General features: G+C 31.9%; 1 protein-coding gene and 1 long non-coding RNA gene across 2 annotated transcripts; one reads left to right on the top strand and one right to left on the bottom strand.

Moving 5' to 3' along the window:
• Positions 1-17,601: 17,601 nt before the first annotated feature.
• LOC143048485 (toll-like receptor 4) lies at positions 17,602-22,048 on the top strand. The gene is made up of 2 exons (XM_076222170.1): positions 17,602-17,725; positions 19,536-22,048. The coding sequence occupies exons 1-2, from the start codon at positions 17,683-17,685 to the stop codon at positions 21,911-21,913; spliced, it is 2,421 nt and encodes an 806-aa protein (XP_076078285.1). The 5' UTR covers positions 17,602-17,682; the 3' UTR covers positions 21,914-22,048.
• Positions 22,049-31,226: 9,178 nt separating this feature from the next.
• LOC143048484 (uncharacterized) lies at positions 31,227-53,197 on the bottom strand. The gene is made up of 3 exons (XR_012969863.1): positions 52,997-53,197; positions 52,794-52,952; positions 31,227-31,276 (listed from the first exon to the last, which is right to left on the bottom strand). It is a non-coding gene; the product is annotated as an uncharacterized LOC143048484 (long non-coding RNA).
• Positions 53,198-72,089: the final 18,892 nt, after the last annotated feature.

Genomic DNA, 72,089 nt, shown 5'->3' with positions numbered 1-72,089 from the left:
TCATTTGATAGCGTAATTTTAATGACGTGACAACTATAATTAAAAGGCCACGAAATGACAAATGCAAAACAGATTCAAACGAGAACACTAACAACCTAAATTAATGTATGTACATAAAGTGAACGAAAAACAAATATTTATAAAAAAGAAGATGTGGTATGATTGCCAATGAGACAACTATCTACAAAAGACCAAAATGACACAGCCATTAACAACTATAGGTCACCGTACGGCCTTCAACAATGAGCAAAGCCCATACCGCATAGTCAGCTATAATAGGACCCGATAAGACAATGTAAAACAATTCAAACGAGAAAACTAACAGCCTTATTATTGTAACAAAATGAACGAAAAACAAATATGTAACACATAAACAAACGACAATCACTGAATTACAGGCTCCTGACTTAACACATCAACAAACGAAAATCACTAAATTACAGGCTCTGATTTGGTACAGGCACATACATACAGAATGTGGCGGGGTTAAAAATGTAAACTTTCCCTAACCTGTGACAGTGGTGTAACAGTACAACATAAGAACGCATTATCAAAATCAATTGAAAAAGTCTTAACTCATCAGATTGACACAAAAAGAAATACATCTAACAAAATTACAGAGTGATAAGGGATTTTCCATCGAAATTGGTATTTTTGTATTTAATTGTTTGTTTGAAATCATGAAGACTGAATTGTTTTTATCAAGAGAAAACATGCAAAATTGATGTTTACTTCAATATATATACATTAACACCTGACCGACTACATGCCTCTCGTTTCATAAGCACTCCTGGTCTTTTAAATTTTGACCTTCAGCGATCTTGCTGAAGTTAGACTTTGTGTGATCATCACCTAGGTAGAATAGAATTTATAAATCGTCATTATCGTTCTTTAAATCAAATATATTGAAGTTAAACATTCCTATTTTGAATGGCTTAAATGCTCAGATTACAATTGTGTCATACGATATCATTCAAATGTAATTAGAGTATGAATGCGGAAGTTTGAAATAGAGAAACCCGTTTAAAAGTACATCAATGAAATGTAAGTGGGGGTAAACATAATATACACAAGGAAGAATACAACGGTTGTTTTTTATATGTCTTTTGATTCAGTTAAGCCAATAAGATTGATATGTTATAGTTTTTCTGTTACACTATTGTTTCAGATTAGGGAAAAGTTTAAGTTACATAAAACATCATATTGGTTTTAGTGTTTCCTTTTGGTTTTTATCCATCACAATCATATGACGTCATGTTTTTGTACAGATATCGTTTAACTCGATTGTAATCGGAGCTTAAAAAAGCAACTTCGTCAAGCTTTGTGATTTAACTTTTTCCTAAATCTCAGATGTATATCTTCCTGTATAAGGAAACAAACGGTTTCATGTAACTTAATTGTCTTTCTTTTTTTGATACCATGATCCGCGTAACGTAATTAGATTTGATTTATTTTTAATTTTAAGTACTTTCACGCATTCAAAATAAAATCCGAACTGTAGTACACTATATATAAACCTTTGAAGTAAAATAATTAATTATAAATGATGATAACGATTTTTGCACCAGTTCCTATCAATTTATTGTCAAATTGTCGTGGATTTCATGGGTACAGATAAATCACGAAGACACATTTTCTACACTATATTATGCAGTCTCGGCAAAAAAATTACTGTTAACGAACAAGTATTTTTCAAACGAAAATCTGTGATCCAACAATATATTATTAAGTAAAAAAAATACCACTAGTCTCACCAGTTCAAACGACGAAGATGAATGCAACTATAAATCTTTGAGAGTTCGTTAACAACTTGTCGTTTGTTTTGTTGCATTTCAGTGGTTCTGTTGTTTTGTGATGTCCTCTTTTAACTGATTTGTTTCATTCGATTTTTGTTTGTAACCCGTATTTGTTTTCTTTCAATTGCTTTATGATTTTATTAGGCGGTATACTACTGTTGCCTTTTGGGGTATCGACAGACACACACATATTGTGTTCTTGTCAAACATGTTTCTGAGCGCTAACCTCCTTGCACCTTGGACAGCAGAACATATTGAAAAAATCAGTTGACAATGGCTTAAATCAATACATCAGTACATGACGCCAATAAACTAATTGAGACAAAAAACAATCGACACAAATTACCAAATATAGGACAACTTGCAATTACTGACAGCTAGATCAAAGACAATGACATTTGCTATGTAAATGGTATTTTCTAAAGTATCAATAAATACATATCCAATGGATTTATTGTAAGGACACGAAACATTCTGATCACCTGGCCAACACATACGTAACCAGTATCGACAGAATGTGGGACCGCGAGTGCTTATAATGTACATGTACAAATATAACAATTTGTTATAAAAAATATAATTAGTTATGTGTTAATCCATCTGAAACAGAATTAATGTTAATGCAGTTGACTAACTGACATCACAATATATATAAGTGTTTATTTATGTCATAGGTAATAGCAGAAGGGCTTCAAATGATTGATAGAAATAACTACTTATAACATTATTCTAGCATCAGAATTTGATTTATTCTAAAAACCGACGTAGTAGAGAATTGATAAGAAGTAGTGGATTCGGAAACGATAATCAACGAGCGACGTCAATTCTCTTACTTAAACCATTGATTTTGATTTTTTTTTTAACTCGGAACCTAATAAAACGTATCCCTTACGAATTACAAAATCTCAATCATTTTTTCAAATAAAGTGATTGAATATTCACTATTCGAAGTGATTTGTGTTCTTCAATGGATGGATTATTTCAAAGGTGAAATAAAAAAATACTGTTCCCAAATTTATTTTATTGTTTGAATCAAATAAATACACGAATTGCAAGAACAAAATTGAAGTTACAAATAATCATCATAAATCAAAAACATATTTGAAAACGGTTATTTGTTAATCACTATGTAATAATATAGCAATCGTTTTGTAATGATAATTGCAATTTAAAAAGTTTTGAACTAACCCCTTAAAGGAAAATGTATAAATGTATGAGTTTGAGTAAAAAGAGCTCATCAAAAATTGTGTAACAATGGAATCGGACGATGAAAATATATTTATAACTCAGTCAAAGTTCTGTGATAATTCTACTAAAAGTGATGAGGATTTAAGTGGCAATGTTTTACTAATGTATGAGGATATATCATCAGCTTCTGAAAATGAAGCTACTCTTTCAAAAAAGCCGATTTATGAGGATATATCGTCTGCGTCAGATGAAGAGTTAATGTGCACTTTAGTAGATCGTGTAGACTCTGACTTACGTAATAAGCCAGGACCATCAAGGTTGAGCAAGATTGTTTCCGACAACAAAATAGAGGAACTTTCTGTTAGGAGGTCAGTAATTTATATTCCTTTTTGTAACATATATTATTTTCAAATTAACCCCCCCACCCTCCATTTCTTTTGTATTCATTAAGAATATTACAAGATTACACTTGAAAGACCCCTTTCCGTACTTAACCTAATGAGGATTGAAATTTTGAGAAACGAGTCCAGAATAAGTGATATAAATATGTTTGCGTCATTTTGGTGCAAATTATCAAGATACTTATGTCTATAAAGATCTCCAACTGAAGGCAAATGGATGAAAAAAAGTTATATAAAAAGCTCACTGAATAAGTTCCGAGTTGCATGACTGTTATGAAAGATTCGCTAAAAAAAAACCCGTTTAAAACTGAATTTTCAGCGTTTCTATTAAAAAGGAAGGTGTGGTATGAATGCAAATGACACAACTCTCCACAAGAGACCAAAATGACACACAAATTAACAACTATATATGTCACCGTACGGCCTTCTACAATGAGCAAAGCCCATACCGCATACTATCGTTTTTTCTTCTTTTAACTTATAAAAACAACTACACAGAAATATGAAAAGCCATAATTGGTAAAACTTAAAAAAGAGTACCACAAATAACTAAAACATAAACGGAATATTATTTTTGGATTGTTCAACTATCGTTTCCGAATCCACTACTTTTGTTACTTCTAACAAAAATTGATGTATTGGTAACATAAACTTAGCCCTGAGCCAAAAAGTAAATGTATATTTGATTGTATTTAACACGAAAAACGATTTACCTTATTCAACTTGTTATTCTACCACCTTTCCGTATGAAAAATAAGGAAATGTGGTATGGTTGCCAATGAGACAACTATTTTTCAGAAATGTAAAGACGTGAATGGAATCAAATTAAGTGAAACAATAAGAATAAAATTGAGAATGGAAATGGGGAATATGTCAAAGAGACAACAACCCGACCATAGAAAAAAACAACAGCAGAAGGTCACCAACAGGTCTTCAATGTAGCGAGAAATTCCCGCACCCGGAGGCGTCCTTCAGCTGGCCCCTAAACAAATATATGCTAGTTCAGTGATAATGAACGCCATACTAATTTCCAAATTGTACACAAGAAACTAAAATTAAAAATAATACAAAACTAACAAAGGCCAGAGGCTCCTGACTTGGGACAGGCGCAAAAATGCGTCTTTACCGTAAAAAAATTAAAAATCCGACGTGAAATCCGACCCTCTCCATATAAAATAGAAGATGTGGTATGATTGCCAATGAGACAACTATCCACAAAAGCCCAAAATGACAGACATTAACAACTATAGGTCACCATACGGCCTTCAACAATGAGCAAAGCCCATACCGCATAGTCAGCTATAAAATGCCCCGATAAGACAATGTAAAACAATTCAAACGAGAAAACTAACGGCCTTATTTATATAAAAAAAAAATGAATGAAAAACAAATATGTAACACATAAACAAACGACAACCGCTCCACCGCACTCCCACCACCCTTAAAAAGTTAAATGGTCGTTCATTTATAGGCATCATTAGTAAACATTCAAATCAAGGTCTTTAATTTTGGGCTGATATGTAGAAAATCACTCAAGTTAACATATCTAATTTTACTAATAAGTTATCATTTGACATGCAAAAAAAAATCCTTTCGTTCGGGATAAATCTCAACTTAAGTAGTTTTATGCATATTAGCCCTGGTATGTATATCAAAGCAAGTAAAGTAAAGAAAAGTATCTAATTTAATTTCGGGTTACATATGTAAGACTCAGATCGACGTCCGGTCTCTAATCGACGTCCGTTCCTCAAATCGACGGCCGTTCCTCAAATCGACGGCCGTTCCTCAAATCGACGGCCGTTCCTCAAATCGACGTCCAAATGAGACGTCATAATAAAATAACATTCCAAATCGACGACCAATTTTATGCATATCTAATCGACGTCCATTTCTTGGCATTCTCTAATCGACGTCCGATTTTGAGCCTTTCTAATCAACTTCCGTTTTGGACACAGAATACAAAACTGAACTGAACAGCTCGTGTTTATCTTTTAAAACAAAAAAGTTATGTTTTTCTATCGAAAGGAAAAATATGTCCACAAATCCGTATTTTGAGGAAATATCCGAAATTTGAACCTCAATTTACTTAAAAAGTAGCACATGAAGGTTATTTTTTATAACATATTTTGTTTAATCAGGTAAAAAATAGCCTACATGCAAATTTTCATCAAAATTTCAATATGAGATCAAAACTGTATCGTATGCCCTTAAAAAGAAATGTGTGTGTGTGTGTGTGTGTGTTTTAATTTGTTACATACTACACTAAGTATGTAAACAGGTTGTGATATCAATTTTCAAATTTAAGAGATTGGTATGATTTCCAGAGGGACAACTATACACCAGAGTTCAAATAAAATGGATGTGAGCAAAATTAAATTGAATTAAAAACCAATTGTTCAGAGAACAATTGAAGGTCTTTCCATCAAAACAATGTATTTTGATATGAAAAGTTGTGAAACTAAGTTTAAAATGTCATTTCAATCGTCAAATGATAGCTCCTGGTAAGCTGATTCCAAAAATATATTGTTTCCATACATTTTTTTTTAAATAAGGGAGATAATTTGTTACTTCCGGTTTGAAAAATGTTACTTCCGATTATATTTGAATATTTACTTGACACTGATTCCAAAAATATCTGGTTCTATATACTTTTATATTAATAAAGTACAAAAAATTAGCTATTTCCGGTTTACAAAAGGTCACTTCCGGTTGTTTTTTACAAGGTTAAATGGTTTGATACCTTTTTCTAAAAGTTGTATATCTTTATCATGTATACATATAGAATAAAAGCAAAGGTCAAAATCTAGAACGTCAAATTAAGCTATGACCTTGAGATCAATTTCAAGGTCATAAACCAAGGACCTCAAATCAAAAGACCATAGGTCTTTATTATATTTAGTTAATGAGTTATATCACCAAACGCGTATTTTTAAATACAAGAGGGGAGAAAACTCCCTTTTACATTCAACGTACGCTTGCAATCAAAATTTACATCTTACGACATGTCGCAACTAACAATTTAGTAAAAATAATTTGTTGATATCTTATACAGTCTTTGGATATAAGTGAAAATAAGCCAAATTCAAATATTAGAATATGACCTTGACCTTTGACCTTGACCTAATTTTCATTTTTTGGGACCAAGGACCTCAAATCAAAAAATCCTAGGTCTCTATCACTTATGATTTATAAGATAGAAATTCATATCACTTATATCAGATGCATAAGGGGAAATAACTCTCATATGGAGCGGTCATATCGCTTCGGTCAAAATAGGACAAATCATGCGAAGGATATAACGAGCAATTTTGTAAAATAAATTTGTCATAATCTTTTACGGTTGCGAAGGAGATGCGCTAACAAGGAAAACAGTGTTTGGGGAGATAACTCCTACAAAGAAAAGTATTCGTTTACGCAGGGTAAATTTCAAAAGCGCATAAACTGTTCGATATCATATACCAAATATCTAAGCGACATATTGCGAAACAAATGTTTATCGCAAGAACAAAATTAGGCGGAAGAAAAAAAAAAAAAAAAAAAAAATAATCAGAAGAAAAACAATAGGTCTTTCCACAGAAAAGTGGAAAGACCTAATGATAAACCATACGGCTTTCAACAATGATAAAAACCCATAACGCAAAGGCTATAAAAGGCCACAACATAAAAAATGTAAACAATTCAAATAAGAAACTTAACGGTCTTATTTATAATAAAAAAACAATTCCGAAAAAAATATATGACAGACATAAACCATCGAAAACCAATGCACTGCAGGCCCATACATACTATGTCGGGGTTTAACATGTGCGTGAGCACTTAACCTAGAACAGTGGTTTAATCGCACAAGATAAAAACATTATGCCAATTTCTTGCGTTCACGTGTGTAAAACTCAGAAATTTTGTTGAAAAAGTCCGAATTATAATACTCTCAAAACAATTGGCTGTGCTTCTTTATTTTGTCTATTTATGAAAACTGAATAAAGCTCCTAGATGTCGTTTGGTTCTCTTTGTCGTTGGGTTGCTTACTCATTTCATACACTTACATGCAGTCACATTGGACGTCGATTAGAGAATCAAAATATTGGACGTCGATTTAAGAATGTGACGTCAGATTTGGACGTCAATTTGAGGAACGGACATCGATTTGAGGAATGGACATCGATTAGAGGCCGGACGTCGATCTGAGTCTAACACATATATACACAATAACAAGTAAAATGATCTTTTAACTGCTAAATTTTGTCATATTTATATTCAAAAGAACGTTGGAATAAACTTATGAAATAAAGTAGATGATTATCAAGTTTAAACGGCTAATTGTTTAATCGTTACTCACCAATGTAGTCCACGCTATAGTAATCACAATATACACTTGTTTACAATTTTGGAACATCGTAGGTGTGTTCGAATAATAATTGTCACTTTAAATTCACCTAGTATACTAGTCAACAAAAGAAACGATACAAGGCATTCACGTTTTTTACCATATAAAATGAAATATGATACACTGTTCCTAGGTAAAAACTTGACCAATTGGTCTTATCTTAGTTATCAAAAGAATCGATTTAAGACTATTGAAATACAAGATTTTATTTACTAATATGTTATTTCAAAAATCATATTTCTTACCTAAAAATTCCAAAATCAATATCAGAAATTAATTTTTTTAACATGCTCTGCTAAATATTTTGAATACCTTTGCAGATTTTGAATACTTAATACTCATCTTCGAAATAAAGATGCCGACTTTTTTGTCTTTATTTTCCGCAAAAAAAAATTGACCCTTGTGTTCAATAAGGCAATAGATCTAACTTTCTAATTTGGCAAGATTATTTTTATCATATTTATTTGCTTCGTAAATGATTTCTTGTCATTTTATAATTGAACAGTATTTTCTAGCTTTATTATCTTATTATAAATTTGGGTTTAAATTTGTGTCTTGTGTCTTGTTTCTTTTGTCAGCTAGTATATTATACCATACAAAAAAGAAATGCACCACCCCTTCAAATTGAAATCCGAATATCAATTGTATGACATGAACTGTACAATGATAAAAATACCTCATAAGATAAAAATTTCACATCAAAAATTCATTTTTTTTCCAGTTTAGCTGACAGTACTAAAAAGAAAATTAAATGGGCATATAACCTGTTCAACACCTGGAAAACCCAAAGAAATGCAATAGCCGTTGCTGATCTCCGTCTTAACATAAGTATTATTTCGTCAGAGCTAGACATTGCTAGAAGTCATGACAAAGGACCAATTGTGTTTTGCTCTCTCTAGGTTCATATGTGAGATAAAAAAAGAAAATGGAGAGGAATATCCCGGTCAAACCCTTTATGAAATTTTGATAAACCTACAGTTGTATTTAGAAGGAAAGGGGAAATATGTCAAGTTTTTAAACGAAGATTGTTTTATCCAAATTAAGAACACACTTGATCACACGATGAAAGAACGAGCAAAAGCTGGGTTAGGAACACATAAGAAAAAAGCACAGGAAATTTCTTATGATGAAGAAAATATACTATGGGAATTTTAGGAAATAGTACACCGCAGAAACTTCTTGATACTACTATTTATTTATTTGGCCTAAATTTCGCACTTCGTGCTGGAAAGGAGCATCGAGATCTACGAATTGAAAATAGTCAAATATCAGAACACACAGACACCAATGGTGATTCCTACCTGGTTTACAGAGAGGATGTTTCTAATAAAATTGAGAAAGGAAATGGTGTATATGTCAAAGCGACAACCACCCGACCATAGAGCAAACAAACCATAAGTCTAACCAAGGCGGGTTAAAATCTAGAAAGTGCAAACAAAAAGTAGTTTTTGCGTATGAGAACAAAAAAAATCCCGAGAGATGTATTGTTAAATTTTATAGAGACTACATATCTCATTGGTAAGTTTTCTATAGCGACAAGGGTTTATTTGCCAGTATACCTTTTTTTAATGTCGAAAATTTACCTTAAAATATTACCTAAACAATATGAATAAGGAAATGTGGTATAACGCAGATAATTGCCAATGACACAATTATCCGTCGAAGATCAAATAAAGTTGATGTACGTGATTAAAAAATTGTTTATCATTCAGAACAAGAATTCCTTTCCTGTTTATAGTTGGCCATAAAATGAACAGGCATGAAAATTTATGATAAAATTCAATTAAGTAAACTAAAGTCCTTATTTATTACAAAACAATTTTAGAAAAGAATAAAACAGACATCAATCAACAACAACCACTGACGGGATAGGCATATACAAGTAAATAAAAAAAAAAAACGAGAAAGGGGGAGGCTTAGTAAGTTCTTAGAATTTATTCCAAACATATTATTAAGTGTTTTGTATTTTTCAGCCCAGAAAAAAAACCAAAACATGCCTTTTACTTGAAACCCTTATCAAAACCGCCTGGTCAAGTTTGGTTTGCTGCTATGCCCGTGGGTATAAATATGCTGACAGCAACGATTGCAAGGTTATGCAAAGAAGCCGGACTGAAGGGATTCAGATCCAACCTCTCGCTTCGTGCCACGGCTGCTACTAGGTTATATGAAGATGGTCAGGACGAGCAGCTAATATCTGAGATAACAGGCCACAAAAGTAATGCAGTTCGCGAATATAAAAGAACAAATACCGAAATGAAACGAAAGGCCAACCAGACAATCAACAGTAAGCCATCAGAACAAAAGAAACCCCGTTCAGAACTACAAATTAACAGTGCACCGTCTACCTTTCAAGTGGATGGCAATAATATCAACATCACGCTTCAAGTTAATTTTGGTAATTCAAAGTAACGTGTGAAGGATTTTTACTCGATGCTGTTAAATACACTCAGTTTTGGACCAACTATCATTCTTGTGAAATAAATTGATGTACATGTATAAATATCTGATCATTTTCATAAAGTGTCTTATAAAGAAGAATGTATGAGAGTGCTTATACTTTATTAGATGTAGCCGTTAACCGTTAAAATGTTACCAATGACTTTTTTTACTCAATGCATTAGAAATAAAAATGAAATGTGCAAAAGAGACAACAACCCGATAAAAGAGCAGAAAGCAAGCATTTTATTTAATTGACTTTCCAACCAAATGAATTATTGATGGTTTTGTTAACTATTCTACGGAAGCGTGTTAACGCCACAAAGGTTTACGTTATAACGCAAGTATCAGAAAAACGTTTTAACTGTGGCGCTAATACGCTTGCGTATAATTCTTCAGTGTTCTGTATTGTCAACAATTTTTGTTTATTGGTAAACATCAGTCATGTCTTCACTTGTAATGTAATCTACTCACTCATCTCTCATTCAATGAACCAGTGAGTAGTATTATATTACAAATTAGTCAAATCTTCAGTGGATTCTTGAAAAATAATCAACTGTTTCTTGAATAGATGACGTAACAACAATGGTTTAATTATCATATAATGTCTATGATGACGAGACCTGTGCGTGTAATACTTGTAATAACTATCAGAAGAAGCGCTTACGACTCCAATCTAAAATAGACTAAATAGGACCGCAGAATAATGATGAAAAATAACACATAAAACTAAAAGGGCAACGAGATTAGCCAAAAATGTACGCTTTAGATGACGACCTCCAAAGGGCATAACAGCGTACTTTGTTAAATGAGCATAACAATCAAATTGCCTCAAGTGTTTTTAATTGACATTGAAAACAACAGTTCTATATAACTACATTCCCTGTAGATTCTTCGTTCTGTTGGAGAGAAATCTTCAGCTTTTCATAAAAATGTTCTTTTGTATTGTATGGCAGACTGTCATCGTTTGGTCATTGGATATAAATAATTTTAAACCAACTACTTTTAAGTATTTCTGACATATCGCTAACTTTAATATGCTGTCGTTACTAAGGAAGACAAATCCAAAACGCTTCTATAAGAATTTAAAAAACGTAAAAAGCGCGTTATAAATAACATTTCATTTGATCAATTCGAGGAACATTTTAGAAAACTTATGTCTAAACCTTACGAAGTGAATGTTGGAACGAGTCATACTCCGGAAACAGTTTTTGAGGAACTAGATCTTCCGTTTACAGAAAAAGAACTTGATTCGTGCATCAGAAAATTAAAAAGAGACAAGTCGACTGGTTATTATGATATAATGAATGAGTATATACTGTTTGGTAAAACTTTATTGAAATCTGTACTTTGCAAACTGTTCAACAATATTTTATGTTCTGGAAATTTGCCTGAAATATGGGTGAAATTTTAATTCAAATTTTTAAGAAAGGAAATCCTGACGATCCTGGAAACTACAGAGGTATTTCGTGTGTGTCGCATTTAGGAAAACTGTTTACGTCGTTGATTAATTCAAGACTTATAACATGGTGCAAGATTAACAACACTCTGACAGATGCACAATTTGGATTTCGTCCTGGATACGGCACTTCTGATGCCATCTTCTGTCTTCATTCCCTGATTTCTAATTCATTAAGAAAAGGTAAACGCTTATATTGCTGCTTCATCGATTATATTAAAGCGTTTAATAGTGTTTTCATGTAAAATTGTGGTTGAGATTAGTTAGATGCGGCGTTACTGATAAACTTCTTACTGTAATTAAATCTATGTATTCTAAATTGAAAACTTGTATAAAGTGTAATGGAAAAATTTCAGATTTTGTTTATTGTAATACTGGCTTGGTGCAAGGGGAATCTTTATCCCCTTTATTATACTCGTTGTATGTCAATGATATGGAGGTAGAGCTAATCAGTAATTGCTCTCAGTCATATGAATTGAAATCCCTAAAAAATAATTTACTTATGTACGCAGACGACACTGTTTTATGCAGTGAGAACATAGATGATCTGCAAAATATGATAAATGCTGTAAATTCTTCGGCAAAGGAATATGGTTTATACATTAATATGTCTAAAACTAAAGTAGTGGTGTTTAGAAATAGAGGTAGTGTAAAAAGTCAAGAAAAATGGTTTTTGAATAACAACGAAATAGATATATGTGACAGTTTTGTATATTTGGGTATTCTTTTTAATTATAATGGCAGTTTTTTACATACACAAAAAATGTTAGCCAATCAAGGAAGAAAAGCTGTTTTTGCTTTATGTAGTGAAATTGTAGATGAATATTATAACTGTGCTACTGTCCTTATTTGATACCTATGTATCTAGTATACTTAATTATAGCTGTGAAGTATGGGGTAATCATAAAGCCGATGATGTAGAGAAAGTACATTTATATATTTTAAAACGAATTCTAAAGGTTAGAAAAAATGCTGTTAATAACATGGTTTACTGTGGATTGGAACGTTATCCAATGTATTATGAAAGACAATGAAAAATGATTCAGTTTTGGTTCAAATTATTAAATACTGATAACTGTATACTTAAAGCATGTTATGAAGATATGTTGGGGAGTTCATTTAATAAACCTAATGACAAATCGAATTGGGCTTGTTCAGTCAAATATATTTAATGTGACTGATGTACCCATATTTTGACTATTTTATTTAGTGTGTCTGTTTAGTTAACGCTTCAATGTAAATATAACGGAATTTGATGAGACTGTCATCAACGTGAGAGGGTTAGCGATATAAAACCAGGTTTAATCCACCATTTTCTACATTTGAAAATGCCTGTACCAATTCAGGAATATGACAGTTCTTGTCCATTCGTTTTTGATGCGTTTTGTTATTTGATTTGCCATGTGATTATGGACAAATTGATTTTCCTCCGAGTTCAGTATTTTTGTGATTTTATTTTTTATGTAGTTATGGTATTCATGATGTATGACTAACACAAAGCGTAAATAATGTTGAAATATTAATACATGAGTTAAAACAAAGAATAAGGGATACCTTCATTGCTGATGTTAATGCTCTTTTTTAATAATTCATCAAAATGTATACTTTATAGATATATATATGACACAGATATATTGCAATTTTATTTAGATAGACCTGTTGATCAAATATATAAAACTTTTATATGTAAATATCGTATCTCTGCCCATAGCCTCAAAATAGAGACAGGCAGATATTGCAATGTAGATAGAAAAAACAGATTATGTACTATGTGCAATAACAATATTGCAGAAGATGAATACCATGTTATTCAAGAGTAATAGATATAGTGATGTAAGAAAACTATACATTAAGAAATATTGAACAGATATATCATGTTAAGGAGGGGTATTTGCGAAAAATACCAGTCGAGAGAATGTTAAATTTCACGAGCCGTAAGGCGAGGGAAATTCATTCTCAAGACTGGTATTTTTCGCAAATACCCCTCAATAACATGATATATCTGTTTAATTACACCGAATGTTAATGTACTAAAACGCATTGATGATCGTGACGTTACAAGCGTCCAGTCGGATAGAGTATTTTTTGGCAAATACCACGGCAGAGAGGGTAAAAAAGGCATATCCTTTTAGCAAATACCCCGGCGTTAAAAATGAACGATATTCATTTGATAACAGTTAATTGGTGAAAAATACACTGGCTATTAACCAATCAAAACCCCGAATTCTTACATAAGGTGTAATTATATTGCCAATATCCATCCACTCTTAAACTTATACAGTTGTTATCAGTTCACAATGTGAAAGAACTTACTAATTTAGGTAAATTTTTGTTTAATATTGAAAAAAATCGTAAAATGTAGTTGTATTATTTATTTATGATATGATTTCTTTTTCATTCTCCGCCATACTTGTATTGTGTATAATTATTGTATTTATATTTCACTGATGCATTCAAAAAATATATTGTAAAATTGTATATTCTATAAGCTGTATTGCTTCTGAATAAAGTTTTATTATCATTATACCACTAGATAAAAACCATATATCTTTATTTTTCCTTTTTGAACAAAGAAATTACACGACGGGTGCCGTATGCGGTGCAGGGAATGCTTACGGTTCCGGAGCAGCTGATTTCACTCCCGGTTTTTAGTGGAGTTCTTGTTGTTTCTTAATTATCATCTATAACTGTTGATGTAAATGTCCTTTGGTTTTGAGAGTCTTTGTTTACTCCTTGGTTTTGATTGTTATTGTCTTCTGATAAATATTGGACATTTTCACAATTCCATAGTACATGTTCTATAGTTTCTATTTCTTTCTTAATTACAAAGCTGACTATTTATGACCTTAATTTTACACAAAAATTAGTTTGTAGATAATAATCTATGATTTAATCTAAATTGTAACCATTGTGATTTTGTGTTACTAGAAACTGCAAAAGGAAGTTTGAAAATTTCTCTCCGTTCTAATTCATTTAGTTCCAAAATGTCATTCCACTTTTTCTGCCCATTAGAAACCACTTTAGGTATTTACATCCAACATATATCTTTAGTTCCCTTTATTCTTTTTTAAAATAGTTTGAACAAAAGAGGGAATAAAAGATTCTGCGGGCTTATTATCTCCCCCTGAATACAGCTTCTTTGTCTGATTTAATGCTGATATGATATTATTATACATCATTAAATTCCAAGAAATATCAAATTTGTCTTTAATTTCCCCATAGGAGAGAAACTTTCCACTTTAACTAATCACATCATTTACAAAAACAAACCTTTATTATACCAACTTCTATAAAATACATGTGTGTTATTGATATATTTTATTCTTATTCGTCCATAATGGACTAGAACGAAAATATTCCCGTGTAGACTTAATATCTCTTTATCTACAAAATATTGCCATGCTTTAAATACATCAATCTAAAATTTGTTTTTGACGTTTGAAATAGTGTTTATTGTAAATTATTTCCTAGTTTGAACAATTTCTCTTTAGTTACATTTGTAAATAAGATATTTAACCATTTACAGTTAGAACTAAACAATTTTCTTATCCATGTACATTTTAAAGCTATCATAAATAGATTAATATTTATCATCTTAAAACCACCATTCTTATAATCCATTTGTAACACTTTTGTTTTAAGTGGCTAGTTCCACAAAAAATAAAAAATAGCATCATTAATTTTCTTAATCATCTAAGCATTGGGTTTGGCAATGTTAAAAAGAGATGATTTAGTATAGGAAGAATAAGAGTTTTAACCACAGATATTTTTCCAATAACTGTTAAGTTTCTTTTAGACCATGTATTAAACAAAGTTTTTATCTGAAGATACCTATCAGTATAATTTAAGTTAAAAATTTTATCAAGAAAAGTATCAAAGTTTACCCCTAACAACCTAAAAGAAGTTGACCCTCATGATAAATTTCTGTTCTGACATAAAATTTCTCTACTGTATTTTTTACTTCCAATCTATACTGCTTGAGTAATGGTAAGATTTATGCTTAGTCCAGAAAGTTTTGCATACCAAACTAGATCTAATAAAGATTCTTCCATAAATTCTTCACTTCCATCCAAAATCAGTGAAGTGTCATCTGCAAACTGAGATAGTTTATGTTCAACTTGAGAGATTTCTATACCCTGTATTTTCGATTTACCTGTAACATTTATTGTCAAAATCTCTGCACATAATATAAAAAGGTACGGTGATAGTGTGTCCCCCTGTCTACAGCCTCGTACAATACCAAAGAATTCTGTTAAATGTCAACCCTGAATCACTGCAAAGCTAATATTATTGTAAAGTACTTTTATCCAATTGATTATGGAATTCCCAAAATTGAAAAAAATCAGAACTGCTAAAAAGAAAATCCATGGATACTGTATCAAAAGATTTTTCAAAGTCTATCACCAGTAATAAACCAGGTATATCTTTTCTTCAGTATACTGCAAGATATTATATATAAGTCGGATATTATCTCCAATATAACGACCACTTATGAAGCCAGTTTGATCTAAAATAATAAGTTTATCTAAAACTTTTTTAAATCTATTTGCGATCACCCCTGATCCAATTTTATAAACTATTTAATAATTAAATGGAGCTCCAGTTCTTCAGAAAATGGCGTGGCTTGTTATTCTTTGGCAAACATGTGATAAAGCCTTGTTTTTGAGTAACTGATAATGATCCAATTAGACCATAATTTAGAGATTCTACAATAAAATATTTTAAATCGTTCCAAAATATTTTGAAAAACTTGAATCCATTTGACCTAGAACGTATTAATTTACCCTTCATCTTTTTTTAACCATATATCCTTCAGTTCTTGTTTTTTTATCTTTTAACTGATTTATGGATTCTTCCTTAAAATTTGCTTCTAAAGAATCAATTTCCCTTTGTAAATTAAGAATCTTATTATCCTTTTCATTCAAATGGTCTTTCCCCTGATTTCCATCAATAAAGATTCAAGAAATAATTGCTTGTTTATAGTAAGTTGAATAAATGTCCATCCTTAATTTCATCAATATGTTCAAAATTATAAACGTGTGCACAATATTGTTTTTTGACATCAAGTATTTTTGATTTAACGGTATTTACATATTCTTCATCATATAATAAGGAATTGTTGAATTTCCACAGTCCTTTACATCTTATAAATGGATTAAATTGTAGTACTAAAATTACAAAATAATGATCTGAGCGATAGCTAGGTTCAATTTTACAATTTAGTAAATTTGTTAAAATGTTATCTGTAAAAAGAAAAAAATCCAACCTAGATTGTTTAAAGGGCTTCTTTTTCTCCATGTATATCCACGCAAGTCTGGAAAAAGTTCCCTGAAAGGATATATAAGGCTTCATTGATCTATAATTTCGAAAATGTTATCTCTAGCAGTAGGGTTATTTTAATTTTAAAATATGTAGATAGTTACAATAGCCTATATGGGAATACAATACAAGATTAAAATCAAAACATACTATGAAGTTTTCATTTCCATAACTATTTAAAACACACAATAAGATGGAAAAATAGGATTATCTGCAGAAGGACCATACAATGATAGAAGTGTTACTCTCTCCTTGTCTATAACAATATCTAATGATAGATAATTACCATTTACATTTTTCTTCTCTTTTAATATTCTAAATTCAAAATTATTATTGAACATTACAGCAACTCCTCTAGAGTTTGAGAAGAAAGATGAAAAATGACACTCATAGCCCCTCATGGTCTTGATATTCATTTCACTATCATTTGTGAAATGTGTATCTTGAATACAATAGATGAAATTAAATACTGATAATATCTTGTGTCTCCAATAACTTAACATTTTAACTTTTTATATTATGTTCATATTAATACAGACAGAACGCATTTACATTGAGTAACAATAAGTTTTATAACACATCAGGAAGCTGAGTCTCATATTACATGTTTAGAGGTGTATAACAATAAATGATTAGATATCTAGTCGTTGTGGCATTCTTACGAAAGTATTAGAAAGTGTTTACAGACACACGAACATTATGAAATGTCTGATTCTTTATATATTGATGGTCGTACACGAGGGTAAGTCAGATTTAATTTTTTAAAATTATTTTTTGTATACAATGTATCGATTATTAGGCGTTTATTTCGTCATCTCTACTTTATATAATATACTTCATATGTGATTTTTTGTGTTTGCTGCAGAACAGCAAATTGTTTTGTAAAACTAAACGTAAATCAAGCTTGTTCGAAAGACAATTTTAAAAACTAGTTGTAAATGTACGACTTGGTGTAGATCAAGCATAACAAAAACATGAACATCATATGAACTTATTTAGAGGTATATACTTTTGCATGTTTAAATCCTTTCAAAAAGATTAGTTTCTGTTTGTTTTCAATAAAATGTAACAAAGAATTAAAACACTAGTAGACTTTGTTCCTAGAAAACTAAAATGAGCGATAAACCAAAACCTGAGCTTGATACAAAATATCTTCTGTTTTTTGCTGCAAAATCATAAATATAATTGTCATGATATAAAACACACATCGTGAAGTGTCCACAGTCTAATTATAATGAAAGATCCGTATCAAAATATACAAGTCCTTATAGTGTGAAAATGCTCCAATGTAAAGGTTATATTTGAGATAGACATTAAACGATTGAAAAAAAGATAAGTTAATGTTATCAAAAGGTAAGTATATAATTGAGAAGTTCAAACCATGAATTAAGTCACAGGTTCCAGTCATTCATTTGTTGCCACATTCAGGAAACTACCAAAATGTACCAGAGACATTAGAGTTTGTATATGGAAGCAACCTGGATCTCTAAGTATCAAGATAAAAGAAAAGGTTTTGTCTAATTTATATAGAAAAATACAAGCCGGCAGGTGGTTAGGCGCACAAAGAATATTCGTCCGAAAACTGCCTATCTGTTCCAATATCAATCCACTTGTTCCCGATCAAAAGTTCAACCAATTTGAATAAAATCAACTTTGTATTTGTTATTGGAATCAGTTTTGTTCTTCACAAAGAAGCTTTTTTCTTTACAAAAAGATTCCTTTCACGGATTTGGCTATACTTTTCGGACCTTTTGGATTATAGCTCTTCATCCTTTATATAAGCTTTGGATTTCACATATTTTGGCCACGAGCATCACTGAAGAGACATGTATTGTCGAAATGCGCATCTGGTGCAAGAAAATTGGTACTGTTAATTTTATTGCTACAATTTCTATGCTTTGAAGAAGAAAAAAACAGCAATATTGTCGTTATTAAAATACATGGGTTATAGAAATGTTAAACTTGGATTAATTAAAAAAAATATTATAAAACTGCTTAACGTAAAAGTTTATCTCCCTACCTGATTAACACTGCTGATTTAATATGTTGGTCATCTTGAGATTTAAATACACAAAGACAGAAAACTCAAGGATATATTTGTAACATATGAAATAATGTGGCGGTATAATCTAGATTTTCACTCTCGCTTTGGATTTCTTGTTCTTTCTTTATACATTGGAAATAAATATGTGTTCTCTTTAAAGTATATCATGCTTTGTCTTATAGGAAAATAACATGGTTGTTGTGACACTTATTTTTAATATGAAATGATTTCCTTGTTCTTGCTTGGTACGATCTAACTATAAAAAGATAAAGGTTTGAGTGTCAAGGAGAGAACTCTCCATCAAAATAACAATTTATAAAAGTAAACCATTGTAGGTCAAGGTACGGTCTTCAACACGGAGCCTTGGCTCACACCGAACAACAAGCTATAAACGACCTCTACCACTTGACCAAATCGAAGGATGTTTATAGTATTGTTTGCTGATGTAAATTATGCTGTTGAACTGTGATGTGAATTATAATCTGCACACAAATATCATTTTTTGTAGGTCAATGTTACAGTACCAAGACGAAATGCAACGTGCAAAATAAAATGGTTGATTGCAGACATTTGACTATGACCATAGTACCTAGTAACCTACCAGTTTACGCAACTAGCATCAATTTAAGTAGAAACAGCATACAAATAGTCCTTGGTTTTACATTTCAGTATTTTAAAAATCTAACCGAACTTGATCTTAGTTATAATTTGATACAATCTATTAACAAGAATGCTTTCCATGGGTTGCATAGCTTACAAAGTTTACACCTGGATCACAATGTCTTACAAGTGTTACCAATTGGAATGTTTGAAAACCTGATTTGTTTGCAGCATCTTCGGATTAATCACAATAAACTACAAAATAATCAAGATGAACAAATGACGGAAACGTCCAAGATCTCATCACTAAGGAGCCTTTATTTTGAGATATATCCAGATTTCAAGTTTCCCAGCAAATGGTCAACATTAAGTAATTTGACTCACTTAGAGATTTTCGCTAGATCGGCAAAAGTGAAATTCAACAAGGAGATGTTCACTCATATTAAAAAAATACCAATAACTTTTTTGCACTTAGATGAGGTGCCGTCCATATCGCAGGATTTTTTTGAACACTTTCCTAAATTAGATTCAATATCATTATCGCTAGGTTACGATTTACCTACAAATCCAATTGATCAGGTATTCAAATCTTTTGGGGTATTGAAAAGTAGGAACATGACAAATATTGAAATTGCATACAGTAGATTTAATAACTGGTTTATTCTTAACTGGAACAGATTGCAGTATTTATGTTCAATTTGCTTGAAACGACTAACATTGCATGATTTATATATTAAATACATATCCTTATATGCGATGCAAGTATTTTCGGTTCGAAGCACCTGTCTTGAGTACTTAGAGATTTCTAAAAATCTGTTGTTGGACCAAGGGGGTTCTGTGTTTACAATTGTGCAGAACGCTGAAAATTTAAAAGTTTTGAAAATTATTAGTAATAAGCTTCATTCAAGAAGTAAACGCTCACAAGCATCAATATTATTAAGTCTCATATTACCACAAACTCTGGAAGAGTTGTATATAGAAGATAACATAGCTGGTGATTTAGTTGATATTAAATTTATGAACGGTCATAATTTACGCGTGTTGAGCTTAAAGAACTGTGAAATCTGGTCATGCGAAGGTAGTTTCGCAGGAGTTATAAATGTAGAGTATTTTGATATGTCTGGATGGTCATGCGAAAAGCTGTCAATCGCCTTGTTATCAGGTTTCCCGAATTTAAAAACATTGAATGCAATTAGGTCACATCTAGGAATTGGATTTGCAAACATTGCTGGAGCGGGGTCTTTCTTGAGTAAGAATCTGAGATTGCAAGATATTAATCTTTCGTCTAATAAGATAAACAGTATACCAGATGGACTATTTTTGCAGCCGTTTGATCAGTTATCATCAGTTAACATGTCGAATAACAATCTTACAATATTTCCCAAATTTCATGCAAATATTAAAACGTTAACGCAGATTGATTTGACCTTTAACAGTATAACACAGTTTAATACCGAAGACATTGCACAAATAGAAAAGCTTGGGGAAGTTGATATAATCCTGAGAGGTAATCCCTTTCAATGTTCCTGTAAAACATTACAGTTTCTAAAATGGTTAAGTGAGACTAACCGAGTACAGGATATCTTAGATCTGACCTGTGTAACTGAAAAGGCTTCCAGAAGGATTATGTCTAAAGTTATCTCAGATTTAAAGACATTTGAGATTTCTTGCAAAACGAAATTCTGGTTGCCATTTGCTGTGTCTTTAACCTCCATAATCATACTTGCTATAATAACAACCGTCGTATTTTTTCGATATAAATATGCTGTTGAGTACTTTTTATTGAGATTCAAAATGAAAATGAGAAATTACAACGAATTGCAACAGGGATATACTTATGATGCTTTTATATCATATAGTCACACTGATTCGTCATGGGTTAAACAGTTTCATGACAAGGTAAATAGTATGGGCTTCGAATTATGTCTGGACGACAAAGACTTTATTGCTGGTAAAGGTATAGCAGAAAATGTGGTCAATGCAATCGATTCTAGCAGAAGGGTTATATTCATTATAACTCACAATTTCTTAAAGAGTACTTGGGGCTCGTATGAAATGGAAATGACCCGTATGCATGCTTTTCAGAAGGGAAGAGAAGACATGGTGATTGTTGTCGTAAAGGATGATATAAAGGTAACAGATATGCCGGAAGTGATGAAGAATATGTGGTTTAAAATAACATGTATTCAATGGCCAAACGATGAAAACCTGCCATACAATACGGAGGAAATATTTTATGAAAAGATTAAAATGTCTCTGAAAATGAAGGAAGAAACTACTATATAATAAACCAGAAATTCAGCTGTATAAAAAGTTTGCCATCAATTCAGAATAATTATCAAATTTAGAAAAAAAGAAGAAACTTTATGTTTATATAGATGTGATATGAACCATGACACAAGAAAGAGAAGAAGAAGAACATTACCCCAGGCTATGATTTGTATATAAATGTGGTCATATTCTTATTTTTTTTGCTCTTTTATTTATGCTTGTATGCTTGCAAGCGTATCACATACCTGTTTTCATTTTGATTGTGTTATAAATCATTTATTAATTTTTTTTGCATGGTCAAACTTTTGGTTATGATTGTTCTTGTGATTGATATTGCAGAAACACGTGTTGTACTCATAGAATATATTTGTTTTATTGTTGTTTGTTATTAATGTATATCTGAATAAGATATGTATCCAATAGGTTATTATGGATAAGAACATCATGAGTAAGCACAACATAATATTTACGCAATACTTGTATATGTTTGATTGATTAAGGGTGTTTAACGCATTGTTTAGCTTTATTGTTTATTTAGTGGCAGTCAGTTTTTTTGTGTGTGGAGGAAACCAAAGTACACAGAGAGAACAATCAAGTTTGTGTCTTGTGTTTAGTGAGTTAACGTCTTACTAGGCAAATTAGTTTGCGCCGCATATAAGATAAACATTCCTATCGATTATTAAAACTAAGTGTGCTGTGGTTAAATCATTGAAGGTGTCTGCAGTAATTCTGAGGTTTTCTTTGCGGTTGTATTATTATTCAATTCTTTACTTCTTTGTGCTAAGTGCTCTTGTGTGCACCGCATTCCTGTTACGTAGTGTGTCAATAAAGCGATATGTTTAACATCGACATACATGCAACCAACCATGTATCTGTAAAATGTAAAACATTTCAGTTGTTATCTATAGTCAGTTTCTACGTATTTTAGCGTTTATTTTTGTTGTAGCTCAATGTTTTAGTTGTTCCGTCTTTTCCCACTTTTATTTGACGTGTTTCCCTCGGTTTTAGCTTTTTACCCGAATATGTGTTTGCGTTTAAGACCATGTTATGTAAATTCACATGTTATATCATAAAAATAAAACTTTTTAGAAAGAACTTATCATTTGGAAATAATGCCTAAAGTTACATCTAAATACTTATTATCAAATCTAAAAAAAAAGCTATTGTTGGCTGATTTACAATTTAGCATTTAAAGCAAGAAGTTTGAATACATTCATGAAAGGGAAGGGGATTGTAGTTTCGACGTAAGAAAATATCCGATATCATTTGTGAAACGGTTATTCCATATCGTGATGGCGTCCGTAAAATTTACGAAGGAATGATTTCAACTTCACCATTTGGAACTCTTGGTTTAATAGCTTCCTTGTGAGCAGCAATCCTCTATCAAACAACAGTATATTGCTTGGTCTTCCATCTCTATATTGGATACCTAAACGGCAAAAGTGTCTTTACAAACAACAGTATATTGCTTGGTCTTCAATCTCTATATTGGATACCTAAACGGCAAAAGTGTCTTTACAAACAACAGTATTTTGCTTGGTCTTCCATCTGTATATTGGATACATAAACGACAAAAGTGTCTTTACAAACAAAAGTATATTGCTTGGTCTTCCATCTCTATATTGGATACCTAAACGGCAAAAGTTTCTTTACAAACAACAGTATATTGCTAGGTCTTCCATCTCTATATTGGATACCTAAACGGCAAAAGTGTCTTTACAAACAACAGTATATTGCTTGGTCTTCCATCTCTATATTGGACGCTTAAACGGCAAAAGTGTCTTTACAAACAACAGTATATTGCTTGGTCTTCCATCTCTATATTGGATACCTAAACGGAAAAAGTGTATTTACCAACAACAGTATATTGCTTGGTCTTCCATTTCTATATTGGATACCTAAACTGCAAAAGTGTCTTTACAAACAACAGTATATTGCTTGGTCTTCAATCCCTATATTGGATACCAAAACGGCAAAAGTGTATTTACAAACAACAGTATATTGCTTGGTTTTCCATCTCTATCTCTATATTGGATACCTAAACGGCAAAAATGTCTTTACAAACAACAGTATATTGCTTGGTCTTCCATCTCTATATTGGATATTTAAACGGCAAAAGTGTCTTTACAAACAACAGTATATTGCTTGGTCTTCCATCTCTATATTAGATACCTAAATGGCAAAAGTGTCTTTACAAACAACAGTATATTGCTTGGTCTTCCATCTCTATATTGGTTTCCTAAACGGCAAAAGTGTCTTTACAAACAACAGTATATTGCTTGGTCTTTTATGTCTATATTGAATACCTAGACGGCAAAAGTGTCTTTACACACAACAGTATATTGCTTGGTCTTCCATCTCTATATTGGATACCTAACTGACAAAAGTGTCTTTACAAGCAACAGTATATTGCTTGGTCTTCCATTTCTATATTGGATACCTAAACTGCAAAAGTGTCTTTACAAACAACAGTATATTGCTTGGTCTTCAATCCCTATATTGGATACCAAAACGGCAAAAGTGTTTTTACAAACAACAGTATATTGCTTGGTCTTCCATCTCTACCTCTATATTGGATACCTAAACGGCAAAAATGTCTTAACAAACAACAGTATATTGCTTGGTCTTCCATCTCTATATTGGATATTTAAACGGCAAAAGTGTCTTTACAAACAACAGTATATTGCTTGGTCTTCCATCTCTATATTAGATACCTAAATGGCAAAAGTGTCTTTACAAACAACAGTATATTGCTTGGTCTTCCATCTCTATATTGGATACCTATACGGCAGAAGTGTCTTTACAAACAACAGTATATTGCTTGGTCTTCCATCTGTATATTGGATACATAAACGACAAAAGTGTCTTTACAAACAACAGTATATTGCTTGGTCTTTCATCTCTATATTGGATACCTAAACGGCAAAAGTTTCTTTACAAACAACAGTATATTGCTAGGTCTTCTATCTCTATATTGGATACCTAAACGGCAAAAGTGTCTTTACAAACAACAGTATATTGCTTGGTCTTCCATCTCTATATTGGACGCTTAAACGGCAAAAGTGTCTTTACAAACAACGGTATATTGCTTGATCTTACATCTCTATATTGGATACCTAAACGTCAAAAGTGTATTTACCAACAACAGTATATTGCTTGGTCTTCCATTTCTATATTGGATACCTAAACTGCAAAAGTGTCTTTACAAACAACAGTATATTGCTTGGTCTTCAATCCCTATATTGGATACCAAAACGGCAAAAGTGTTTTTACAAACAACAGTATATTGCTTGGTCTTCCATCTCTATCTCTATATTGGATACCTAAACGGCAAAAATGTCTTTACAAACAACAGTATATTGCTTGGTCTTCCATCTCTATATTGGATATTTAAACGGCAAAAGTGTCTTTACAAACAACAGTATATTGCTTGGTCTTCCATCTCTATATTAGATACCTAAATGGCAAAAGTGTCTTTACAAACAACAGTATATTGCTTGGTCTTCCATCTCTATATTGGATACCTAAACGGAAAAAGTGTATTTACCAACAACAGTATATTGCTTGGTCTTCCATTTCTATATTGGATACCTAAACTGCAAAAGTGTCTTTACAAACAACAGTATATTCCTTGGTCTTCAATCCCTATATTGGATACCAAAACGGCAAAAGTGTATTTACAAACAACAGTATATTGCTTGGTCTTCCATCTCTATCTCTATATTGGATACCTAAACGGCAAAAATGTCTTTACAAACAACAGTATATTGCTTGGTCTTCCATCTCTATATTGGATATTTAAACGGCAAAAGTGTCTTTACAAACAACAGTATATTGCTTGGTCTTCCATCTCTATATTAGATACCTAAATGGCAAAAGTGTCTTTACAAACAACAGTATATTGCTTGGTCTTCCATCTCTATATTGGTTTCCTAAACGGCAAAAGTGTCTTTACAAACAACAGTATATTGCTTGGTCTTTTATCTCTATATTGAATACCTAGACGGCAAAAGTGTCTTTACACACAACAGTATATTGCTTGGTCTTCCATCTCTATATTGGATACCTAACTGACAAAAGTGTCTTTACAAGCAACAGTATATTGCTTGGTCTTCCATTTCTATATTGGATACCTAAACTGCAAAAGTGTCTTTACAAACAACAGTATATTGCTTGGTCTTCAATCCCTATATTGGATACCAAAACGGCAAAAGTGTATTTACAAACAACAGTATATTGCTTGGTCTTTCATCTCTATATTGGATACCTAAACGGCAAAAGTTTCTTTACAAACAACAGTATATTGCTAGGTCTTCTATCTCTATATTGGATACCTAAACGGCAAAAGTGTCTTTACAAACAACAGTATATTGCTTGGTCTTCCATCTCTATATTGGACGCTTAAACGGCAAAAGTGTCTTTACAAACAACAGTATATTGCTTGATCTTCCATCTCTATATTGGATACCTAAACGTCAAAAGTGTATTTACCAACAACAGTATATTGCTTGGTCTTCCATTTCTATATTGGATACCTAAACTGCAAAAGTGTCTTTACAAACAACAGTATATTGCTTGGTCTTCAATCCCTATATTGGATACCAAAACGGCAAAAGTGTTTTTACAAACAACAGTATATTGCTTGGTCTTCCATCTCTATCTCTATATTGTATACCTAAACGGCAAAAATGTCTTTACAAACAACAGTATATTGCTTGGTCTTCCATCTCTATATTGGATATTTAAACGGCAAAAGTGTCTTTACAAACAACAGTATATTGCTTGATCTTCCATCTCTATATTAGATACCTAAATGGCAAAAGTGTCTTTACAAACAACAGTATATTGCTTGGTCTTCCATCTCTATATTGGTTTCCTAAACGGCAAAAGTGTCTTTACAAACAACAGTATATTGCTTGGTCTTCTATCTCTATATTGGATACCTAAACGGCAAAAGTGTATTTACCAACAACAGTATATTGCTTGGTCTTCCATTTCTATATTGGATACCTAAACTGCAAAAGTGTCTTTACAAACAACAGTATATTGCTTGGTCTTCAATCCCTATATTGGATACCAAAACGGCAAAAGTGTTTTTACAAACAACAGTATATTGCTTGGTCTTCCATCTCTATCTCTATATTGGATACCTAAACGGCAAAAATGTCTTTACAAACAACAGTATATTGCTTGGTCTTCCATCTCTATATTGGATATTTAAACGGCAAAAGTGTCTTTACAAACAACAGTATATTGCTTGGTCTTCCATCTCTATATTAGATACCTAAATGGCAAAAGTGTCTTTACAAACAACAGTATATTGCTTGGTCTTCCATCTCTATATTGGTTTCCTAAACGGCAAAAGTGTCTTTACAAACAACAGTATATTGCTTGGTCTTCTATCTCTATATTGGATACCTAAACGGCAAAAGTGTCTTTACAAACAACAGTATATTGCTTGGTCTTCCATCTCTATATTGGATGCATAAACGGCAAAAGTGTCTTTACAAACAACAATATATTGCTTGGTCTTCCATCTCTATATTGGATACCTAAACCGCAAAAGTGTCTTTACAAACAACAGTATATTGCTTGGTCTTCCATCTCTATATTGGTTACCTTAACCGCAAAAGTGTCTTTACAAACAACAGTATATTGCTTGGTCTTCCATCGCTATATTGGATACCTAAACTGCAAAGTGTCTTTACAAACAACAGTATATTGCTCGGTCTTTCACGAAGCCTCTTTCTAAATTATTATCGTCAATTTTATCAGCAAGCAAAACAGGAATTAAAATTCATTGTGGAACAAATTAAATTAGGTGGTGTGCACCAGATAAGGATAATCAAAAAAATTTTAAATCTTTTAGAGTAAATGCGTTCTCAGAATGCTCTTTCATCTTGCAGTAGTATTAAAACATGTGACGTATCTACACTTTGCAAATATTTCCCATTCCAAACGTAATGTAAAATTGAACGAGTTGGTTTTGCTTTGTTTTATAAAAACAATAGCCAAAATATATACAACTATCTTGTTTTGTTCTACTTTGTAAATCATCACTCTAACTCAAATAAACAAATTCTCTGAATCTGTCATAAAACAGATGATTCATTTCTTGATTAACAACATATTTGTTACGTTTGGAGGACGTGGTTTTGAACACACAATTGCCATTCGAATAGAAACAAACTGTTCCCCTATTTTTGCCGACTTCTTCTTTGTGTGCGACTGACTTCTTTCAAGAACTGGTTAGGAAGGAAGAATCATTAACCTTACTTTCTGCCTTAATTTGTTGACTACGTTGAACTCATCTACGCCATCAAACTTGATACAAAGAATACAACAGATACAATTAAATATGCCTCATGTCTTGACTTACATCTGGTATTTGAATATGTTCGTAGGTTGAAAACAAAATTTTATGACAAAACATTATTTATTTTTCAATTGTTGCATTTCTATATAGCAACAATTCAGTAGCGCCTGCATATATATGGAGTCGAAACGATATTCGAGGGTTTGTATTTCCCATCATGATTCCTTGATATAGGATTATAGCTTTTAAACCAATAGTTGCAAGTGATAAAGTTAAAATCATTAAGTTTTAGGAAGATTTGGTACACTGTTGTGGAATATGCTTTCCACATATACTAGCGGATATGTTCTTAATGTATTAACAACGATCCTGTTTCCATGAGCAACACGTCTAGTTCCTCCTACGGAATAGCAGTTCATTCCCTTTCAGAGCACATGAGATCAATCCCAGCTGTTTGTGGGCTCGTGTTTCTGAGTCTTTAGTTTTCTACGTTTTGTTTTCTTTACTATTGTTTGTCCATCGGTCTTATTTATTTTTAACTATGGCGTTGTCAGTGAATATTTACCTATGAGTTTTAATGTCATAAAGTAATCTTTCGTCCATTTTTCCTTGGTTAAATAATTCTAAATGGTGCAAACAATTAACTGAATATATTCTGTGACCTACCGAAGTATACTATTTACTGGATTTGTTATCACATAAGCAACAATACGGGTGCCACATATGGAGCAGGATCTGCTTACCATTCCGGAGCACCTGAGATCACCCCTAGTTTTTGGTGGGGTTAGTTTTATATGTTGTGTCATGTGTACTATTGTTTGTCTGTTTGTCTTTTTTTTTTAAGCCATGGCGTTTACAGTTTATTTTAAATTAATGAGTTTCACTGTCCTTTTGGTATCTTTCGTCCCTCTTTTGTACCAGTATGGTTCAATTTATTCAAATTAAGAAAAACCTTCAGGATGATTTATTTACTTCTGACTGAATAATTCGACCTCATTGAATCCGTATTCATGTGAACTAAAATATAACCCCTTAGCTAGAGATGGTTAACTCAATCATTGGTCATGCTAGGTTATTTATAGGGAAGGATGTCAACATTGAAATTGGAAACAAAGGTAAGTCATTTCATTGACTGAGTCGATCCACAAAAAATCATTCTTATACAGGTAATAACGATGATTACGACATATTTGTAATCTATAATAAGAAATTAAACAGACCAAGGCCGTCATGATTTAATTACACACAAAGCGAAGCTACGCATTAGCGAGCCCATGCCCTTCAAATTGTTTATTTAAAGGATTTTAAAACTTGATTAATGTTTTACCGGATTATGAATCAAATACGATAATTTGAATCAAATCAATGAGCAAGTATTTGATAAGTAGTGCTGCTTTAACCAATACGAAAAGAGTTGTAACAAATGTTCTTTGTGGTTTATCTGAAGGATTTTGATGAACTGTATTTAAAATAAGGTTTGTAAAAATCTTTTATTCAACTAGTATTTACATCAAAAATTATATCAATACTTATATTTTTGCAGCTAAAGGTTATAGCAATGAAACGAAATGCAACGTTCAAAACGCCAATGTTAATTATTGCAATTTTGCCTTGACCACAAAAACCAAGGCAACTACCAGTAAACGCGACTAATCTGGACTTAAGTAGAAACAGCATCGAAATAGTCAAAGGCTTTACCTTTCAGTCTTTGCGATAACTCATCGACCTTAATTTGGAAAGAAATGGTATACAGTTAATCGAGATAAATGCTTTTTATGGGTTACATCGTCTACTGAGTCTACATCTTTGCCTCAATTCTATAAAATTATTTCCCGACGACATGTTCGACAGACTGAATGGTTTGCAAGAGTTGTCAGTTGACGGCAATAAACTACAATACTTACAAGATAATAAAATAACAAAAATATTAAACATCTTGTCATTGAGGAAATTTTCGTTTGACGTATATCCAAATTTCAAATTTCCAAGTGAATGGGGTACGATAGGTAAGTTGACAGATTTGGGGATTTACGCTAGGTCAGCAAAAGTCTAATTCAACAAGGCAATGTTCGCTCATGTTAACGTGATGCCAATCATGTCTCTGTCCATATTTATTGTGCCGTTCATATCGGAGGATTTTTTCGAACATTTTCCTCAATTAAAATCAATAACACTTTCGATAGGTAGTGATATACCTAAAAATCCAATAGACCAAGTATTCAAATTTTTCCATGGAAGGAACATCACAAATATTGAAATAAGGTTCGGCAGATTTGATAATCGGTTTAATTTAAATCACAAGAGAATGAAGTATTTATGGTCAATTTGTTTGAAACGACTAACATTGAGTAACACATATATTAAAGACATACCTATATATGCACTGCATGTATTTTCTGTTCGAAGTACATGTCTTGAGTACCTGAAAATTTCCTATAATACTATCATGGACGAAGGAGGTACTTTCATTACACTAATTCAGATCTTTGAAAATTTGAACGTTTTTAAATATATAAGTAATTGGCGTCGTACGAGAAGCAAACGCTCGCCACCATCAAGATTTTATACATTTAAATTTATGTTGCCAAAAACTCTTAAAGAGCTGTATATAGAAGATAACATTGCGACCGATATGACTAATGTTGAAATTATAAATGGTCATAATCATGTGTTAAACTTGAGGAACAACGTCATCTGGTCATGCAAAGGTGGCTTCACAGGAGTTATAAATGTAGAGTATTTCGATATGTCTGGATGGAATTACGTAAAGCTGTCAATAAACTTGCTATATGGTTTTCTAAATTTAAAGACATTTAAAGCTAGCTGGTCACGTCTAGGAATTGGATTTGTAAACCTTGCTGGAGCTGGGTCTTTCTTGAGTAAGAATCTGAAATTGCAAGATATTAATCTTTCGTCTAATAAAATAAATAGTATACCAAATGGACTATTTTTGCACCCGTTTGAGAATATATTATCAGTTAACCTAACGCATAACAATATCAAGTTTCATGAAAGTATTAAAACTTTACAACAGATTGATTTGAGCTTTAACAGTATAACACCTCAATAACGAAGACATAGATCAAATTGAAAAACTTAGCGAAGTTGACATAATCTTGAGAGGAAATCCTTTCAATGTTCTTGAAAAACATTACAGTTTTTAAAGTGGTTAGGTCAGACAAATCGAGTATCGGATATTTCGGATTTAACCTGTGTAACTGAAAAGGCTTCACGTAGATTAATGTCTGAAGTTATCTCCAAGCTGAAGACATTTGAGATGTCATGCAAAACTGAATTCTGGTTGCCGTTTGCTGTGTCTATAACCTCCATTGTCGGACTTGCCATAATATTAACCGTCGTATTCTTTCGATATAAACAGCTGTTGAATACTTTTTATTGCAATTTAAAATGAAAATGAGACATTATAAAGAATTGAACCATGAATATACTTATGATGCTTGTATATCCTATAGTCATACAGATTCGGAATGGATTAAACATTTCCATAATAAGGTCAGCGATATGGGCTTCGAATTATGTCTGGACGCCAAGGACTTCATTGCTGGTAACGGTATAGCAGAAAATGTAATCAATGCCATCGACTCAAGCAGAAAGGTTATATTCATTATAACTAACGATTTCCTAAAGAGTACTTGGGGCTCGTATGAAATGGAAAGACTCGCATGCATGCTTGGCCAAACGTTGACAACCTGCCATACAGTACGGAGGAAATATTTTATGAAAAGATGAAAAATGTCTCTCACAAAGAAGGAAGAAACTTTAATACATTATAGAAATTCATCTATATAGAGTGTTCGTCATCATTTCTGAACAAGACAAGTGTTTGAATTTCGAAACAAGTCTTTGATGAGTAGCAATTATATTTATATAGATGTTACAAGAGCAATGACACAAACGAGAGCAGAAAGAGGACAAACGCAGGCTTTGCCTATTTTTTAACCCTGTATGCTAACATTGCCTAGGTAAATTCTAAAATTGTTTGAATGGACATTGAACGACAAATCTATGTGACGTATAAAATTTTCTGACGTTAGACACACAATTCAATGAATGTGTTTGTAGATAGATGTTTTTGTGTTCTGTTAAATTGTTCCTTTTAAAATTGTTATACGATGATGACTGATGTACCCATATTTTGACTATTTTATTTATTGTGTCTGTTTAGTTAACGCATCAATGTAAATATAACGGATTTTGATTAGACTGTCACCAATGTGAGAGGGTTAGCGCTATAAAACCAGGTTTAATCCACCATTTTCTACATTTGAAAATGCCTGTACCAAGTCAGGAATATGACAGTTCTTGTCCATTCGTTTTTGATGCGTTTTGTTATTTGATTTAGCCATGTGATTGTGGACTTTCCGAATTGATTTTCCTCTAAGTTCAGTATTTTTGTGATGTTACTTTTTAAACTTGTATAGAAATGTTGTAATACTGAAAATACTACTTTGAAGATTATTAAGGAAGTTCGTTTGTCACATTTTGGAATTTTTGTCAGATTTTCGGAATCCTCTGGTTTCTTCTATAATTTGCCCATTGACCCTAATTTTTCTTTTTATAAATCTTATACATGTATGATGATAGACCATCTGTGAAAGTCTTATACAATTTTAATTATTTCCTTATAGTTTTTGAGATCTTTAACTTGTCAATGATAAAGCTATGAGAGGTCAAGAGAGAATTTTTTCTCGCCAAATGTAATGGCTCATATCTCGAAAACAAGCCATTGACCTATATATTTTTTTGTCCTTTTGATTCCTTTATTTATATCTATAAATATAAACTAGTGTTTTGAAAAGTTAATTATTTTGAAACTGAGAAGCGAACTCCCTTAAACGGTATATGTGTTTCTTACCGTATGCTTGTATGCTCTAAATCTTCTATCAAATGAATTGTTTTATTCATATTGATTGTAGGTTATGCATGTTCCAGTGAATAATTATTGATATTTCAGGAACACATGTTGTACTCACAGAATCTGTTTGTTTTGATGTTGTTTAACATAAGTGTATATTATTATCAGATAATTATCAATACTATAAACTGAACATACATTTTTTTATAGATTATATGGGTAAGTACATCATAAGTTAAGGGCAACATAATATTCGCGGTTCTTATATAGCAACAACTGTGGCTTTATTTTAGTACGATTTACAAAATAATAAAATACAACGCCAAGTATATGAATACATTTACATTTTATTTTGATATACCACCTATTCGTTCATCCGATCGTTTGCAGGTTAAATTTTTTGGTCAAGGTACTTTTATATGAAGTTGAAGTCCAATCATCTTCAAACTTGGTAGACGTGTGACCTATGATATAATCTTTCTAATTTTTAAGATTATCATAGAAACTGATAGTGAAAGTGGGGCATCCGTGAACAATGGACATATTCTTGTTCTCTAAGTTTTTGAATCACTTATCTGTTTGTATTCATTTAATTTGAAATACTATTCTCTTTCATGTCTTTTGACATTTATTTTATTTAAATATTATATCTTCTAAAATAAATTGTTGAGTTTATATGATTGTTTGTCCCCGTTAGTCAAACTCTGATATCAGTTATCCCGAGAATCAAAAAGGGACGAGTAAACAAAGTACTAGCTACTACAATTATTGGAAGATGTCGAAAACGACCCTCTGCTGTTACACGTGCATGTCTGTTACGGGTTTCAATTACTTCAACACGTTCCCATAACTTTCCTGCATTTACACGTCTATGTTGTGCACGAGCATTTGCAATTACAACTTTTGCTTAGGAGGGAAAGTATAATGACCCTAGTTATGAAATGTGTTGAAAATAATTTTCACTAGTGGGGGTTAAACCGCTTCTCTTCATTTATATAATCTTCTAATAATTTTAGTATTATCTAAATACATTTCATAGCGTCATGTGAATGACGTCACAACTTGAATAGTATTGTGTTAGGCTGAGTGCAATATTAAGAGTAAACGTGTTAATTACAACCACCATACGCGAGTACATAAAGCTGTATGCACAGTAAAAAAAATTATATTGCAAGAGACCAGAATTTGTAACTTTGACCAATTAATCACATTTCTGTATTTGTTTTGTTCATATGCAATTGAATTTAGAGTAGAAATAAGCAAAATTCGGAGATAATTTCATAACTGTAACAAATACTTTATAAGGAAAGGATGTGGCATGATTGCTAACGAGAAAACTATTTACCCTAATTCAAATTAATTGGATGTAATCAGTTATAGGCAACCATATGGCTTCAAAAATGAGAACAACTCATACCGTATGGTAGGATGGCCCTACCATGAATAATATGAAACAATTACATATATAAAAAAAACTAACAACCTATGAAAAAAAAAAAACATTTAACGAAACGTATGACACACATGAACCAATGAGCAAAGCCAAAAACGTGAACGAAAAACAAATACGTTCAAAACCCATCAACAAATGAAAACCACTGAATTACAGACTCCTGACTTGGAACAGGCACAGACATACAGAATGCGGCGGGGTTAAACATGTTAACGTCCCCTAACATGTGATAGTGGTGTAACAGTACACCATAAGAACGCATTATAAAAATCAGTTAAAAAAGTCTTACTCATCAGATTGATACAAAAAGAAATACATCTAACAAAATTACAGAGTGGCCGGGTACTTGTATATTCGAAACTACACAAAGGAAGTACTATATAAATGTACTCGCATTTACTGACACCTAGTTCAACACCACTAACAACTAATAAATAAAAATCCTGCATCAGTTCTCATCCAATGAAGTTATCGTAAAGACGTCATAAACAGTCAGAACGAACATGACCTTGTCTAATACCAACATACGGGTATCGACAGATTGAAGTTACGTCTTTTTGTCTCTTTGTTTTGTTCATGCCATGCGTTTGTGTGCTTGTACTTTTGATATATCCAATTGATAAGGGATTTTCCATCGAAATTGGTATTTTTGTATATAATTGTTTGTTTGAGATCATGAAGACTGAATTGTTGTTATCAAGAGAAAACATGCAAAATTGTTGTTTAATTCAATATATATATATATTAACACCTGACCCTCTACATGCCTCTCGTTTCATAAGCACTCCTGGTCTTTTAAATTTTGACCTTCAGCGATCTTGATGAAGTTAGACTCTGCGTGATCATCACCTAGGATGAATAGAATTTATAAATCGTCATTATCGTTCGTTCTTTAAATCCAATATATTGAAGTTAAACATTCCTATTTTTAATGGCTTAAATGCTCAGATTACAATTGTGTCATACGATATCATTCAAATGTAATTAGAGTATGAATGCGGAAGTTTGAAATAGAGAAACCTGTTTAAGAGTACATCAATGAAATGCAAGTGGGGGTAAACATTATATAAACAAGGAAGAATACTACGGTTGTTTTTTTATATGTCTTTTGATTGAGTTAAGCCAATAAGATTGATATGTTATATTTTTTCTTATAATGTTACACTATTGTTTTAGGTTAGGGAAAAGTTTTAGTTACATAAAACATCATATTGGTTTTAGTGTTTCCCTTTGGTCTTTAGGTTTTTATCCATCACAATCATATGACGTCATGTTTTTGTACAGATATCGTTTAACTCGATTGTGATCGGAGCTTAAAAAAGCAACTTTTTTTGTCCTACGTAATAACAGAAGGGCTTTAAACTCTATGCAAAGAACCGATTTATCATATAATGTCTATGAGGACGAGAATTCTGCGTGCAATACTTGCAATAACTGTAAGTAGAAGCGCTTATGACTCAAATCTTAAAATTATTACACGCGTTCGAGATTTAAGAACAAGGGACTAAATAGAACAGCAGAATATTGATGAAGCATAAGACTTGAAAACCAATAAGGCAATGAGATTATCCAAAAGTGTATGCTTTAGATCGCAACCACCAAAGGGCATAGCAGAACAGCAAACTTTATTAAATGAGCATATGGTGACCTATAGTTGTTACTGTTTGTGTCATTTGGTCTCTTGTGGACAGTTGTCTCATTGGCAATCATACCACATCTTCTTTTATATATATATATAGCAATCAAATGGCCTCAATAGACAAAATGAATTATAACTTGTTAACACACCGAAGAGCAAAAACAAAATGAATAAACAAATAAATGGAAGAGTAAGAATCATAACTCTTAACAAAATAAAAAAAAACACAGGACTTATACAGTTCAGCTAAACGAAATTCGGAGGCTAAATAGCATTTAAAGAGAGGGCTTAAATAAAACATCCTATGATGTAACTAGCTTTATAACATTGACACAGAACTTGTTAATTAAGTGATTGAGCACTATTATAAAAAAATATAACTTGAAAATGTAATCAAGTTTTTTTAATTGACATGAAAACAACAGTTCTATATAACTAGATTCCCTGCAGATTCTTCGTTCTGTTGGAGAGAAATCTTCAGCTTTTCATAAAAATGTTCTTCTGTATTGTATGACAGATTGTCATCGTTTGTTCATTGAATACAAATAATTTTAAACCAAATACTTTTTAGTATTTCTGGCATGTCGCTAACTTTAATCTTACCCTTTACAACAATGATAACCATGTCTTCTCTTCCTTTCTTGAAAGCATGCACACGAGTCATTTCCATTCCATACGATCCCCAAGTACTCTTTAGGAAATCGTGAGTAATAATGAATATCACCTTTCTGTTGGAATCGATTGTATTTTCTGCTATACTTTTACCACCAATAAAGCGTCCAGACATAATTCGAAGCCCATACTATTTACCTTGTCATGGAACTGTTTTATCCATACCGAATCTGTGTGACTATATGATATAAAAGCATCATAAGTATATCCCTGTTGCAATTCGTTCTAATTTTTCATTTTCATTTTGAATCTCAGTAAAAAATACTCAGTAGCATACTTGTATCGAAAGAATACGACGGTTAATATTATAATGTATGGCAAATATGATAATAGAGGTTATAGACACGGCAAACGGCATCCAAAACTTCGTTTTGCAGGAAATCTCAAATGTTTTTAGATTTGAAATAACTTTAGAAATAAACGTGAAAGATGCCGTATCAGTAACACATGTCACATCGAAAATATCGCGTTCTCGTTCTGACTTACCCAACCACTTTAAAACGTGTAGCGTTTTACAGGAACAGTGAAAGGGGTTTCCTTTCAAGAGACTTCTCCAAGCTTTTCAATTTGATTAATGTCATCGTCTACAAAGTGCGTCATACTGTTAAATGTTAAATCAATGAGATTTAGTATTTTAATACTTGAATGGCATTGAGGAAATACTCTAAGATTTTATGCGACATATTAAGGTATGACAACTGGTCAAACGGGTGCATACAGAATCTTTTTGGTAAAGTAGTTATTTTATTAGATGAGAGGTTTATATCTCGAATTCTTAGTGACTCGTTTAAAAAAGACCCAGCGTTAGCATTGTTTACAAATTCTTGTCCTTAAAGTGACCCACTTGCTTTCAGGGTCTGCAAATTTTTAAAACCATATAATAAATTGATTGACAATTTCGAGCATGTCCATCCAGACATATAAAAATATTCCACATTTAGAACTCCTCGAAAAATCCTACACATGCTCAGAAATCATTGTCCTTCAAACTTAGCAAAATACTTGGGGGCGCAAATAATCGTTTATATTTTTTTCTATGTAAAACTCTTCTAGAGATTTTGGTAAAATAACATTGATGCTGGAAGGTTCTGATCGTTAAGCATCTTTAGATATGCCGTAACGCTTATTATCTATAAATTCAATAACTTTCAATGGTTGAATGTTCTGAATATAGATAAATACAGTAGCTTGTTGGGCGAGTATGATGTTATTTTCTATTTCTAGATATTCAAGACATTTACTTGCAACAGAAAACCTTTGAAATGCATAAAAACCTATTGAAGTAATGTATAAATTGTGTAACGTCAGTCGTTTCAAACAGATTGGCCATAAGTACTTCATTTTGTTGAAATCAAAGTTAAATTGATTACTAAACATACTAAATGCTATTTCAATATTTGTCATGTTCCTTCCTTTTAAAACACCAAAAGATCTGAATATTTGATAAATTGGATTTGTAGGCAAATCATCACCTAACCATAATGTTATTGAATTTAATTTAGGAAAATGTTCAAAAAAATCCTCCGATATGAACGGCACCTTGCGTAAGTGCGAAGAAGTTATTGGCATTACGTTAATATCCTTGATGAATTGCACTTTTTTCGATTTAGGGAAAATCACCAAACGATTCAATTTACCTAATGTAGACCATTGCCCTGGAAATTGGAAATTTGGATATATGTCAAACGAGAGAGTCCTAAGTGACAGGAGTGTTGATAATTCTTTTATTTGGTCAGCCTGGTAGTCTTTCAGTTTATTGTTATCTATTGAAAAATATTCCAAACAATTCAGGTTGTCAAACACTCCACTGGTTAACATTGTCAATGAGTTTACGCCAAGATGTAGTTGTTGTAGACGTTGTAATCCATGAAAAGCCATTTTGTCGATTGTTTGTATCAGATTATTATCTAAGTGAAGCTCGGTAACGTTCTGAAAATCCTGAAAGTTAAATGCTCTGATTGTTGTTATCTTGTTTCTTCTAAAATTTCAGACTAGTCGCATGTGTTGGTTAGTTTCTTGGTATACTTCTCAGGGCTAAACAGCTACAATCAACAATAATGTTGTGAACGTTGCATTTTCTTTCATTTATATAACCATCACCTAAAAGGAGGAAAATATCAATCTTAGTTTGATATGTTTATAGATTTTTAATAATAGTTATGCACATAGTCTAATTGAAAACATAGTTCTACAATACATTGTAATGTAATAAAAAGATGAAATGTTATACTCTTTGTGAAAGGGTTAAGTCTATCATGTCTTTAATACAAATAGAAAAAAATAATAATAAATGGGTCCGTAAGCGCAAGAAATTCGTTACTTTATTCAAATATTTTTTGTAAATTTGTTGTCTTTTCTTCATCACAAATATGTTATTTTTTGTGATGAAATCTCAAAACCTCATGTGTTACGTTTAATTTGGAAAGATCATACACATAAAATAGCGAACTCCAAGGAAACTCAAAACTGAAAGTCCCTTATCAGAGTGCATGAAAATGAATAGTTTAAACACATCAAACGAGTGTATAATAACTATTATACTTGTATTCCTGACTTGTTACAGGCGTTTTATTAAGAACAAAATGGTGCGTTATACATGGTATTATAGCTAGCTAAACCTCTCACTTGAATGTTTCCTAGGAAAGCCAACAAGTATTTCAACGGCAATGTCTTACTTAATGACGAACAGTTACGGTTCTTTTCTATGCAGCTTGCCTAGTTCAATACATTAAAATATATTTATATGTTTATGTTGTTCGTGATATGTGAATAATGTTAACGTCATAAGAAAAAGTTAATTGCTAGGTGTGTTAAATGATTCGTGAAACTTCTATTATATTGGCTAGGGTTGCAACATACATGACAAAGTATTTTTTAAACGACATACTCCTGGGACATTATGAAACAGTGAGAATACAAAAATGTTCCAAAGACCTGTTAAAGTAAAAACAAACTGGGTCACTTCCCTCGTGAACAAAGTATACCACACAACTGACCTATCTATCGTAAATTCAAGTACTCCTAATTTTAAACTGAAAGACAAAGAGAAATAACTATTGTTAAAAAGATAAACAACTATTTTGTTATAGAAAGGGATACATTATCTGTGTAGAAATATACTCTGGCCCAAACAAAGAGTTATCTGATATTTTTGAATGTCATATATAAATGTTGATAAATGCTGTTTTAACAGACAAAACCTTTTGTAGAAATTCACTGTGCTTTTCGTCTAACCTATTTGTTCCACAATTCACAAAATGCAGACTTTATAAATTAGATTTATACTGAAGAAAAAGAGATACTAGCATTGTCCACTTACTTCAAGTTCCGCTATACATACTGTATTCTTTTTATAACAGAAAGTTTATTCCCGACAGTGAACATATTCATTTTAATCTGACTTCAAATAAAAGAGGGACGAAAGATACCAGAGGAACTGTCAAACTCATAAATCGACAATAAACTGACAACGCCATGGCTAAAAATGAAAAGGACAAACAGACAAACAATAGTACACAAAACACAACATAGAAAACTTAAGAATAAACAACACGAACCCCAACAAAAACTTGGGTTGATCTCAGGTGCTCCGTAAGGGAAAGCTCCTGCTCCACATGTGGCACCCGTCGTGTTGCTTATGAGATAACAAATCCGGTAAATAGTCTAATTCAGTAGGTCACATTTTTTATATCAATCAGCGTGTTTAGGGGACAATATCAGAATTTAGTTGACCGTTTTGCTAAAAGTGTAAAAGTTTAAATAAAGGATCCCACATATACTCGTAGTTATGTTTATATAAATATGTTTTAACACATATACAAATGGTGGACTATGTAGGTTGTATGTTAACTTAAGTTAACATTTGGGGGTATTAACAGATTGTTAATTGTGAACTATCTATTTTTATCCAGCAATAGTTGGTCATTTAAAATACATCTCTCTACATTCTGAGCCTGGATCTCCATCGTAAATTGTTGTTGCCTAAAATGCAGGTATTGAAACAAGGTAAATCAAAATTGATTTTTCCAGCGTATTTAGGGTACAATATCAGAATTTAGTTGACCTTTTTGATAAAAGTGTAAAAATTCAAATGCTGTTTATAAATCTAAGTCATTTGGATATCTTGGATAGTTTTTATAATTGCAATCGTCCCGCATACCCTGTTTTGAGACATGTACACACTGCATAACTCATCATAGATACCAGGATTGACATGTCATATCATATCTATAAAATTATTGTATTGAATATACTTCAATGTATATGAATTTATTTGAGAGGAGACCTATCCACTCATAGTGTTTTATGATTACATGAACATAAAAGTAAGTTAAAAAAGTTAGACATGATAAAGTACAGACTTTAATAAAGTCGTTATGTCAATAAAACGAGAACTTATTTTAATTCAAGTTTAGTTTGTAACTTTGTATGAATAGAAGTACGATATTATCAGAAGATTTAATTAACAATTACGTTTAAATTTTGTTTGTATTGTTATGTTTAATATTTAAGTCAAACGATAATTTCTAAATAAAACAGACAAAAATAACCTTTTTGTAAGTCTATCAAGATCTAAATATAAATAACTGTTATTATGATGATGTGAATGTTATTTTTTATTGGGTGCTGGCAGACTGCAATGAACAGATACTTATGTCAGTGTTTTGTTTGATATATAATACACATAATATAAATATCAACTTCCTGGTGTCTTATGTCTACCCAATGAAAAAGTATAATCTAAGGCTTTACACCCTCAAACATTAAATGTTTATCAAAATGAAACTATTAACTATAATTAAGTTGGAATCGTACCACAGATTAAACATGTTAAAGAAATATTGAAAGTTAAAAATCCCTTCCGTTACACTAGTATTTTACTGCTAAATTTGATAAGATCATTCTCGTTTTAAATTTGTCAAAAGTCTGATCAAGATCCTGCGATTTGAGGCAAGGATCTGAACATTCATTGTAAATACATTTATTTTATATATATTACAGTTCTGATTCAGTCGTTTCTCTTCAAATTCGTCTCTATTGTCACATTCGCAATCTTCCAGATTTCCCAAGATTTCTCCGGATCCTGCCAATTTCTCTAGACACCGTTTATGTAGCGTTTACTTTTATGCATTGGCTAGAGGTATAGGGGAAGGGTTGAGATCTCACAAACATGTTTAACCCCGCCGCATTTTTGCGCCTGTCCCAAGTCTGGAGCCTCTGGCCTTTGTAAGTCTAGTATTATTTTAACTTTCAGTTTCTTGTGTACAATTTGGAAATTAGTATGGCGTTCATTATCACTGAACTAGTATATATTTGTTATGGGGCCAGCTGAAAGACGCCTCCGGGTGTGGGTATTTCCCGATGCATTGAAGACCTGTTGGTGACCGTCTGCTGCTGTCTGCTCTATGGTCGGGTTGTTGTCTCTTTGGCACATTCCCCATTTTCATTCTCAATTTTTATTCACAAAAAAATGGAAAAAAAAATAAATTCTGCTAGCCCATTATTATGTCAACAAAAGGACACTGCGATCCGGTAGAAATAGAAGATATATATAAGGGAGCAGGTCAGTATGACACATTGAAGAGAGAGCTGAGAAAAGACTTCTCAAAAGCTTCCATTAACTAAAATTTGCTGCCCATATCACTGTACGATGAGTCCTGTCTCTATAGTCAAGCTCCGCATCACCAAATGAGAACTTGTTGGAGACCAGATTTTAATCCAGAACTGAAGTTTGCCTGAAACATGATCTGGCATCCGATTAATTTAAGTTGTAATAACGCATTTCCCAATCCACTATCAATAAATATGTTTAAGGTGGTATGGGAGTCTAAAATAAAAATGATAGAATTTGTTCATACTTTGCCAAAACGTTGTATCTATTGATAAATGTTGAAAAATATCATAAAAATGATAGGTCACCGCGCATTTTCTCAAGCTACAGGATGAGACAAAATGACACATTTTGTATGGATTATACAGAAAAAAAAACACCATTTTGTGATTAGAAACTAAACAAAATGATAGAATTGTTAAATACTTCAGGAAAAGATAGCTTTCAGACACTGCTTTGAGAATATCAAAAGAAAAGATAGGGTCATCGTACGTTTTTCCCGGCTAAAATACAAAATAGGTAAATTCCATACAGAATCCTTCAGAAAATGCACTTTTTTAGAGTTACCTCCCCTTAAAATGCAAATTTAAAAAAAAAAATAAAAACAACCAAAAATTATTAACATTTGCAAAAATATCAATATTTAGAAGTTATATTCTTATAAATTGGTACTTTTAAATGAAAATGTACATTAAACATCTGCATTCCTGCATCAAATTTTGCTAACTTGATGGAAAATCTGGACCTTTGATTCTCTGTTTTTTACAATCCAAGATGGAGAAAGACACCCATACCACCTTAAACTATCATTATTGACGTTGTCAAAGTACTAACCGTGTAACAGTGCAGGGAAAATAGAAATATTAACTCTGCAGCTGGATCTGTACATGTACCTTGGTACATAAGAATGATCAATCTTTGCCGTCCATATGATAAAATCTCTCACATCTTGTATAAAGTAAAATTAAATCAAAATAAAAAAACTCCGAGGAAAATTCAGAAATGAAAGTATAAATATGTGTTAGGTTTTGTATTCTTTACATTCATGTTCAATTATAATTATACAAGATTAAACTTATACTATAGTAGTTGAAATAGGAAAACAAGTTAATTTTTTTTTATACGAATGACACAAATTACCAATCAGAACAATCGGCTGTGCTTAACTGACCTCTACGGACAATTTCTGATGAATTTGTTGGTCACAAGTGTTAACCTTGATAATTTATATATTCTTGAATTTTTTATCGCCTGATCTAATGTTCAGCCTTTTCCAAAATATGTGGTGCTTCGCTTCTATTCCATTGAAATCCACCTTTAAAACCTTTAATCGTTTACATAACATATCAATAAGTCATTAGATAACATGCATGTCGTCTACGCGGTCTTTATACATGGTATGTTTTGGGGGTTTCCATTTTTGTTCAGGTTCCCGCATATTTTCCCGCACTTTATCATGACGTCGTTTGTTTGAGTTATGAACATCGTGAAACCCTTTATCATTCCACGTTGTATATTTCTTTGGCAAAAGCTAAATTTCAATTGAATCATCAGGATCAACATTTTGTCGTTAAGAAATAATTTCAATGACGAAGTATGATTTCATTGGCATTTCGAGAAATTTAAACACATCTATGGAATAGACGTGAGCCGATGTGAAAGACATTTACTTGTATCGCTTTAACGTAAAGCTGAGACATTTGATACTAAAGACCAATATCAATTCAACCTACATTGTGACTTTAATCAAATCATGCTCCATTCTAAAATCACTATTCGCTGATCTAGTGAAATTTTCTTATTTTCATTTCTTTCAACTCCTTGGTATTTAAAAGTTTCTTGTTTTCAACTTTTAGATTATCTTGCATGATGTGACAATGCAATACATACAATTGGACCCCCATTAGAAGGTTTTCTATTAGTGAAAACGATTACAATTTTTCTGTCAGAACTATTATATATGAAAACTATTTGGTTCACCATATTCATAATATATGCATCAGATTTCGATTCTGAAACTAAACAAAAACTTGACTATGCAATTTCTTTTTGCTTTTGATATTATAAATGAATATAGTAAAAATACAGTTCAATCGAATAGCACTGATAAGCTATCCTCGTCGTTTCTCCAAATATGATTGTTCTGTAATGATGACATCTTACATGTCAGAAAACTGTTTATTTTTACGAGTACAAAGTCAACGTAAACTAAGCTTATACTCTTAAAGAACATAGACACCAATATAAGAAAATGGCGAAATTGTTTCAATGGGTTCATAACGGTACCAACGATTCTTACCAAATAAATTCTCATTTCGACAAGTTATTTAGTGATATTGAACAAACAAATACTAATACAAACATGAAACACAAAACCTATTTTCGAAAAAAGATAGTTTTCATTAATTCAATAGTTTTAAAATAAATTATTCAAAAATACTAGGCATAAAAGTTCGGATGCAAGAGGCCTGTTTCGTATTCATTCGAATCATCAACTACCATGCATGATCAGAAGGCAAAGTCAAATTCAGTTGAAAATTACATAAACCCCCAAAATCCAAATTATGCCAATGATTTAGGCATTATTTACTTCGAAGTACACAAACTAAGCCCATGTGACCCCTGGATCAAATTTCCACTAATATTAGCATCGATCGAGTGGTTTTGAAAAACTCATTAAAGCCATTAATTTATAAAATGCGTGGTCCAATTGTGTAAACAGTGTGAACAGAATGAGTATAGTCACTTGAATATGCAAAACACTGTGGATATTCTTTTTGTTGGTACCGGTAGTAGAATGTTTTTTCAACGTGTTATTCAATGTGGTTTTTTTTTAAATACTAACAATCATAAGTATAAAGACAATAAATTTTCAACCTTCACTATGTCTTGCACTATATGTGCGTAATGGGTTTTTTCTTTTGAGAAATAGAAATCATAGATATAACAAGTTTTATACTTTGCACGATTATGCAGGAAAAATTTCAAATTAACTAAATTCAACCTTACATGATAAGTGAAGTTTTTCAATCTTTGAATACCATGAATGAACAGTGTCTCCGATAACGTATCATTTTAACTTTTAATATTATGTTCATATTAATACAGACAGCATGCATCTACATTGAGTAACAATAAGTTTTATTACACACCAGGAAGCTGAGTCTCATTTTACATGTTTAGAGGTGTATAACAATAAATGATTAGATATCTAGTCTTTGTGGCATTCTTACGAAAGTATTAGAAAGTGTTAACAGAAACACGAACATTATGAAATTCCTGATTCTTTATATATTGATGGCCGTACACGAGGGTAAGTTAGATTTCTCTTTTTAGTTTAATTTGTGTATACAATGTTTCGATTATTACGAGTTTATTTCGTCATCTCTACTTTTTAAATAAAGGCAACAGTAGTATACCGCTGTTCAAAACTCATAAATCCATGGACAAAAAACAAAATCGGGGTAACAAACTAAAACCGAGGGAAACGCATTAAATATAACAGGAGAACAACGACACAACACCGAAACGCAACACACACAGAAACGGACCAAGCATTATAAAATACTTCATATATGGTATTTTGTGATTGCTGCAGAACAGCAAATTGTTTTGTAACACTGAGCGTGAATCAAGCTTGTTCAAAAGACAATTTTAAGAATTAGTCGTAAATGTACGACTAAGCTAGTGTAGATCAAGCATAACAAAAACATGAACATCATATAAACTTATATAGAGGTATAAACTTTGGCATATTTACATCCTTTCTAAAAGATTAGTTTCTGTTTGTTTTGAATATGATTTAACATAAAATTAAAACACTAGAAGACTTGTTCCTAGAAAATTTAAATGAGTGAGAAATCAAAAACCTTAGCTTGATACAAAGCATGTTCTGTTTTCTGCTGCAAATGCATAAATTGTCAAGATATAAAACACTAATCGTGACTTGTCCACAGTTTAATTATAATGAAAGATACGTATCAAAATATACAAGTTTTATAGTGTGAAAATGCTCCAATTTAAAGGTTATATTTGAGATATATAGACATTAAACGATTGAAAAAAAGCTAAGTTAATGTTATCAAAACATAAGTATATAATTGAGAAGTTCAAATCATGAATTAAGTCACAGGTTCCAGTCATTCATATGTTGCCACATTCAGGAAACTACCAAAATGTATCAGAGACATTAGAGTATGTATATGGTAGCAACCTGGATCTCTAAGTATCAAGATAAAAGAGATACAACTTTGAAATGAGAAGGTTTTGTCTTATCTATAATACTAAAATAACGAGGTCCAATTTGTCAGCCGTCATCAGGTAAAAACGACAAATCAGAGAATTCAATTTTATATATAGCCAATATAGGACAATGGTGTTGATTAAAAATTACACCACTCCAGACCCATTTGTTTTCCACATAATTAATATTGCCAATAATTAACAAGTTCCGGGTCGATCCGATACCGATACCAATAGTATATTCACCTGTTACCTTATCTGTACGTTCCGCATCTGACAGGCGCACCACCAAACGGTGTAATTCGGATTTTGCTATATACACGGGTCATAATCACAGGGTTGACACTACTAAATTCAATCATTGTCAAATTGTTCCCTATTGTAGTATTTTAATCAGTAAGACTTTTTAAGATGACAATACGAATACTAAAATTTTGGACTTAAAATAAGGCGTATAGGTACAGTTTTCAGTTTGTTAGCGGGAATGACGTAAATCAGCGAATCAAAGAATTCTTTATTTATAACCTAAAATAGGACAATGCTGTTGATAAAAAAAATACTCCATTCCAGGACCTTTTGTTTTCCAAATAATGAATATTACCAATAATTGATAAGTTCCAGGTCGACGGGTTCAAACAGAAAGATCGTGAAAGCAGAGAAAACTGTGCGTCTCATAATCGGCATGACTTTTTCAGATGACAAACCCAATACTAAGATAAGGCTTACGCATAGTTATATACTTTTATTCAGTCACGGACGCGCGATATTACGGGTGTGTTCTAGTTTATATAGAAAAATACAAGCCGGCAGGTGGTGTGGCGCACAAAGAATAATCGTCCGAAAACTTCTTATCTGTTCCAATATCAATCCACTTGTTCCCGATCAAAAGTTCAACCAATTTGAATAAAATCAACTTTGTATTTGTTTTTGGAATCAGTTTTGTACTTCACAAAGAAGCTTTTTTCTTTACAAAAAGAGATATAAGTTGCTACAATAGCCATGTTTTGAAGAAGAAGAAAAAACCAGAAATATTGTCGTTATTAAAATACATGGGTTATAGAAATGTTTAGCTTGGATAAATTAAAAAAAATATGATACAACTGCTTAACGTAAAAGATTATCTCCCTACCTGATTAACACTGCTGATTAAATATGTTGGTCATCTTGAGATTTAAATACACAAAGACAGAAAACTCAAGGATATATTTATAACATATGAAATAATCTGGCGGTATAATCTAGATTTTCACTCTCGGTTTGGATTCCTAGTTCTTTCTGTATACATTGGAAATAAGTATGTGTTCTCTTTAAAGTATATCATGCTTTGTCTTATAGGACAATAACTGTTTGTTGTGACACTTATTTTTAATATGAAATGATTTCCTTGTTCTTGCTTGGGAAGATTTAACTATAAAAAGATGAAGGGGGTACAGTTGAATATACATCCAATCCGAATGGAATGTTCTGGACTTTGAAACATTTTAGAATCGTGTATAATTACCTGTTAAAACAATGTAACAGTATGTACACAATTGGTGAGTATCAGAAAATGGTAAAAAGTCATTTGACATAATGATGTCTTAATATAAGTAGATACACTTGCTGGAAATGTGAAAATAACGATTGAAGCTTTAATGTTTCTCCTGGACAATATATATGTACCTTTCGACGATAAAGTGTATCGAATGTTAGTATGTATTTCTATGGGCAGGAAATGTGGCCCTCTGATAGCATATTAATTCTTGTATTGCTATGAATCTCAGTTTCTGTCAAAAATCAATAAAAACAGGTCATTGTTACATTTGGTATATACATTCAACAATACCTATCGTTATCTTGATGACATTTGTTCGTTAGATAATCCAGAGTTCTCTAAATATACTTCCGAAATTTAACCCAAGGAAAGTTCCTTAAATAAATAATACACAAATAGCAGTTTTTCCCTGTATTGATTTAGATTTTTCAATATGAAAGAAACGACTCCATATTAAAATTTAGGAAAAAGAGACGATTTTTGTTCTGGTTTTTTTTATTAATTTTTCGTTTTTGTAGACGACGATATTCCTTTGATTTCTTCTTGCAGTGTTTATTTTTGTTCGTTATGTCCGTTTGTGTAGTAGTAGTAGTGAAATCATAGATTTTAACAAACGTAATCACTACATCACTAGCAAATCATTAAGTCAGGGAATGCGGGTCATACATTTATTAAACTTTTACTAAATTCTTTTAAAAAATATGAGTATTTGATAACAGACGTTTGGTGTACCTATAGAAAAATAGTCGCAAAGTATAAAAAAACAGTATGCAATTCGAAGTTTGTTGAAGAGACTCGTCGGCCAAACGTAACCCACATATATGCTATCAAGTAATCTTCTGAATTATAGTGTTGCAATCAGATTGTTTTAAAAAAAACCTATAGTTTATAATTTCTAAGAAACAGATAAAAGAGGGTAACAAAATCCTTTTTCTATAGTATGTATTTTAAAATATTACTAATACAATGGTAATTATTGGACAAATACTTAGCAACACGCGTTTGAAGATACATTGATATAGGAAGATGAGGTTTGAGTTTCAATGAGAGAACTCTCCATCAAAGTAACAATTTATAAAAGTAAACCATTATAGGTTAAGGTACGGTCTTCAACACGGAGCCTTGGCTCACACCGAACAACAAGCTATAAAGGGCCCCCAAAAAACTACTAGTGTTAAACATTCAAACGGGAAAATCAACGGTCTTATCTATGTAAAAACTAGAAACAAGAAACACTAATGACCCACATAACCAGACAACAACTACTGACCAAGATTGCGTACAGACCTGTTTTTCTGTATCAACGACCTCTACCACTTGACCAAATCGAAGGATGTTTATAATATTGTTTGCTGATGTAAATTATGTTGTTGAACTATGAGGTGAATTATAATCTGCACATACATATCATTTTTTGCAGTTACATGTTACAGTACGGAGACGAAATGCAAAGTGCAAAATACAATGGTTGATTGCAGACATTTGACTATGACCATAGTACCTAGTAACCTACCAGTTTCCACAACTAGCATCGATTTAAGTAGAAACAGCATACAAATAGTTCTTGGTTTTACATTTCAGTATTTTAAAGATCTAACCGAACTTGATCTTAGTTATAATTTGATACAATCTAGTAACAAGAATGCTTTCCATGGGTTGCATAGCTTACAAAGTTTACACCTGGAGCACAATGTCTTACAAGTGTTACCAATTGGAATGTTTGAAAACCTGGTTTGTTTGCAGCATCTTTGGATTAATAACAATAAACTACAAAATAATCAGGATGAACAAATGACGGAGACATCCAAGATCTCATCACTAAGGAGCCTTTATTTTGAGATATATCCAGATTTCAAGTTTCCCAGCGAATGGTCAACATTAAGCAATTTAACTCACCTGGAGATTTTTGCTAGATCGGCAAAAGTGAAATTCAACAAGGAGATGTTTACTCATATTAAGAAAATACCAATAACTTTTTTGCACTTGGATAAGGTGCCGTCCATATCGGAGGATTTTTTTGAACACTTTCCTAAATTAGATTCAATATCATTATGGCTAGGTGACGATTTACCTAAAAATCCAATTGATCAAGTATTCAGATCTTTTGGGGTATTAAAAAGTAAGAACATAACAAATATTGAAATTGCACATAATAAGTTTAATAATGGGTTTACTTTAAATCAAAAGAGACTGAAGTATTTATGGTCAATTTGCTTGAAACGACTGACATTGTATGATTTAGATATTAAAGCCATAACCATATATGCAATGCAATTATTTTCTGTTCGAAGCACATGTCTTGAGTACTTAGAGATTTCAAAAAATCTCTTGATGTACCGAGGGGTTACCATTTTTTCCTTTTTGCAGAACTTCAAAAAATTAAAGGTTTTGAAAATTAAAAGCAATCGGCGTCATTCTAGAAGAAAACGCTCAAAACCATTAGGATTATATACACTTACTGTCGTGTTGCCAAAAACTATTGAAGAGCTGTATATGGAAGATACCATTTCAAGCGATATGGTCAATATTAGTTTTGTAAACGGTCATAATCTTCGTGTGTTGAGCTTGAAGGACAATTATATCCGGACTTGCGCAGGAAGTTTTACAGGACTTATAAATGTAGAGTATTTCGATATGTCTGGATGGACATGCAAAAAGCTGTCAATAAATTTGCTATTTGGTTTCCCAAATTTGAAGACATTGAAAGCTAGTTGGTCACGTCTAGGAAAAGGATTTGTAAATATTGCTGGAGCTGGGTCTTTCTTGAGTAAGAATCTGAGATTGCAAGATGTTAATCTTTCGTCCAATAGAATGGACAGAATACCAAATGGATTTTTATGCGCCAATTTGAACACTTATCATCAGTTAACATGTCTGATAACAATCTCACAGCATTTCCGAAGTTTCATGCAAGTATACACGCTTTACAAATAATTGATTTGAGCTTTACAGTGACTTGACTGATAGTGTTGCTATCCAACAATTGCAATTCATTCAAAATTTTGACCAAATTGCAATTTGTTTTATTAAACCAAATTGTTCAACTGGTCAGAAATTTGAACAAATTGTTCAGTCAAAATGTGAAAGTGCAAGGTGATAAAATAAATCATACTTACAATCCTATAAGACTTTAACTCCACTGTGTTGATGTTATTTTTAAATTAGTTTATCAATCTGTATAGTTATATATAGCTATTACCATACTAAAGGTGAACTGTTTTATTTGTAATTGCTATAAAAATGTCCTAACTAAGCTTTTATATAGTTTTTCTTTCAAAATGTATTCTATATTCATAAGAATCACACAGTATATGAATAAAAACATCATATTCAGTAAGATAATTTGTAAAATTGCAATATATTTGTAGGAAGGGGAGATAATCTTTTTTGGTTTCAAAAAGTCTTTATTCAAAAGAATAGTATTTTAGGTTATTTCCCAAAGGAAACTTATCAATAGCATATTGTTATTTCACATATAGTTTACTGAATATATGATGTATTATTTTAAATGATATATGATTCTTATAAATATAAAATCCTTTTCGAAAGAAAAACTATATAAAAGCTTAGTTTGGACATTTTTATAGCAATTCAAAATAAAATAGTTGACCTTTAGTATGGTAATGGCTATAATATAACATATATGATATAATATAATTATACCAATTGCAACTCATTCAAAATTTTGACCAAATTGCAATTTGTTTTATTAATCCAAATTGTTCAGCTGGTCAAAAATTTGAACAAATTGTTCAGTCAAAATGTGAAAGTGCAAGGTGATAAAATAAAATATACTTACAATCCTATAAGCCTTTAACTCCACTGTATTGATATATTATATCATATATGTTATATTATAGCCATTACCATACTAAAGGTCAACTATTTTATTTTGAATTGCTATAAAAATGTCCAAACTAAGCTTTTATATAGTTTTTCTTTCGAAAAGGATTTTATATTTATAAGATTCATATATCATTTAAAATAATACATCATATATTCAGTAAACTATATGTGAAATAACAATATGCTATTGATAAGTTTCCTTGGGAAAATAACCTAAAATACTATTCTTTTGAATAAAGACTTTTTGAAACCAAAAAAGATTATCTCCCCTTCCTACAAATATATTGCAATTTTACAAATTATTTTACTGAATATGATGTTTTTATTCATATACTGTGTGATTCTTATGAATATAGAATACATTTTGAAAGAAAAACTATATAAAAGCTTAGTTTGGACATTTTTATAGCAATTACAAATAAAACAGTTCACCTTTAGTATGGTAATAGCTATATATACCTATACAGATTGATAAACTAATTTAAAAATAACATCAACACAGTGGAGTTAAAGTCTTATAGGATTGTAAGTATGATTTATTTTATCACCTTGCACTTTCACATTTTGACTGAACAATTTGTTCAAATTTCTGACCAGTTGAACAATTTGGTTTAATAAAACAAATTGCAATTTGGTCAAAATTTTGAATGAATTGCAATTGTTGGATAGCAACACTATCAGTCAAGTCACTGTAACAGTATAACACACCTCAACAACGAAGACATTGAACAAGTTGAAAACCTTGGTGAGGTTGACATATTCTTGAGAGGAAATCCCTTTCAATGCTCCTGTAAAACTTTACAGTTTTTAAAGTGGTTAGGTCAGACAAACCGAGTATCGGATATTTCGGATTTAACCTGTGTAACTGAAAAGGCTTCACGTAGATTTATATCTGAAGTTATTTCCAACCTGAAGACATTTGAGATTTCCTGCAAAACGAAATTCTGGTTGCCGTTTGCCGTGTCTATAACCTCCATTATCATATTTGCCATAATATTAACCGTTGTATTCTTTCGATATAAATATGCTGTTGAGTACTTTTTATTGAGATTTAAAATGAAAATGAAAAATTATAAAGAATTGACACAGGAATATACTTATGATGCTTTTATATCCTATAGTCATAAAGATTTGGAATGGATTAAACAGTTCCATGACAAGGTAAACAGTATGGGATTTGAATTATGTCTGGACGCCAAAGACTTTATTGTTGGTAACGGTATTGCAGAAAACGTTATAAATGCTATCGATTCCAGTAGAAAGGTTATATTCATTATAACTCACGATTTCTTAAAGAGTGAATGGGGATCGTATGAAATGCAAATGACTCGTAAGCATGCATTTCATAAGGGAAGAAAAGACATGGTGATTGTTGTTGTAAAGGATGAGATAAAGGTATCCGATATGCCGGCAGTATTAAAGAGTATGTGGTTTAAGATAACATGTATTCAGTGGCCAAATGGTGACAACCTGCCATACAATACGGAGGAAATATTTTATGAAAAGATGAAAATGTCTCTCCAAAAGAATGAAGAAAGTACTTTACTGTATTCTAGAAATACAGTTGTATAGAGCGTTTTCCGTCATTTCCTAGAAATATTAATAATAAAATTGCGAACTATTGATTTGGTGAGTAGCAAATAGATGTGATAAGAACAATCACACAAGAGAGAGCAGAAAGTGGACACACGCAGGATAAGAATTATATATAAATAGTCATATTCACATTATTACTTTGTAGTTTTATTAACAGTTGATATGTTGCCGGACCGTTTTCTTGTATGTTCTAAAGCGTCTATCAATTTTGTATTCATATTAATTGTGCTATAAATCGTCTTTATATTTTGCAAGGTCAAACTTTTATAATCTATTTGTTTGAATGTTGTTTAGCATTAATGTGTATTATTATCAGATAATTATTATTACTAACTGAACATGAAAATGTAATAGGTTATTATGGATAAGTACATCATATATTGAAGTCTATTATAGTATTCGCGTAGGATAGACTATATTGATAAGTGGCGTTTGGGGTAGATGGGGTAATTTTTATCCATAGATTTTTTATATTTTTGCAGGAAAACTTATTAGTGATATATACTCTGAAATTATCAAATAAAAAAGTGGGGTCACCAGTGTTCCAAGCTCAAAATTTTGATTTGAAAATTTAAGGCAAAATGGACATTTTGACACAAACTTCGTATAGGCTATATAGGAAAAAACGTTATTTGATACATTATTTGAATAAAAAGTTGCATTTCCAATCCATAGAATTTCTTATTCTTTTGTTTTTGAATTCTCCAAACACTAGTTTAAAAGTTAAGATAAAAAATGGAAGGTCACCGTCCATATAAGAAAGATACAAGCTAATTTTGACAAGAAAATAGATAAAAAAAGGGAGTTAACTATAAGTTCATGAATTAAATAATTTTGAAAATTATATTTTTTTCTTGTTCAGATTTTTTATTTGTTTCTTTAGATACATCAATGGTAATTGGTATGTAGTGTTAAGTATTAAAAGGGTGAGTTGTGTACCACCAAGCCCATATTTTTTACTTGACTTTTGACATCAAAGTCAAATTATTGAAACCTATCTAAGTGTTATATTATGAACTTGTAGTTAATTGTCCGAGCCGTAATACTTTTGTTTTTTGAGATAAATCGATGATGTATTGTATGTTTTTGTAAAACCATGGAACAGCTTATTGTATACCATCAGGAAAGCTAGCAATTCAGCCTTGACCTTTGGCTTCAAGGATAAATGATTGACATTTCAAGTATGCATGATTGACTGGATGTCGAAAATTTTGTTTTCATTGTTATACAGATTAATAAGAAGTTTGTTAAGTACGTGTAAAATCAAAGGAGGGTAGGTCACGTATAAGGATTGCAGTGTGACTTGACCTCTGAACCCAAGGTCAATAATTGATACTTTGTAAATGTGAAGCTAGAACTTGTATTGTATTTTTACAAAATAAATTTTTGGTAATTGTCCTTTTAAGGAGAAAAGTGAACGCATTATCAAAACCGAAGACAACCATCTTACTCCAGATTGTGTAATGACATTTAAATGTGCAATTTGTGGGTGATTCCAGGTTTTACATTGCACTTATCCAGTTTCTTATCAATTGTTAGACGAAATTCCGAACATTCTTCATCACTCCTTCAACAACATCAAAAAGGGGGACTTAAGATCTATATTGAAAAGATCGTTTCGAAATGGAAAAAAGGACAAGTTTGTTTCTTGAGTAACAGCAACAGACTTTGGAACACTGGATAAGTTTGGATATGTATCCTTCAGTCAGCACTTTTGAGTTATTGTCTGATAACTGGAAAATTACCCCTTTGTATGAATAAAATCTCATAACTCGGAAACGTAAAATCTAAAATTTATAAAAATAGAAAGGGCACGTAAGTAAATAAATATAAACAATTCTACAAAGTTGCATGAAAACAGCTCAAAGCATTTTTGAATTATTGTACGAAAACTGGAAAATCACAATTATTTAATGAATAAAACCCCATAGCTTGGAAACCTAAAATCGAAAATTTATAAAAATCGAAAAGGAGCTCATGTCAATAGTTGTTAATTCGATCCACCAAAGTTGCATACAAACTGAATGAAGCGTTTTTGAGTTATTGTACAGCAAGTGGACAACTGACGGACAGACAACGGTATACCATAATAGGTCCCGTAAACGGGCATTTAAAAATAAAATGTGGTATGATTGCCAATTAGACAAAAAAAGTAGGGATTCTAACCCCAGGAAGCACTAACTTTCACTTCCCATGATGTATGTTTGTATATATTTTTTAAATTCTTAAGAATCCTGTATAATAGATACAAGGAGATGTGGTATGAGTGCAAATGAGACAACTCTCCATCCATATGCCCTTTTCTACTGGTTTGCCACATAATTTCTCTATTTAATGCTTTATGTACCTGCTCAAATTGGCTTTCTTTTTTCAAGTTATAAGTACTTTTATTGTCCAAAGAAGAAATTGTTGTACCAAATAACATTTTTACTAATTAGGGTAAAAATATTGTACAAGACAGCTGATACAAGAACTATCCTGACTATTTGTCAGTTTGAATTTATTTTTTTAGCATAGCCTGATTTCAATTAATATACCTTGTAGACTTTATTAATTCTATCCAGGAAAAGTGAACTATACTGTAGTAAAATACACAGTTAAATGTATATCTTTGTCAATTTTTTATTTATTCTGTTGCAAAGTGAATACAATCATGACGAACATTTTATTATTGTGCTTAAACGGTAACAATGTTTGTGATGACATATGATAAGTGTGAGCTGAGAGTGTGCTAATTTTGTATCCGTACGTCGCATTCTGACTTTCTATTTGACAGATTTTTATGTGTCAATATTTGTGTTTCAATATAAAAGGAAGATGTGGTATGATTATTGATTGCTAATGTGACACAGCAACAAAAGACAACCACTGAATTACAGGTTCATGACTTGGGACAGGAACATACATAATGTGGGGGGCTAATGTTTGAAGGTGCCAACCCTTCCTGATAACCTGAGACAGTGGCGTAATGGTACAACATATGAGAAGGCTTTTATCAATTTGTATTATTCTGAAGTTGATCTAGCAAAAAGTAGACTATCACAGAAAAATTTGCAAAATGATTTGAAAGAATAGTCAGGATCCTTGTCTAACAATCTCCTTTAAGCAAAAACAATTTGACGATATTTGTATGTAACTAAAAGTCCGTCATAAAATTAAAGATTTCAGTAAATTTGCATTTTAAAATACACTACAAACCAGAAAAGTCCGAAATGGCCTATATCTGTACTCGACTGTACTGATTTTTTCTCGACCAGTCTGAATTGGTCTGAAATTTACTTGATAATATTCGACTGTAGCCTGAACCATACTTAACAGTCTGAATTTGTACTTGACTAGTACTTAACCATTTTATACGAGTCTGAACCATGCTCGACCTAGTCTGAACCGTACTCGACCTAGTCTGAAGCATACTCCACAAAGTCTTAACCAACCTACACATATTCTTTGTATCTATCAACTGAATGTTATCAATTGAGGAAATATTTTTAATAAAAATGAAATTTGAACAACAACTTGAAATTAAAAATGTATAAAATAGAGTATTGAAATAAAAATTTTACAATAATCAATCATAATATATAACTTCAACACAAAAATAATCAACCCTTATATAATAATATATATCAACTTTAAAATATAAATAAAAAAAGGTGGTCAAATAATCTAAAAAATGAATTGTGACTAATATTCCAATATTATTCAAAATTTTATGAATATTTCGGAAGTATTTTATTGTAACTGGTCTATTTTCACCATTAAGTTAAGCCTAAGTTAGATTTATGGTGTCAGTTGAGTTAAGTTAATAATGCAGTGAATGTTTTTTTTTAGTAACACTTTCCTAAATTAGATTCAATATCATTATGGCTAGGTGACGATGTACCTAAAAATCTAATTGATCAAGTATTCAAATCGTTTGGGGTATTTTAAAGTAGGAACATGACAAAAATTGAAATTGCATACGGTAGATTTGATAACGGGTGTTTTCTAAACTGGAACAGATTGCAATATTTATGTTCAATTTGCTTGAAACGACTAACATTGCATGATTTATATATTAAAGACATATCCATATATGCAAGCGAAGTATTTTCGGTTCGAAGCACTTGTCTTGAGTACTTTTCTTGAACCAAGGGGGTTCTTTGTTTACCATTGTGCAGAACTTTGAGAATTTAAAAGTTTTGAAAATTAGTAGTAATAAGCATTATTCGAGACGTGAACGCTCACAAGCATCAATATTATTTAGTCTCATATTACCATTATAACTCTTGAAGACTTGTATATATAAGATAACTTGGCTGGCAATATGGTTGATATAAATTTTATAAACGGTCATAATTTACGCGTGTTGAGACTTCAGAACTCTGACATCTGGTCATGCGAAGGTAGTTTCGCAGGAGTTATAAATGTAGAGTATTTTGATATGTCTGAATGGTCATGCGAAAAGCTGTCAATCGACTTGTTATATGGTTTCCCAAATTTAAAAACATTGAATGCAATTAGGTCACATCTAGGAATTGGATTTGCAAACATTGCTGGAGCTGGGTCTTTCTTCAGTAAGAATATATGATTGCAAGATATTAATCTTTCGTCTAATAAGATAAACAGTATACCAGATGGACTATTTTTGCACCCGTTTGAGCAGTTATCATCAGTTAACATGTGTAATAACAATCCAAATTTCATGCAAATATTAAAGCTTTAACGCAGATTGATTTGACCTTTAACAGTATAACACAGTTCAATACCGAAGACATTGCACAAATAGAAAAGCTTGGGGCAGTTGATATAATCTTGAGAGGTAATCCCTTTCAATGTTCCTGTAAAACATTACAGTCTCTAAAATGGGTAAGTGAAACAAACCGAGTACATGATATCTTACATCTGACCTGTGTAACTGAAAAGGCTTCCAGAAGGATTATGTCTGAAGTTATCTCAAATTTAAAGACATTTGAGATTTCTTGCAAAACAAAATTCTGGTTGCCGTTTGCTATGTCTTTAACCTTCATAATCATACTTGCTGTAATAACAAACGTCGTATTTTTTCGATATAAATATGCTGTTGAGTACTTTTTATTGAGATTGAAAATGAAAATGAAAAATTACAATGATTTGACACAGAATTATACTTATGATGCTTTTATATCATATAACCATGCATATTCGAAATGATTTACACAGTTCCATTACAAAGTCAGCAGTATGGGATTCGAATTATGTCTGGACGCCAACTTTATTGGCGGTAAAGGTATTGCAGAAAATGTGGTCAATGCAATCGATTTTAGTAGAAGGGTTATATTCATTATAACTCACAATTTCTTAAAGAGTACTTGGGGCTCGTATGAAATAGAAATGACCCATATGCATGCTTTTTAGAAGGGAAGAGAAGACATGGTGATTGTTGTCGTAAAGGATGATATAAAGGTAACAGATATGCCGGAAGTAATGAAGAATATGAGGTTTAAAATAACATGTATTCAATGGCCAAACGATGAAAACCTGCCATACAATACGGAGGAAATATTTTTTGAAAAGATGAAAATGTCTCTGAAAATGGAGGAAGAAACTACTACTTAATATACCAGAAATTCAGATGTATGAAAAGTTGCCATCACATATAAACCATGACACAAGAAAAAGAAGAAGAAGAACATTTCCCCAGGCTATGATTTGTATATAAATGTGGTCATATTCTTATGTTCTTGCTCTTTTATGCTTGTAAGCGTACCACATACTTGTTTTCATTTTGATTGTGTTATAAATCATTTTTAATATTTTTGCATGGTCAAACTTTTAGTGGTGATTGTTCTTGTGATTGATATTGCAGAAACACGTGTTGTACTCATAGAATATATTTGTTTTATTGTTGTTTGTTATTAATGTATATCTGCATCAGATTTTTATCAAATAGGTTATTATGGATAAGAACATCATGAGTAGGAACAACATAATATTTACGCAATACTTGTATATGTTTTATTGATTAACGGTGTTTAACGCATTGTTAAGCTTTATTGTTTATTTAGTGGCAGTCAGTTTTTTTGTGTTTTTTTTTTGTGGAGGAAACCAAAGTACACAGAGAGAACAATCAAGTTTGTGTCCTGTGTTTAGTGAGTTAACTTCTTAGGCAAATTAGTTTGCGCCGCATATAAGATAAACATTCCTATCGATTATTAAAACTAAGTATGCTGTGGTTAAATCATTGAAGGTGTCTGCAGTAATTCTGAGGTTTTCTTTGCGGTTGTATTATTATTTAATTCTTTACTTCTTTGTGCTAAGTGCTCTTGTGTGTACCGCATTCCTGTTACGTAGTGTGTCAATAAAGCAATATGTTTAACATCGATATACATGCAACCAACCATGTATCTGTAAAATGTTAAACATTTCAGTTGTTATCTATAGTCCGTCTCTATGTATTTTAGCGTTTATTTTTGTTGTAGCTCAATGTTTTAGTTGTTCCGTTTTTTTCCCACTTTTATTTGACGTGTTTCCCTCGGTTTTAGCTTTTTACCCGAATATGTGTTTGCGTTTAAGACCATGTTATGTAAATTCACATGTTATATCATAAAAATAAAACTATTTAAAAAGAACTTATCATTTGGAAATAATGCCTAAAGTTACATCTAAATACTTATTATCAAATCTAAAAAAAAAGCTATTGTTGGCTGATTTACAATTTAGCATTTAAAGCAAGAGGTTTGAATATATTCAGTTAATTTGTTTGCACCATTTAGAATTATTTCACCAAGGAAAAATGGACAAAAGATTACTTTATGACATTAAAACTCATAGGTCAAAAATTCACTGACAACGCCATAGTTAAAAATAAATAAGACCGATAGACAAACAATAGTAAACAAAACAAAACGTAGAAAACTAAAGACTCAGAAACACGAGCCCACAAACAGCTGGGATTGATCTCATGTGCTCTGAAAGGGTATGAACTGCTATTCCGTAGGAGGAACTAGACGTGTTGCTCATGGAAACAGGATCGTAGTTAATACATTAAGAACATATCCGCTAGTATATGTGGAAAGGATATTGCACAACAGTGTACCAAATCTTCCTAAAAGTTAATGATTTTAACTTTATCACTTGCAACTATTGGTTTAAAAGCTTCAATCCTATATTAAGGAATCATGATGGGAAATACAAACCCTCGAATATCGTTTCGACTCCATATATATGCAGGCGCTACTGAATTGTTGCTATATAGAAATGCAACAATTGAAAAATAAATAATGTTTTGTCATAAAATTTTGTTTTCAACCTACGCACATATTCAATTACCAGATGTAAGTCAAGACATGAGGCATATTCAACTGTATCTGTAGTATTCTTTGTATCAAGTTTAATGACGTAGATGAGTTAAACGTAGTCAACAAATTAAAGCAGAAAGTAAGGTTAATGATTCTTCCTTCCTAACCAGTTCTTGAAAGAAGTCAGTCGCATACAAAGAAGAAGTCGGCAAAAATAGGGGAACAGTTTGTTTCTATTCGAATGGCAATTGTGTGTTCAAAACCACGTCCTCCAAACGTAACAAATATGTTGTTAATCAAGAAATGAATCATCTGTTTTATGACAGATTCAGAGAATTTGTTTATTTGAGTTAGAGTGATGATTTACAAAGTAGAACAAAACAAGATAGTTGTATATATTTTGGCTATTGTTTTTATAAATCAAAGCAGAACCAACTCGTTCAATTTTACATTACGTTTGGAATGGGAAATATTTGCAAAGTGTAGAAACGTCACATGTTTTAATACTATTGCAAGATGAAAGAGCATTCTGAGAACGCATTTACGTTATAGATAATGCATATTTTAAGGTTTTTCTTGTCGAAGAACACACCGAGGGATGTCAGAATTGATCAAATGAAAGACCGACCGGAGGGAGGTCTTTCTTTGAACAATCCTGACACCCCGAGGTGTGTTCTACGACAAGAAAAACCTTAAAATATGCATTATCTGACTTATATACCGTCAAAATATATTAATTTTATAAAGTTTTGTAAAATTTAGTATCCTATTTTACCGACAACACTAAAGTGGGATATTCCTTTCTAATGCGTTCAGGTTTTAAATACGCCCTGCGGCTCATTTAGAATGTCAAATAAAACTCACTAAATAATTTAGATATAAACCTTTTAAAAATTATTATCCACACACAATAAAACTATTACTGTAACTGCATGAAGTAAGACACAAATGTATTGCTATCATCCGATAACGGTGTATGACAAATACAAGACACATTGCAATTGTAAGTAATTTATTGTACCACATACAAATGTAGATTATGGAAAAGGGGGAGGGGTATGTTTTTTTTCTATTTGTTATGTTATTTCTATCGCGGAAAAGTGGGGTTTTTTTTAACAATTTTATTTGAATCGAATGAGATTGTCTTTTGAATAGCAATACATTTTATTAAAAGATACTAGTAATCTGGATATAATTATATACCCTCCGCACCTGACCCTTTCGTGAGTTACGTTAATGTTATTCAATAGAATATAAGATTATCTTATTAGTGATCATTTGATAGAGTAAAAGGTATACGTAAATTTTAAAAAGTTAAGAACTGACACGAAGACGAACATAAATACATGTAAGTTACAGTAAGATTTCCTATTCAGTTTCTGAACATGCATGAAATATTTGCCACTGGACGTTAAGCAAGCAACCAAAAATCAGTCAACCTTTTCAGTTTGACTCAATAAGATTTTCAAAATCTTACACACGAATATGTTAAATCTGGATTTATTTTATGAAAGTCTACATTAAAATTCATCTGACATATATGATAATGTTTCTTTATTGTTATATATTGCGATAAATTAACAAAACTTCACGTTATTTGTTTCTTAAATTAAAATACGGGACTACAATGACGGTTTCTTGTACACCTTTCATCGATTGAACTTTAAAAAATAAATTTCCAAATCGGCAACAAAAAACTATTAGACGAATAAAGTTTTGAAGTAAATCATAGATTGCATGTTTATCAAGGAAAATAAGCATTATTTTATGCCTTGGAGTATATATCATTGAAACATGGTATCGTCCGGGTTGATTCTGAAAAAGAATGACCTGTCGTTCTGAAAATAACTCCATATAGGTATATAATCTAAAAGATTTAAAATTTTTTTGATTATCCTCATCTGGTGCACACCACCTAATTTAATTAGTTCCACAATGAATTTTAATACCTGTTTTGCTTGCTGATAAAATTGACGATAATAATTTAGAAAGAGGCTTCATGTTAGACCTAGCAATATACTGTTGTTTGTAAAGACACTTTGCAGTTAAGGTATCCAATATAGCGATGGAAGACCAAGCAATATACTGTTGTTTGTAAAGACACTTTTGCAGTTTAGGTAACCAATATAGAGATGGAATACCAAGCAATATACTGTTGTTTGTAAAGACACTTTTGCGGTTTAGGTATCAAATATAGAGATGGAAGACCAAGCAATATACTGTTGTTTGTAAAGACACTTTTGCCGTTTGATAACCAATATAGAGATGGAAGACCAACCAATATACTGTTGTTTGTAAAGACACTTTTGCCGTTTAGGTATCCAATATAGAGATAGAGATGGAAGACCAAGCAATATATTGTTGTTAGTAAAGACACTTTTGCCGTTTATGTATCCAATATAGAGATGGAAGACCAAGCAATATACTGTTGTTTGTAAAGACTATTTTGACGTTTAAGTATCCAATATAGAGATGGAAGACCAAGCAATATACTGTTGTTTGTAAAGACACTTTTGCCGTTTAGGTATCCAATATAGAGATGGAAAACCAAGCAATATACTGTTGTTTGTAAAGACACTTTTGTCGTTTAAGTATCCAATATACAGATGGAAGACCAAGCAATATACTGTTGTTTGTAAAGAAACTTTTGCCGTTTAGGTATCCAATATAGAGATGGAAGACCAAGCAATATACTGCTGTTTGTAAAGACACTTTTGCCGTTTAGGTATCCAACATAAAGATGGAAGACCAAGCAATATACTGTTGTTTGTAAAGACACTTTTCCCGTTTAGGTATCCAATATAGAGATGGAAGACCAAGCAATATACTGTTGTTTGTAAAGACACTTTTGCTGTTTAGGTAACCAATATAGAGATGGAAGACCAAGCAATATACTGTTGTTTGTAAAGACACTTTTGCCGTTTAGGTATCCAATATAGAGATAGAGATGGAAGACCAAGCAATATATTGTTGTTAGTAAAGACACTTTTGCCGTTTATGTATCCAATATAGAGATGGAAGACCAAGCAATATACTGTTGTTTGTAAAGACACTTTTGCCGTTTAAGTATCCAATATAGAGATGGAAGACCAAGCAATATACTGTTGTTTGTAAAGACACTTTTGCCGTTTAGGTATCCAATATAGAGATGGAAGACCAAGCAATATACTGTTGTTTGTAAAGACACTTTTGCCGTTTAGGTATCCAATATAGCGATGGAAGACCAAGCAATATACTGTTGTTTGTAAAGACACTTTTGCCGTTTAGGTATCCAATATAGAGATGGAAGACCAAGCAATATACTGTTGTTTGTAAAGACACTTTTGCCGTTTAGCTATCCAATATAGAGATAGAGATGGAAGACCAAGCAATATACTGTTGTTTGTAAAGACACTTTTGTCGTTTAGGTATCCAACATAGAGATGGAAGACCAAGCAATATACTGTTGTTTGTGAAGACACTTTTGCCGTTTAGGTAACCAATATAGAGATGGAAGACCAAGCAATATACTGTTGTTTGTAAAGACACTTTTGCCATTTAGGTATCCAACATAGAGATGGAAAACCAAGCAATATACTGTTGTTTGTAAAGACACTTTTGCCGTTTAGGTATCTAATATAGAGATGGAAGACCAAGCAATATACTGTTGTTTGTAAAGACACTTTTGCTGTTTAGGTATCCAATATAGAGATGGAAGACCAAGCAATATACTGTTGCTTGTAAAGACACTTTTGCCGTTTAGGTATCCAATATAGAGATGGAAGACCAAGCAATATACTGTTGCTTGTAAAGACACTTTTGCCGTTTAGGTATCCAACATAGAGATGGAAGAGCAAGCAATATACTGTTTTTTGTAAAGACACTTTTGCCGTTTAGGTAACCAATATAGAGATGGAAGACCAAGCAATATACTGTTGTTTGTAAAGACACTTTTGCCATTTAGGTATATAATATAGAGATGGAAGACCAAGCAATATACTGTTGCTTGTAAAGACACTTTTGCCGTTTAGGTATCCAACATAGAGATGGAAGACCAAGCAATATACTGTTGTGTGTATAGACACTTTTGCCGTCTAGATATCCAATATAGAGATGGAAGACCAAGCAATATACTGTTGTGTGTAAAGACACTTTTGCCGTTTAGGTATCCAATATAGAGATAGAGACGGAAGACCAAGCAATATACTGTTGTTTGTAAAGACACTTTTGCCGTTTAGGTAACCAACATAGAGATGGAAGACCAAGCAATATACTGTTGTTTGTAAAGACACTTTTGCCATTTAGGTATCTAATATAGAGATGGAAGACCAAGCAATATACTGTTGTTTGTAAAGACACTTTTGCCGTTCAGGTATCCAATATAGAGATGGAAGACCAAGCAATATACTGTTGCTTGTAAAGACACTTTGGCCGTTTAGGTATCCAATATAGAGATGGAAGACCAAGCAATATACTGTTGCTTGTAAAGACACTTTTGCCGTTTAGGTATCCAATATAGAGATGGAAGACCAAGCAATATACTGTTGTGGGTAAAGACACTTTTGCCGTCTAGGTATCCAATATAGAGATGGAAGACCAAGCAATATACTGTTGTTTGTAAAGACACTCTTGCCGTTTAGGTAACCAATATAGAGATAGAGATGGAAGACCAAGCAATATACTGTTGTTTGTAAAGACACTTTTGCCGTTTAGGTAACCAACATAGAGATGGAAGACCAAGCAATATACTGTTGTTTTTTAAGACATTTTTGCCATTTAGGTATCCAATATAGAGATAAGAGACCAAGCAATATACTGTTGTTTGTAAAGACACTTTTGCCGTTTAGGTATCCAATTTGAGATGGAAGACCAAGCAATATACTGTTGTTAAAAAAGACACTTTTGCCGTTTAGGTATCCAACATAGAGATGGAAGACCAAGCAATATACTGTTGTTTGATAGAGGATCGCTGCTCACAAGGAAGCTATTAAACCAAGAGTTCCAAATGGTGAAGTTGAAATCATTCCTTCGTAAATTTTTCGGACGCCATCACGATATGGAATAACCGTTACACAAATGATATCGGATATTTTCTTACGTCGAAACTACAATCCCCTTCCTTTTCATGAATGTGACCTACCGAATTAGACTATTTACTGAATTTGTTATCACATAAGCAACAATACGGGTGCCACATATGAAGCAGGATCTGCTTACCATTCCGGAGCACCTGAGATCACCCCTAGTTTTTGGTGGGGTTAGTTTTATATGTTGTGTCATGTGTACTATTGTTTGTCTGTCTTTTTTTTTTTTTTTTTAAGCCATGGCGTATACAGTTTATTTTAGATTTATGAGTTTGACTGTCCTTTTGGTATCTTTCGTCCCTCTTTTGTACCAGTATGGTTCAATTTATTCAAATTAAGCAAAACATTCAGGATGATTTATTTACTTCTGACTGAATAATTCGACCTCATTGAATCCGTATTCATGTGAACTAAAATATAACCCATTAGCTAGAGATGGTTAACTCAATCATTGGTCATGCTAGGTTATTTATAGGGAAGGATGTCAACATTGAAATTGGAAACAAAGGTAAGTCATTTCATTGACTGAGTCGATCCACAAAAAATCATTCTTATACAGGTAATAACGATGATTACGACATATTTGTAATCTATAATAAGAAATTAAACAGACCAAGGCCGTCACGATTAAATTACACACAAAGAGAAGCTACGCATTAGCGAGCCCATGCCCTTCAAATTGTTTATTCAAAGGATTTTAAAACTTGAATAAATGTTTTACCGGATTATGAATCAAATACGATAATTTGAATCAAATCAATGAGCAAGTATTTGATAAGTAGTGCTGCTTTAACCAATACGAAAAGAGTTGTAACAAATGTTCTTTGTGGTTTATCTGAAGGATTTTGATGAACTGTAATTAAAATAAGGTTTGTAAAAATCCTTTATTCAACTAGTATTTACATCAAAAATTATATCAATACTTATATTTTTGCAGCTAAAGGTTATAGCAATGAAACGAAATGTAACGTTCAAAACGCCAATGTTAATTATTGCAATTTTGCCTTGACCACAAAAACCAAGGCAACTACCAGTAAACGCGACTAATCTGGACTTAAGTAGAAACAGCGTCAAAATAGTCAAAGGCTTTACCTTTCAGTCTTTGCGATAACTCACCGACCTTAATTTGGAAAGAAATGGTATACAGTTAATCGAGATAAATGCTTTTTATGGGTTACATCGTCTACTGAGTCTACATCTTTGCCTCAATTCTATAAAATTATTTCCCGACGACATGTTCGACAGACTGAATGGTTTGCAAGAGTTGTCAGTTGACGGCAATAAACTACAATACTTACAAGATAATAAAATAACAAAAATATTAAACATCTTGTCATTGAGGAAATTTTCGTTTGACGTATATCCAAATTTCAAATTTCCCAGTGAATGGGGTACGATAGGTAAGTTGACAGATTTGGGGATTTACGCTAGGTCAGCAAAAGTCTAATTCAACAAGGCAATGTTCGCTCATGTTAACGTGATGCCAATCATGTCTCTGTCCATATTTATTGTGCCGTTCATACCGGAGGATTTTTTCGAACATTTTCCTCAATTAAAATCAATAACACTTTCGATAGGTAGTGATATACCTAAAAATCCAATAGACCAAGTATTCAATTTTTTCCATGGAAGGAACATCACAAATATTGAAATAAGGTTCGGCAGATTTGATAATGGGTTTAATTTAAATCACAAGAGAATGAAGTATTTATGGTCAATTTGTTTGAAACGACTAACATTGAGTAACATTAAAGACATACCTATATATGCACTGCATGTATTTTCTGTTCGAAGTACATGTCTTGAGTACCTGAAAATTTCCTATAATACTATCATGGACGAAGGAGGTACTTTCATTACACTAATTCAGATCTTTGAAAATTTGAAAGTTTTTAAATATATAAGTAATTGGCGTCGTACGAGAAGTAAACGCTCGCCACCATCAAGATTTTATACATTTAAATTTATGTTGCCAAAAACTCTTAAAGAGCTGTATATAGAAGATAACATTGCGACCGATATGACTAATGTTGAAATTATAAATGGTCATAATCTTAATGTGTTAAGCTTGAGGAACAACGTCATCTGGTCATGCAAAGGTGGCTTCACAGGAGTTATAAATGTAGAGTATTTCGATATGTCTGGATGGAATTACGTAAAGCTGTCAATAAATTTGCTATATGGTTTTCTAAATTTAAAGACATTTAAAGCTAGTGGGTCACGTCTAGGAAATGAATTTGTAAACCTTGCTGGAGCTGGGTCTTTCTTGAGTAAGAATCTGAAATTGCAAGATATTAATCTTTCGTCTAATAAAATAAATAGTATACCAAATGGACTATTTTTGCACCCGTTTGAGAATTTATTATCAGTTAACCTAACGCATAACAATATCACAATATTTCCGAAGTTTCATGAAAGTATTAAAACTTTACAACAGATTGATTTGAGCTTTAACAGTATAACACACCTCAATAACGAAGACATAGATCAAATTGAAAAACTTAGCGAAGTTGACATAATCTTGAGAGGAAATCCCTTTCAATGTTCTTGTAAAACATTACAGTTTTTAAAGTGGTTAGGTCAGACAAAACGAGTATCGGATATTCCGGATTTAACCTGTGTACGTGAAAAGGCTTCACGTAGATTAATGTCTGAAGTTATCTCCAAGCTGAAGACATTTGAGATGTCATGCAAAACTGAATTCTGGTTGCCTTTTGCTATGTCTATAACCTCCATTGTCGGACTTGCCATAATATTAACCGTCGTATTTTTTCGATATAAACAGCTGTTGAATACTTTTTATTGCAATTTAAAATGAAAATGAGACATTATAAAGAATTGAACCATGAATATACTTATGATGCTTGTATATCCTATAGTCATACAGATTCGGAATGGATTAAACATTTCCATAATAAGGTCAGCGATATGGGCTTCCAATTATGTCTGGACGCCAAGGACTTCATTGCTGGTAACGGTATAGCAGAAAATGTCATCAATGCCATCGACTCAAGCAGAAAGGTTATATTCATTATAACTAACGATTTCCTAAAGAGTACTTGGGGCTCGTATGAAATGGAAATGACTCGCATGCATGCTTGGCCAAACGTTGACAACCTGCCATACAGTACGGAGGAAATATTTTATGAAAAAATGAAAATGTCTCTCACAAAGAAGGAAGAAACTTTAATATATTATAGAAATTCATCTATATAGAGTGTTCGTCATCATTTCTGAACAAGACAAGTGTTTGAATTTCGAAACAGGTCTTTGATGAGTAGCAATTATATTTATATAGATGTTACAAGAGCAATGACACAAACGAGAGCAGAAAGAGGACAAACGCAGGCTTTGCCTATTTTTTAACCCTGTATGCTAACATTGCCTAGGTAAATTTTAAAATTGTTTGTATGGACATTGAACGACAAATCTATGTGACGTATAAAATTTTCTGACGTTAGACACACAATTCAATGAATGTGTTTGTAGATAGATGTTTTTGTGTTCTGTTAAATTGTTCCTTTTAAAATCGTTATACGATGATGACTGATGTACCCATATTTTGACTATTTTATTTATTGTGTCTGTTTAGTTAACGCATCAATGTAAATATAACGGATTTTGATTAGACTGTCATCAATGTGAGAGGGTTAGCGCTATAAAACCAGGTTTAATCCACCATTTTCTACATTTGAAAATGCCTGTTCCAAGTCAGAAATATGACAGTTCATGTCCATTCGTTTTTTATGCGTTTTGTTATTTGATTTAGCCATATGATTATAGACTTTCCGAATTGATTTTCCTCTAAGTTCAGTATTTTTGTAATGTTACTTTTTAAACTTGTATAGAAATGTTGTAATACTGAAAATACTACTTTGAAGATTATTAAGGAAGTTCGTTTGTCATATTTTGGAATTTTTGTCAGATTTTCGGAATCCTCTGGTTTCTTCTATAATTTGCCCATTGACCCCCATTTTTCTTTTTATAAATCTTATACATGTATGATGATAGGCCATCTGTGAAAGTCTTATACAATTTTAATTATTTTCTTATAGTTTTTGAGATCTTTAACTTGTCAATGATAAAGCTATGAAAAGTCAAGAGAGAATTTGTTCCCGCCAAATTTCAATGGCTCATATCTCGAAAACAAGACATTGACCTATATATTTTTTTGTCCTTTTGATTCCTTTATTTATATCTATAAATATAAACTAGTGTTTTGAAAAGTTAATTATTTTAAAACTGAAGAAGCGAACTCCCTTAAACGGTAAATGTGTTTCTTACCGTATGCTTGTATGCTCTAAATCTTCTATCAAATGAATTGTTTTATTCATATTGATTGTAGGTTATGCATGTTCCTGTGAACAATTATTGATATTTTTATAGATTATATGGGTAAGTACATCATAAGTTAAGGGCAACATAATATTCGCGGTTCTTATATAGCAACAACTGTAGCTTTATTTTAGTACGATTTACAAAATAATAAAATACAACGCCAAGTATATGAATACATTTACATTTTATTTTGATGTACCACCTATTTGTTCATCCGATCGTTTGTAGGTTAAATTTTTTGGTCAAGGTACTTTTTTATGAAGTTGAAGTCCAATCATCTTCAAACTGGTTAGACGTGTGCCCTATGATATAATCTTTCTAGTTTGTAAGATTATCATAGAAACTGATAGTGAAAGTGGGGCATCCGTGAACAATGGACATATTCTTGTTCTCTAAGTTTTTGAATCACTTATATAATTATCTGTTTGTATTCATTTAATTTGAAATACTATTCTTTTTCATGTCATTTGACATTTATTTTATTTAAATATTATATCTTCTAAAATAAATTGTTGAGTTTATATGATTGTTTGTCCCCGCTCAGTCAAACTCTGATATCAGTTATCCCGAGAATCAAAAAGGGACGAGAAAACAAAATACTAGCTACTACAATTTTTGGAAGGTGTCGAAAACGACCCTCTGCTGTTACACGTGCATGTCTGTTACGGGTTTCAATTACTTCAACACGTTCCCATAACTTTCCTGCATTTACACGTCTATGTTGTGCACTAGCATTTGCAATTACAACTTTTGCTTAGGAGGGAAAGTATAATGACCCTAGTTATGAAATGTGTTTAAAATAATTTTCACTAGTGGGGGTTAAACCGCTTCTCTTCATTTAAATAATCTTCTAATAATTTTAGTATTATCTAAATACATTTCATAACGTCATGTGAATGACGTCACAACTTGAATAGTATTGTGTTAGGCTGAGTGCAATATTAAGAGTAAACGTGTTAATTACAACCACCATACGCGAGTACATAAAGCTGTATGCACAATTAAGTAAAAAAAAACTATATTGCAAGAGACCAGAATTTGTAACTTTGACCAATTAATCACATTTCTGTATTTGTTTTGTTCATATGCAATTGAATTTAGAGTAGAAATAAGCCAAATTCGGATGAGCAAAGCCAAAAACGCGAACGGAAAACAAATACGTTCAAAACCCACCAACAAATGAAAACCACTGAATTACAGACTCCTGACTTGGAACAGGCACATACATACATAATGCGGCGGGGTTAAACATGTTAACGTCCCCTAACATGTGACAGTGGTGTAACAGTACACCATAAGAACGCATTATAAAAATCAGTTGAAAAAGTCTTACTCATCAGCTTGATACAAAAAGAAATACATCTAACAAAATTACAGAGTGGCCGGGTACTTGTATATTCGAAACTACATAAAGGAAGTACTATATAAATGTACTCGCATTTACTTACACCTAGTTCAACACCACTAACAACTAATAAATAAAAATCCTGCATCAGTTCTCATCCAATGAAGTTATCGTAAAGACGTCATAAACAGTCAGAACGAACATGACCTTGTCTAATACCAACATACGGGTATCGACAGATTGAAGTTACGTCTTTTTGTCTTTTTGTTTTATTCATGCCATGTGTTTGTGTGCTTGTGTTTCTGATAATCCAATTGATAAGGGATTTTCCATCGAAATTGTTTTTTTCTGTTATTCAATTTTTCATTTGAGATCATGAAGACTGAATTGGTGAAAACATG

Source organism: Mytilus galloprovincialis, chromosome 10 (genome assembly GCF_965363235.1).
Source record: "Mytilus galloprovincialis chromosome 10, xbMytGall1.hap1.1, whole genome shotgun sequence".
Classification (NCBI taxonomy): domain Eukaryota; kingdom Metazoa; phylum Mollusca; class Bivalvia; order Mytilida; family Mytilidae; genus Mytilus; species Mytilus galloprovincialis.
The sequence above is the reverse complement of the archived record's forward strand: the minus strand, read 5'-3'. Positions and strand labels throughout refer to the sequence as shown.

Bases quoted from the DNA above. Each gene is read 5' to 3' on its own strand.
- LOC143048485 (XM_076222170.1), top strand. From the start codon at position 17,683: ATGAAATGTCTGATTCTTTATATATTGATGGTCGTACACGAGG. The intron at 17,726-19,535 runs GTAAGTCAGATT...CATTTTTTGTAG, and splicing joins ATTGATGGTCGTACACGAGG to GTCAATGTTACAGTACCAAG.